This window comes from Impatiens glandulifera, chromosome 4 (genome assembly GCF_907164915.1).
Source record: "Impatiens glandulifera chromosome 4, dImpGla2.1, whole genome shotgun sequence".
NCBI classification, from domain to species: domain Eukaryota; kingdom Viridiplantae; phylum Streptophyta; class Magnoliopsida; order Ericales; family Balsaminaceae; genus Impatiens; species Impatiens glandulifera.
The window spans coordinates 52,551,412-52,613,210 of NC_061865.1; the positions used below are offsets into that span (position 1 = coordinate 52,551,412).

Sequence of the window (61,799 nt, forward strand, 5' to 3'; positions counted from 1 at the left end):
ATTTATATGATCAACCAATCATTAAATTATTTGGCAAATAATTGACTATGAATAGGCACGGTGATTATTCAGTTTTCAGTTTTTAATTTTTATCTTTCAAGTCCAAATAAATAGGTACATTGAGATTTGGTCTGTAATTTGAATAGATTATGTTATTTAAAATATATATAAAAAAAATGAAACACAAAGACAACACTTCAGATCCAAATCAAATCAACATCCATGTGGTTTGCTAACTTGGTCGTGGACTTCTGGCCCCTCCTACTGTCTCTCTCTCTTTGTTTGATCTAGATTAGGCTTATTTTAAAATAATTTATGGTTTTATAATACTTCTTTATTAATAACACCATTCAATTATTAATTAAGTTACAATAACTAAAAAAAAACTTAAACTTTTAATATATCTATCATAAAATATATATTAGAAAATGTTATTATAATAAAAAGATTAGAGGCTATAAACCTTTTAACAGAGAATTAAGACCTTGTTCAGATCTATCCAAGTTATTAAAATAACATGGGTTATTTGAAAAATAGTGAATGATTTTATTTTATTTTTTATAAAAAGACTTATATAGTATTAATATATAAAGAAAATAAAAAATTATTTAAAATAAATTACATTTTAGTATTTTAAATAATGAATTGAGTAATATAATAAAAGAAATACTAAAATAATATTTTTTGAATTTATGTTATTTAAATAACCTAAATCGAACTGAGTAAGTCTTAATTAATATAAATTGTAATTTATAATAAATAAAAAAAACAGAAAAGACAGTTCATCTACATAAATAATATTTAAAAATTACTGTCATACTTGCATTTTATTATAATTTATATTATTCAATATTTTGGATTAAATCTATAGTCAAACAAGACTCTCTTATCATCTCCTCGATCAATGTAAAGTAAAGTAGGAAGAAAACATGTTCTGATTGAAAAATAAAAAAATGGCCCCCTTTTTAATAAAACCATTCACAAGTTCAAAGAGTCATCAAAACATTTTATATCCATTCACCTAAAGGTTTGATTTTTGACATTTTCTTTTCAGCTCATTTTTATATCTTCCATTTGTCTTTTTTAACTTCAAAATCAATTCTCTCCATTATTATTATTATTAAGTTGTTTCTCCTAATTTCTATATACCAAAAACAGTAAAAAAAAAGTCATAGAAATTCATCTCTTTCTCCAAATAATAAACCAACATTTTTAGCCCCAATCGCTAGCAAAACAATCGCTATCTATTTTTTTTAAAGTTTACACGCACTCGGGGATGTTAGCCGTGATCCTTCTTGCTTTTCTTGAGCATCATAGAAACATGATCAATAGAATCAAGTCCCCTTTGGTGGTTACCTCCCATTAACCATACTAAAGCCTCGGCTGCAGCATCCTTTTCGGCTTGTTTTTTGTTATTACAAGGCTGACCCATTATCTGCATCCCGTTAAACTCTACAACAGCTCGAAACTGATTATTCTTTTGTTGAGTTGTTCTATAAGATGGAGCATTGTATCCTGCTCTTGTTATTAGGGTTTGGAGTTGACTCTTCGAATTGTCTCCCCCTGGTCCGTTCTCGCTTCTTGATGGCCAGGATGGAGGCGGGCAGGATGATAAGGTTGGCTTAGATTGTTGTTGTTCTTGTTGTTGTAGTAATTGACGGTTGAATACAAATCTACCGTCGGATCGGTCTTCTGAGATCATCAGCCTCATGGCGGTTATTAGATGATGGTATGTATGAATGTCCATCCTTGGATTCAACAACTGTCAGACAACAAGGAAATGGAATCGTGATCTTAAAAATACTAAACTGTGTGTATTTATAGCATAATACCAAAAATAACCCTTTTTTTTATTACTAACTTTGAGTTGAATTAGTTCATCAAGCTCTTTTCTCAACTGTTGATACATTTTTGCTACTGCAGGTTTCATGAAGAACTCCAGATATCCTCCCAACATAGTCAAATGTCCATCCTGTTATTTTTCAAGTGAGAAATTAAACACAGACACTCCTGTTAAGATCAAACTGACTCGTAATTAAGTATTGAAAAAGAAACCCTAAATTAACTTCAGAGCTAAATTGGATTATAACTTAAACCATATCTTGTTGTCAGATCTGCTTATAATGAATTAAATGATCAGTTCGATTATACTATCAAACCTACTATAGAAGAAAAAATTTACTGTATATATTCAAATTTAGGATGTGTTTGATAAAACTGAAAATTAAGTGTTGAATGAGTTAATTCACTGGAAAAATAAATGTTGAATAAATCAAATGAAACTATGTAAATTTTAAATTTCAAGTACTTAGTATGTAAGTTGATTGGATAAATGTGGAAATAATGTTGAAAAAGTGTTTAAAGATTTTACTTTATCCTTATAATGAGTAATTTGATTAGTTTCCAAGGATTAAAGCTGTTACTCATTGAGTTAAATGGATGTAACTGAATGGGATATAATTGGACGCTCTTACTAGATTATCGGGTTAAGCATTCATATCTTACTTAATTAAGACCTGATTTTCAACCTTAATTCATATCTTACTTAATGTGCACATAAAGAAGTGGAGTTACCACGTCTCCTTGGGAAATACTTCCGCCAAACAGGAGGAGGATGGAATCAGAAACAGCTGTTGAATCGCGGAGAAAAACAGAGTTCACTTTGATCTTCTCATTGAAAACAAGCCATGGAAATGGAAGCTTAGTTTCCCGGGAATTGACAGAATTCTACAGGAGTGGAGATTAAGTTAAATGAAGTAGTTCATAAAGCATTAAAATGATTAACAAAAACATAGAGATATTGGTTGTAGCATGAAAAAAAACACTTACAGAGTACAAAAGCACCTGACCATCCTCCATTGTTTTTAATGAGAAAGACTTCTCATTGTGCTGGGACAAAACAAAACATCAAGAAGTAAAATGACATTAATTACACACAAACCAACATGTGTAAACATTGTATAAAGGACCACATTTCTATAGACAAAAATTTACATTTGTTATTTTCCAAAAATCATAATGATCCAAATATAATTTGATTATGATGCAGAAAATAATCTTGGTACCAAATAAAATCACAAAATAATCTGGAACATGATTAAAAAGACAATCTTCATACTAATGAAGCAAAAAGTCACTATAAATTGAATCTCAATCACGATGCATAAAATAATCTTTACACCAAATTGACACACTAATCTTCATCATGATCGAAAAAATAAACTGAATCTGAATCATGATACAAAAAATAGTCTTATACCAATTAAAAACAAAAGTTGCACAATAATCTGGATCATGATCCAAAAAATAATATGTATACCTAGTGAAGCCAAAAATCACACTTTTATTTGAATCTGGATCATGACCCAAAAGCAACCTTATACCATATCCTTTCAACTTTAACTTAGGTCCAATAGGATCGTGATTGTGCAAGAGATTATGAGAAACCGTTTCCAAATAGGCTCAATAAGGACTAGACTTACCACAATGGAGGAAATGCCAGGGTAAAGGCCATAGCAAATAACAGCTCGGAGAAGATTCTGGTCATAACTCCATGCATTCCAGGTAGTTGGGTTGCTGTCAACGAGGCCAGTATCTTTTAGCAGAGAATAGAATTCCCTTCTAAGGGCATCAATAGCTTTCATGGACTGTACGGAAAGAAAATTCTTCCAGCAGTACTCATATCCAGCTAGGTCCTTTTCAGCGTTCTTCCAACCCTCATATGCACGGACAAGGGCAAGGTGGTCACTGAATTCATTAGAGAATTGTGCTTTTGCTGCGTCTGCCAGCTATAAAATAAAGTACATAGAGAAAGAACTCTAATTGCTTAATAATATACTTCAAAATTAATAATTAAAACCAATGCAAGGGACCAGAGTCTGCAGAGCTCTGCAAAAAATTATAATCATATTTGATTCAAAGATGATCACTTACATCCTTCTTGTCTAAGGGTGAGAGGAATGGATCCCTAACACTCAGACCTGCAACAATTGTTAAAATTGGATCAAGGCAATAAAATATAGCACCCAGAACAAGCATTTTCCCAAGTTTTGGCTCCATAGGAAGCATTATCAAGTAACGTCCTGCAATGTTTGAGAAAACATGAGATTTTCAGAATTTTTTTATATCAGAACAGACGCTGAAAACACGTACCTAAAACAGTGAGATTTTCATTCTCATCTAAAGCACCAATAGTCTTTAAATACTCCACAGCATTTTGAACCTAGTGAAGTAGAAGAAAATAATGTTACAAGCAAATTGAATGAAAAAATAATGTACTAGTCACATGCTGCTAAATAATGAAATAAAATTAATATGCCGACTCAGACAATATTACCGCTAATAACTCTGGTGATTGCAAGGCCCTGGAAAGGAAATCAGAAATACTCCCAAGCTTTAAGCTCTTGATTTGCAGACAAAGTGACTGCAATGGTGTTCTTAAAATTTCTGGCAGCTGATACTCAGCAAAACTATCATATACACATCTGGGATAAAGATGATAGCACTCTCCTGGTTGAACACGTCCAGCTCTTCCTCTTCTCTAACATTTTCCATTGAGTATATATAACAGATTGTCAGAATGTAATAAATGAAGAAAAAGATTGTTATTACATTTGTGAAGTATTAATTCTAACCATTATTTTTGTTTCTATTAATTCTAACCATAATTGTTGTTTCCATTAATTATAACCATACTTTTTGTTTCCACCCCCTCACTGTAAGGGATCTCCAACTTCTTCTACATGCTTTCCATTTCACACAAGATATTCCATGTAAGATTTAAATGTCCCTTAGCTGGACATAACAAAATGTCCAACTAAAACTAATCCAGCCATTAGAGCAAACTAATTATTATGAACAAATATCTACAGTGCCATAAAATATTAATCTATCATAGGTTGATGTCTTAATCCTAAGAGTCTGACTAGAAGCACCAATATTTTAGTGCAGAACTAAATTAAAGTGACACAAAATATAAAAGCACGGTTGCTCTCTTTATATGCCATGCAACAAAAATTGTCGTTCAGTTATGCTAATCTCAGATGCACACTCATAACTTATTAATCTTGGTGAAGGAGACAAGCTAAAAATTGAGAAATGAAAGAAAAAAAAAGTTGCGATAGGAAATAAAACTTCTTCAGCCTAGAAGGAGCTTTAAAAAGCAGTATTATTTATCAAAGGACTTATTTGGACTCTCCCTATGTTAGGGTAACAATGCTAATCATATAGTTAATTAGAAATAAGTCTATCAATTGCTGCAGTAGTCTTTCTGTTCTAGAAGTTTCTTGAGCCAACAGGCCCACACTTATTCTTACCAAATGAATAAGTAATAAGACCAATTAAGAAAAGAAAAACTTATAATATCCCCCACATAGAAAACTTGTTTGTGGTGGACTAAACAAATCAGGGAAGGACCAAATGCATCTTAGAAGCCATGTCATTTCCTTGTGGGTGATTACATAATGCATGCTTCAAATGGATATTCATAACAAAGCATTAACAAATGTTAGAAACCCGTCTGCATTTGTAGGAGAATTTACAGAAATTTGTGGTTTTCTCTCTGACAGCATGACCATGACTTGTTTATTTAAACTGTAAATTCTTTATCTAGTAGGCTGTACTTTTGGAAACCTAAGCTAAGAAAGTTACAACCTTCTATACAAAGTTCAAAATTAGTAAAAGAGCAAAAAGGAATGGGGAGGAGAGATAGAGATGCAAATAACAAGGGCATCTTGTTTATTCAAGAGGGAATGAAACTTACTTGTTGAGCAGAGACCTTAGAGATCCAGGAAGGAAGTAGGCAAGGAGTGTTGTTAAGTGCATCATATGATGTCTCCTTGGCTTTTCCACAGTCCATGACAAAAACCACATCATTGATTGTAATACTTGTCTCTGCAATATTAGTGGCAAGAACTATTTTCCTTACTCCATCTTTGGGCTCATCAAATATTAATCTCTGCATGCATTACAATAGCTTTCCATGAGGTGAATACAATGAGCAACACAATCATGCTTTTAGCTTAGAAACAAACTCAACTAATATCAATTGCTAAAAGATTGATATTCTACTCACAATAACCTCCCATGCTTTTTTTCTGATGGATTGTTTGGCTAAATACTAGATGCATGTTCAAAACTCAATGGTATTTGGCTACAGTAAACTCCTGGTTGTGATGATATACATTCATGTATATAATACATATATCCTTAACCTCCATTTACGAACTAAGTATCAAAACCCGCAAGTTTATATATCATGTAAAAATCAGGAACCCTCCGCCGCCCTTCTTACTACAGGCTTTTCTAGTTGTTCTCTATACCTGGATGCTATATTGGCATGAAAAGATCAAAAAAGAGTTCCCTCCTAGGAATCATAACAGGACTCGCATTAACGTAAAAGCCAAAAAGTTAATTAAAGATTAGAATATAAACAAGCAACCTGTTCTGCACTAGCCATGGAACCATGGCATGCAAGCAACAAAACTCTACTTGTATCCCCCAAGATAGGATTGGCTTGGAGCTTTTCCTTCAGAGAATTTATATCATCCCAGCCAGTCATAAAGACTAGAACAGCACCAGGGGTTTCCTTCTTGCATATATTGCACAATAGATGCTCAATGAGGTTAAAACCGATGCAATCAGGATTCCAGCACGACAATGACCCTTGGGTTTCAGGGCTGTAATCCTTAAAGTCAGCAGATTTGTATGCATCCTAAAGTATTGACAAAGTGAGATAATTAGTACAAGACATGCTAACAAGAAAAGGGAAAATTGCAGTGTTGGACAAATTGTAATAGTTAAAGTCACATAACTGTTAAGGACAGCATAAGAGTAGAAGTATATGCACACCTCTACGACAGAGGCAATTTGGCTCTTTCTCCTCCTTGGAGTTTGCTTGTTCATTTTCCATGTCTTGTCCTGACCATAATCATCTATTTGGTTGTATGTTGTCAATCTATATCCAGTCATTTCTAGAATATCTTCCATGAAATGAGTTTGAACAGGAAATGTAAAGCCCTGCGAATACCAAAAGCATCAAGGAAGGATACCCTCAGGTCTGTAGGATAATGTCGGGGTACATTTGAAGCCATAAGTGACCTGGCAACTCATGTTTTTAAGAATATCTATTAATCTGCATTAACTTAAATGTCAAGTACTTCATTATGAATAAGAGATGTTGTAGGGAGATGAGAGAGAGGATAAGGAGAAGCATGGAGATGACCACTGGCTTCCATTCATTACACATGCCTAACTATACAAGTGTCAATATAGGTAGTAGTATGCCTCTCCCACACACTTAAGACATTGGCTTAAGCTGCTTTTGTTTTCATGATTGAGTGTAGATGTTGACATATGTGAGTGTATTCCAATTGCTGCTTTTATTGAAAACCAGGTTAACGTAGATGATGTAGTAATAGTGAGAATAGAATCAAAACAAATGTAGAAGGAACTTCAGAAGAACCGCTTTCAAATGAAGCCATTGTTTACAATATTGGCATATACTCTATTTACCAATCAGCCACCAACCGTCCCTAATATTTAATATGTATAACACTTCTCACTCAAACCAAATGGAGCACTAAATATCTTTCCAGCCATTCTTTTCAAGCCATATATAACATGATTTTGGAAGAAATAGAATGAACAAAATATCAAAATTTCCATTGAACTTATAGCCAACGATCAAAAGTATTGGAACTTGCAAATAATCACCTAACCTTAGTCTAGTATAAATTGCATTTGTTATATCTGAAGTTAAAAGTTGTAGGACAGTAATAGATATAAACTCTTAAGGTAAAAGATAGATAAAAATTGAGAGAAAGAGATAGAAATATATGAGACTAGACATAAGAGGGTGAGACCATAGAAGTATTGGAGATGAAATACATCTTTCATAAATCAATCATATGTTAATGGGTTAAAATATCCATAAATATAATAGTTATTCCAACTAATAAACCTCTAATTGTATTCTATTAGACTTTTATTCAAATTAATATACTAATACTAATAAGATAAAAAAAAATTGAAACATTGAATTTTTGTTAAACGACATTAGGACTCAAAAGTCGTGTCTATGGGTTATTCTTAGTTATGTAGGGCTTGATTGGAATCCAAATTTTTTGGAATTCCAAGTAGAATCACCCTTAGAGAGAGGTTTGTCTAGGTCTCTCTAGGAGTAGTTCTAATTATAAACTGCTTCAAACATGTCTCTGTGGTAGATACATCATACACTTCCCTTATTTTAAGCTAGTGGTGGAAAAATTATTTTATCCAACTTATACAAAGTCTGGACTTAAGATGATCCTTAATGTTAATGGGCTTGCTTGATCTTCAACTACAAATTTAAGGGGATATTTGTCCTTTTATTATATAAATGTATACATATATCCATTTAATGGTGACAAGTTTATAGAACACCATCCACTCTATTATGTAACAATGAATTAACACATGTATTGAGTTAGAGAATTGCTAATGCCACCAATATGTCCCATATGCACTTATTTTTAAGTGGAAAGAAATTTTCTCAACTAATGAATTAGGATAGGGGAGATAGAGAGAATATAGGAAGGTATGGATGAAAAAGATTACCCATTATACTTAGTATTTGAGAAGATAAATAACATAAAATAGAAGATAACACCTCACCGGAATATGAAAAGCTGGAGCCCCACCAAAGTAAGATGAGAAAAGCTCTGCATCCAATGTGGCACTCATTAAAATCAACTTCAGTTCAGGACGACGAGGAAGAAGATCTTTGAGAACAATGAGAAGAAAATCTAGAAAACAAACAACAAGATTTCAGGGATCACATTTCACCAGAAAAAAAGCCTTTTCTTTAAGAATGTTTGACCTTCATTCATTCCACGTTCATGAATTTCATCCACAATAACATGGGTTATGCCTTTCAAATTCCGATCATTGAGTAATCTTCGCAGCAATATGCCAGTAGTGCAGAACAAGAGGTGTGTGTCCCTCCCTTTCATGCCTTCAAGTCGAACCTTATACCCAACCTTCACATGTAAAATCATAAGTCAGGCAAACATATAATATTTATAATGCAAACCAAACGTACATATGTTCAGAACTCACCGTCTCACCCAATTTCTCTCCCCTCTCTACAGCTATCCTTTCTGAAACAGACATAGCAGATATTCGTCGTGGCTGAGTACATATAATATTGCATTGAGCTCCTCTACCATTTTCAATTTCAGATTCTAAAATGAATTGAGGAATCTGTGTAGTTTTTCCACACCCAGTTTCACCAGAGATGATTACAACCTGCAGAGAAATAAAAGGCTAGGAACAATGAAATTTTCCTCAAAGGAACAAAGTCAGAATCATTTGCCCTCAAAGCTCTTGATATAAAAGTTCCCAGATAATTGGCAATTTCCTCAAGAGTCAAGATCAGAAAAGTGATTCAGGTGCTCTATGTGAAACTTATAGATATTTGACACGAATACACAACCCATACCAATCATACACTTACAGCTAGTCAACAATCAATGATTCTATTCAATAGATCAGGAAAATCATCCATTTTGAGCTTATTAATTAAAGACCCAAAGGAAATAAAAGCATGATGACGCTGAGCAATTTCTGTGGAAAGAACCTTCTATTTGAAGCTGGAAAAGTGCAACGAACTAACATGGATTTTTAAGAGAAGCGTGACATAAACTTAATTACTTTCAAGATGACAAGCAATTACATGCTAAGTGCAACACAGTTACCATTCACTACTATAATAAAATGTTTTGACCTACCTGGTTTCTTGAGGTCTCTGCTAATAATGCATCTTTCTCCTTGTAAGCAGGAAGAGCTCTACGTTGTTCCAGCATTTTTCTACCTTCTAAAGATTCCTATAACAAATGCAGTAAGAAAACCTACAATTCAGAATCAGACCAAAAACCACAAGCAATTGACGTTCAAGAGAACATATAGAAAACAATAATGAACTGTGATTGATGAAAACAAGTAACAAACAAGTTCAGAAAACCTAAAAATCAAAACCAAACAAAGGAAAACAAGTAACAGCATTCAAGAAGGGATATGGAGTACAACGTCTTGCCAGATGCAAACATAATAATGTTATGTTAATTGACGAATTTTTAGGTTATTGAGAAAACAAAGAAAGTAGAAAACTTTAAAGGAGAATAAAGTGGCACCCAAAAGAAGAAGTCAATTGACACCAAGTGATTGATGAAATCTCATACTGTTCCTGACAACTAACCCTGTAGGCTCTGAAAGAAATCCGTCATGTCTGGCACTACAATGCAGCTCAGGTTTCCCATATGATGCAAAACAGTGTGTCAAGTTGTTCTTCACAATCTCTCCACCGTCTCCCCTTATTTGCCTTTCAATATGTAAAAAAAATGGCTGAATGGGAGGCAAAGTTCGCTCCTAATTATAGTATTTAATTTCAATATGGTGGCTAAACAAATGCTTATTGGGACCACTAACAAAGAAGCTCACATGTTGGCAGATGCAAATCAGCAGGAAAACCTCAAGTCCTGGAAAGTTTCCTCAACAGTTAGTTAGCTATTAAAATCGAATGTATAGCACTCGTATAGGCCCTTCAGAATTATTAAAAATGAAGTGATTAAAGGTTGAGTACCTCCTACTTTGTACTTCACCCCTTACAAACTCTTTATTTTTCAATTATCTTTGTCTATGTTTTGTCCCTTTTCTGGTTAGACATGTTACAACACTCCAATTTATACTCTAATTTCCAGCTAATACTCAATCTTTATACAAGTTGGTGAGCAATACCCAAACCATAAACTGTCTTTAATCTCAAACATCAATCATAAAGGAAGGGTTTTAGTTAAAAGGTGAAAAATTGTATTACTAAAGCCTGTCTAGAGGACCCATGATTAATAACATACATCATCCCAAGTTTTTCGCAAAAAACATATAATCCAAGTAACCATTCTACTTCAAGCAATCACATTCATTAGCAAATGATATGTCCATGAAATCGTTTCAATAATTTAACAGGGACAATAATGGGTACAAATTTAAGCCTGATAAGGAATTCAGAATATTATTGGAAAGAAAGTCTACAAGGACTTATAAGACTAGACTAGGGTGAGAAGAGCAAATATGCTGCAATTCAGGGAGACATAATAGTTATGAGTCATCGAAAGATCTTTGACAAATAACAGGTAGTCAGACCCCTTTATTTTGGCAATATTCATTTCTGTAAACTCCCCATGGTGGTATCTTTTGTAGTAGTAATGTACAAAGAAAAAAAAATGAGTGGTATCTTTTGTAGTAGTAATGTACAAAGAAAAAAACTGAATAGCCTAAATGATTTGATCTTCAGTCACCAACTTCAGAAGCAACGCACAGAAAAATTAGCATAACAATTTCATCAAACAAAATCATTATTTAGTATATAAAATGAAAGACAGACCTGCCAAGTTTCTTGCTGACTACGCATTTGCAAGCTTCTTATCAAAAGAACCTTTTCCATGGCAGATTTACTCTGTGGAAGTGGCTCTGGTTGCTCAAAGAACCCCTCGTCAGTAGCAATACTGCTGCTGCTGTTTGATCTTGAAAAGGCACTATCTCGAAAGCCATCTACACTTCCAGACTTTTGAGAAATATATTCTTCAAGGGAGAACTCCACTCTTGTTTGTAAGCTGGGAGGTATGATTACCTAGTGATCCTCGAGAGCTTAAGTTAAACTATTAACAACCAGAAGAAAGAAAGTAGAATGATGATCTAAAATGTGAATTGTATGGATATATATATTTTATTAATAAGTTAAAGGAGCAATATGGAAAATTGGGCTATCAAATACCAACAGCAACAACAAACATAGAACTGATTTGACATTTCATGCTAAACAGACCAGGAGAGTAGCTAGACTGAAGCACAATACCTCTCTTTGAGGACGCTTTTCGTCCAGGTCAAACCTATAGTTTGGAAGTGGTACCTTACTAACAACAACAACTTTTGCATATATCTGGCTGCCAAAAAATAAGTTAAGAGATAACAAAAAATCAGCAAATGAACTACACAGAAAAAAAAAGAAGACTAGACATGTTTTCTTATTGAGGATGAAAATACCTGTACAAGCCCATCTTGCTAGCCAAAGATGATATTTGATCATATTCTCGTCTGTCTCTCTTATCCCTTGAGATCAATTCTTCTTTGTCCTTGTTGTGTACAAGTGAAGTTAACTTACATTTCCAGCCATATATATAATCAGATGCAGAGGAACCCTGAAAATATAACAGGAAAATACAACTATCTGCATGAATTTTGACCTTAAAAGTGTAATACAAAGTTCAAAATTTATGAATAGAATGTTCATTTTCATCTTATATTAACTGATTAATGAGTATTAAGATGCATGGACAAATTCATATTCTTCTCAGAACCAACTCAGTAGATAACAAAAGACTATATTTTAAGCCAAATGTTACATGTAAAAGATCCTACAAACCTATAAAGTATAAACATCTCCAAACATGATACCCACCAACAGCATTCAAAGAGGAAAGGGACAAATAATCAACATTCAAAGTAAGTAGAAATAAAATCACCATTCTGATAATCTAAACCAATGATGTAAACAAACTATATTGTCTCATGCTCTTTGATTCATCCGTCTTTAAGATGTCTACGAGTAAGATACTAAGGATCGATCTTGTATCAAGCAGCTGGATAATGATTATATGTATATATTCAGATTGATCTCAGTTTAGTAGAGAGAAAGGAGCTTCTATGGAATCAAAATATAGAAAACATCAGTTACACAAATAATTAAGAGGTCAAAGAGATAGAAACTTACGGGATTGAAAAAATACTGCAAATCACGGTCAGAACCTTCCTCAGATAAACCGTCAACTGAATCATACGGCGAGTTTCTCTTCTGCGGTTGTTGCTGTGTGTAGTTGCTTTGTTGCAAATAAGACTGGGAAGAACTATTAACCCTAGTACTAGTCGAGCTATTGCTTTTGTGATTGGTAGCTGTCATTGAGATATCAACGACAGGACCAGATGAAGAGATATTAGACGAGGTGATGACTGAACGGAGACGCTGGTGAGGGGGAACATATACACCAAATTTTGAGGACGGAATTGACGGCCGGTCCTTCATCGCCAATGCAATGCCGGAACGGCGGGAATTGACGGAGGTTTCTGTTAGGGTTTTGCGATGCAATTTGTAGAAGATGAAATGGAGAGGAGTTGTAGAAGAGTACATGCAGAATTATAAACGATAATGTTGAAGATCATGCGAAGTCAGGGTTGAGAAGTCGCCGGCGAAGTCTATCGCCGCCACCGCCGGAAGGAATTTAGGATAACTAGTACTTTAGCAATTCCCCTTAGAAATAAACTATTTAGGGAAAAACCTCAACTTTAAACTTTACACTAATATTTCATTCTTTTCTTAAAATATAGATTTGAATTTAAAGTAGGAATTAACCTACTTCAATTTAAATTTATTATCAATGTTATTAAAAATGATACATATAAACAAGTCATTTTTCTCCATAGAAATAAACTCTTAATCAAAAGTGAAAAATCATTTTTGTTCTTGAATTCCTTTAAATGTCTTGTTTTCTTTATACTATTTAAATTTGAGTTGGTGATGTGTTTTATTCGATGCGACATCTTGTTTAGTCGGATTAGATTTTTCATCACAAATTTTTATAATCTGAATAATATTTTCAATTGTAAATGGATTACTTATGGTTTATCATTTTTAATTGTCTTGGTAATCATTATTCGAGTATTTGGTGTATGAATGACTTAACTGAGTTCACAGTGGAGTGGATGAATGACATTAATGTCTAATATTTCATTATGCTACCATCTCTAAATAGAATCTCACCCTGCAATATTCAATTGAAGGGGTTTTTATTTTTTGTTTGATGTTCTATAATTTTGTTTTCATTATGTTTTATGTTACTCACAAAACAGACTTTGTTAAAATCTCAATTAGCAGTTGTAACTAAATATTTGGTTTATCAATGAAAAGTTTTGTGAAAATTTGCTTATCTTATTTTCTGATTTCGCTCTTAGTCTTGAAGAGTTAAGTATACCTTATCCTTTTTCCTTAGGCAGACTCGAGAGACCTCTTACTAACTATTTTTTTTTAAGTAAGAAGAGGTATAAAATCACACTACTGTACACAGAGAGAGGCAACCATGGAATAATCCAAAGTTAATCCCAAAACAAAGATATGCAAGGCCAAAATCTTACTTTGGCTTATTGGAAAAAAAAAAGCAACATCTATCTTTCTTTTTATAATTCTTGTCATTATTCTTACTATTCTTTTTCGTCTGTATATTTTTTAATTTTTCTTCTCATAATTATTTTGTTGCACTTTGAAAACCGATTTCCCTTTAGTATTTGAGATCAAGATCTAATAACCCTAGTTACATATTTAAGTCCTAACAAATCAATAATGTTAATTTTTCTTAAAATATATATATTTTGATTTGAAATAGTGATGACCTCATTTCAATTTAAGCCTCTTATTAATGTTATTAAAGAGTTTTGAGTAAGAATAAATCTAATTTTTTTTTATCTCTTAGATATAACTTGTGAATGAAACCAAATCTCAATGATAATACAATGAAAAATAACCATTCTCAAATGATGAACAAATTAGACTGACAAATCAAAATCATTTTTCCAACCCATTACTCAGACGTAAGAACTCGTGTAAAATATTTAAAATTCAATTATCGCTAAATAATTCATACTAAAAACTTATGACTTATTTAATTAAACAGATAAAATGTGCAATCAAACGAAATGAAGGTTATTAACTTATTAAGGGAAAAGTAAGAAACAATTGTTCAACATATATGAACTAATTCAAAAAACAAAAGTTAAATTTCTAAATAAGATTAATTAAATATGAGTATTTTGAAAGAAAAAAAAGGGAGTACTACAAAAACATCTAATAGGTGTAGCCCTTGACAAACATTCCCTTCTTAGCCTCCTCATTCTCACCTTGAGCCGAGTACTTGCCTAGTTGAGCCAGTGAGTTAGCCTTGGCCCGAACAAGCAATGACTTCTGAGCAGCTTCGACATTCTCAGGAATTCCTTTCCATGTCTTGAGCACACTATTCTGAAGAGCACGTGCATAAGAGAACGATACGTGCCATGGATTTGGGCTCTGGTTCATTTCGTTCAGGTTAAGCGTTGCTTCCATTTCAGATTGCCCACCCGACAAGAACTACATAAATCAAAACAAAATTAATGTTTGAAGAGGAATCTGAAGCAATAACTATGCAAGAAATAAGATGTTGATTGTTTCTTATAAAATGATACGGGTATTATAGTTGATGAAGTGATATAATGGTTGAAAAGATAGTTAATGTTGTAAAAGATTTTTTTGAAATAACCTTGGCTAATGTTTGATCTTTGGAGTATTTGGTTTTTTTCAAAAAACAAACCTCTATCAAATACAAACATTTTAGTAACTTCACCCAAATAATCCAAAAACTCACTTTTTCATCAAACAAGATTTTGATTTTAAAATCTTCAAACAACCCCACATCATGTGTTTCATAAACGTTTGTTACGGCTAGTTTCAATAAAATGAGTTCATTTTCTCGAAAAATAAAATAATAATTAAGTAGTTGATATTTTGTACCATGATTCCCGGGACAGCTGGAGGCACTCTCCTTCTGAGAAGGGATAGTGTGTGCTTGGCAATAGTCTCTGGGGATGCTTTTTCCTTGTGGTCAGCTCCAGGAGTGACCATACTCGGTTTGAGTAGAATACCCTCAAACATGACATTGTTTTGGGCCAAATAGTAGAACACTTCTGCCCATACATTCTCTGCCACTTCTAGAGTCCTCTCGATTGAATGATCCCCATCGAGAAGGATTTCAGGTTCCACGATAGGAACAAGACCATTATCCTAGCATTTATAAATAACTCGAGATCAAATCAAGTGAAAAGGTTCATGTTTCCTTCTCTTTATACATATATAAATATCTGGATAAAGCAAGCACCTGAGAAATGGCAGCATAACGCGCAAGTCCCCATGCAGCCTCCTTAACTGCCAAAGCCGAAGGTCCACAAGGAATGCTCACAACTGTTCTCCTGTTGTGTAACAGTAGTTGTTTAAGAGTAGTATGGTACTTAGTAGGATAAACTAATGGATTAGTGGGTTATAAATAGTATAGTATGTATTATTTGGAGTTATGAATGACAAAGGGTCGACATTTGGAAACACTTTTGTTTATGTATCTCAAAATGTTCTAACCTTTTTGGAAAAGTGATCTTTTGTCACAATTATCGTCACTTTGAATTGTCAAATGAAAAGTGAGTGATTTTGTTTGCATTTGACATGAAACATATGATTGAAGTAGATGAAACTTTTGTAAGATAAAAAGTACACGAAAAATTTATCTTTACAGAATTTGTAGATCATGCTACATAAAAGATAGATGAAATTTTTTACCAAATAAATTTTTCTTTTTATTTTGCCACTTTGACAAAACTAGATACCAAAAAGGCCATTATCTTTCATCTACAAAGCCTAGATCATTACATTAGCTACATTATCGGTTCACGTATCAATTGCAGTCGAATGAAAATGCTTACCACTTTGCAAAACGAGCACCTTGTTTATAGTATTCAGCCGATCTAGAAGCCAAACCATCAATCCCTTGGCACCAAGACTCATTGTTAGATCCAGGTAGAGGCATCAAACCCTGAAATAAGATAATTACAAGTTAAAATCGAACAGTGATGCCAAACTACTTAATTCAATGAAGCACACCTTATCAACTTTGATACCAGGAACAATATTCTGCTCTTTCAAACAATCCACAAACTTCTTTCCATCTGTTGTTGATTGGTAAAGTGTCTCTTCAAAAAGAATAGCCCCAGATATGTATTCGCCCAATCCAGGAGTAGTAAGCAGAAGTTGCCTATAAGCTTGTCTATTCTCTTCTGTATTGTCTAAGCCAATAGACGCCAATCTCTTTCCACATGTCGCGCTTGATTCATCAATAGCAAGAATACCACGACCAGTAGATGCAACAGTTCTCTACAAGACAATGGAAAAACAAAAATCAAAAATCAAAATCAAGCATTTGAAAGATTTTAAGTGAAAATATAGAAATTTCTTCTGTTGTGATTTCCAATTGAAACCCTGATTATAATTTGCATTAGGGTTTTAAATTCAATGTTCAATCACACTATTATATTCAGTTGGTGAATTCGATTAAAAACTGCATGGATAAGCAAATTGATCAGGAATTGACTAGATGCAGCACGATCAGCAGAATATGAATCAAAGAAAGAGAAACTCACGGCGGTTTTGAAAAGTTCGTCTTGGTAACATCCTCCAGCTCGAACGACGGAAATGCGGCGGCGATTGGAAAGTCGGCAAGTTGATACAGGTTGCTGATTGAACGAATGTTGACCGATCCACTGTGAAGAAGATGCGTTTAGCTTGATCGAACTTGAGAACGCCATAGTTGATTCAGTTTTTCTTCTTCTTTCTTCTTCTTCTCTTCTCTTCGTAGTATTATTATGGCTATATCCAACTTTGTTAGGTCCGTCCGAGACGCCGTCACTGCGCCAGTTTGTTAGGAATGACCCAAATTCATTTTCAAATAAAAATTCAACAAATATAGGGTTAGTTTGATTATATTATTTTGAATAATATATAAAAATAAGGTGAAAATATATATAGATTTAAATTTGTAATTTCAATATGTGTTTGTGTTAAAATTAAAAAGAAGAGATATAGTTTAAATTTATGTTTTGTTATTATTATTATATTTATATAAATAATTAACTGATTAATTAAATATAAAATTATTTGATGATTTATAAAATTATATTAAAAAAATAAAAGAACAAAAATAATAGGTGAAAAGGTGGTGAAATAATGAATAAAAAAATTAAAATGTGATAAAAAAAAATTATAAGCTTAAAAGTAATAAAAAAGAGAGAGTCAGATCTGTTGTAATAGTCCATGTTTCATTTGGTGAACCAGCCTTCAAAAACAAATAAACTATACATTATAAATATAAAATAATTTTCATATTTAATTTGATTATAAATTCTTTGATTAACTATTGGTTAAAATTATTATATCAAGTGTTTGATAATTTAATTTATTATTATTTTATTTTATTTTTTAATAAAGGATAATTAGAATGACTTGTGATAATTTGATTTACCACATAATTTAATATATAAGGACTTATTTAATATAAATTATTTGATAACGCAGGGTTATAATTACTTGTTTTTATATATTTAAGTGAAAATATATTAAAAATAAAAAAATTAATATATCAAACTTATTTTAAAAGTAAAAAATGATAAATAAATTATTCTAAAAAAACAACTAAAAACCTTTAACTTTTAAATTTAATAAAATTATTTTTTATATATAAAGTTGTTAGATTTTTTATTTTATTTTTATCATAATTCATTAAATTTTTAATATTATTAGATTAATTTCAAATATCATTTAAAAATTAAAATGTAAGCTAATTATAAAATATAAAAAGAAAAAGAGAATTTAAAATTATATATAATTTAATATACAAATTAAAAAATATATTAAATTATATCATTTAATATATTAAGTTTATTATATTATTTTGGAGGTAAATGACTTCATAATCCAACTAATTGTATATATTTTTTTAATCTGATCAATTAAATATATTTTTTTTATAAAAGAAATGATGGGAGATTAAATTTGGAAAAGAGAATTAAAAAGAGAATAATAATTATTTTTTTATTTTCTCTGTTTCCTCACTCTTTATATACTTTTACCAACCAATAATAAATATATAATAATAAATAAATTAAATAATCGAAAATAAAAATAATAAAAAAAAGAAAAGTATAAAGAGATAAAGTAATAAAAAAATTTTATTATTTTTTTAATCAATTAAAGTCACCTCATTTCTCGTACCATCATTTCTCATCTAATAAATAATTTTTATAATAATAAAGCATGAAAGATATTATAAAATAAATTAAGATATATAAAATTTTTACATCTTAATTAGTTGAATGATTAAAAGTTATATTATTTTCAAATAGTAAAATTAATTAAAAAAAATTTACCTAGTATAAATTAATATTATTTATAAGGTAAGTAATTTCGCATAATAAGACAAATTATATATTATTTTTCGACAAATTATATATTCTTTTTTCATAATTCGAACAAAATATATATTTTTCATAATCCGATAAATTAATTTTTTTTTTCATAATCCATTTTTTCCGACAAATTATATATATATATATATATAATCCCACAAACAAATTATTTAATTTTTTAATTTTTTTCACAATACAACCAATTATATATTTTATATTTATAGCACGACAAATTAAATATTTTTTAATAATTCGAGTAATTATATATTTTTCATAATTAAATATTTTTTAATAATTCGAGTAATTATATATTTTTCATAGTTAGACAAATTATATTTTTTTTATTTTTTTTCATAATTCGACAAATAATATTTTATATTCATAATCCTATTAATTATTCTTTCTTTTTCATAATTTCATAAATTATATTTATTTTTCATTAAAAAAATATAAAAAATGTAAGTGATTTTTCATAATCCGACAAATTATATATATTTTTTATAATCAACAAAATTATATATATTTTTCATAATACAACCAATTATATCTTTTCATAATACGACAACTTATATATATTTTTCATAATCCGACAAATTATATATTTTTCATTATCTAACAAATTATATATATATATATATATATATATTTATAATTCAAACAAATTATATATATATATATATATATAATTCGAACAAATTATATATATATATATTTATAATTCGAACAAATTATATATTTTTCCATAATCTAACAAATTATATATATATTTTTGAAAAAAAACTCACTTAGACGTATGTACTAATAAAAAGTCATTTAAACATATGTATTATCAAAAATTGGCTCATTTAGCCTTTTTAGTAACCATGGTTAATCTTTATTTTTAAATTTATATATTTATTGATTAAATATCAATATATTTTCTCTCTCCTTCTTTTTCATTAATTAAACTAGGTAATTTATTTTATTCTTAAATTTTTTATTATTTTAATATTAATTTCTCTTTTATATTTCATTTTTTTTATTAGTTTTTATTTCTCATATATTTTAAATTCTCATTTTCTTAAAAAAATTTAACAACTTATTTATGAATTTTATGTTTTATTGTAATATTTTTTTGAAGAGTTTTTTCTTATTTAATTTAATATAATAAAATTGAAAAAGAGTTTTTTCTTATTTAGTTAGTTTAATATAAATAAAAATGAAATTAATAATTTTTTATTTAATTTTTATTCACGTATATTAGCAGTAAATGAATTGTTTTGTCTAATATTTGATTATTACTCTTTTATTGTTTGATGAATAAGTTTTTATTATTATTCAATTCTTAATTATTAATTAATTTATTTTTGTGTTGAAGGATTTTTATTGTTATAAGAATTTTCATTGTTATATTCAATTATTGGGATCATACAATTTTAAAATAATTAATAATTAATGTGGATATAAACAAAATATATAAAAAAGAAGAAGAAATATATAATTAAAATAATTAATGATGAATGCTCATATATATATATATAATAAAATTAAAATAATTAATCATAAATACTCATATAAAAATAATAAAAATTATAAAAAAGATAAAAATAGAGAATTCATTTATTCGTAATAAATGAAATAATAAATGAAAAGGAAAGAGAAATAAAATATATTAATATTTAATTAATAAATATATAAATTTAAAAATAAAAGTTAACCATTGTTATTAAAAAAGGCTAAATGAACCAATTTTTAATAGCACATACGTTTAAATGACTTTTTATTAGTACATACGTTTAAGTGAGCTATACAAGTAGATACGTGTAAGTGAGCTTTTTTCCTATATTTTTTTCATAATTCAATCAATTATAAAATTTTTTATAAGACAAATTATATATTTTCTTTCGACCAATTACATTTTTTTTCATAATCCAACAAATATATATTTTATTTTCATAATCCTATAAATTATACTTTTTTATTTTCATAATTTGATAAATTGTATTTATTTTTCATTAAAAAAGAAGTGTAAGTTATTTTTCATAATTCCACAAATTATATATATTTTTTATAATCCGACAAATTATATATATTTTTCCGACAAATTATATCTTTTCATAATACGTCAAATTATATATATTTTTCATAATACGACAAATTATATCTTTTCATAATACTACAAATTATATATATTTTTCATCAGACAAATTATATATTTTTTATTATCCAACAAATTATATATATATATATATATATATATATATATATATATATATATATATATATTTTGATAATTCGAACAAATTATATATTTTTCCATAATCTAACAAATTATTATTTTTTTTCATAATTCAACCAATTATATTTTTTTTTCATAAGACAATAATCCTATTTTTTTTTTTTTATATAATTTGATAAATTATATTTTTTCATAATACTACAAATTATATATTTTCATAATACTACAACAAATTATATATATTTTTCATAATCCGACAAATTATATATATTTTTCATATTATATATATTTTTTTCCTAATACGACAAATTATATCTTTTCATGATACTACAACAAATTATATATATTTTTCATAAATTGACAAATTATATATTTTTCATTATCTGACCAATTATATATATAATATATATATATATATATTTTATAATTCGAATAAATTATATATATTTTTTTTCATAATTCAACCAATTATAGTTTTTTTTTCATAAGACAAATTATATATTTTCTTTTATCGACCAATTACATTTTTTTTATAATCCGACAAATATATATTTTATTTTTATAATCCTATAAATTATACTTTTTTTTCATAATTTGATAAATTATATTTATTTTTAATTAAAAAAAAGTGTAAGTGATTTTTCACGACAATATATATATATTTTTTATAATCTGACAAATTATATATATTTTTCATAATATGACAAATTATATCTTTTCATAATACGTCAAATTATATATATTTTTCATAACAAATTATATCTTTTCATAATACTACAAATTATATATTTTTCATAATACGACAAATTATATATTTTTCATCATCCGACAAATTATATATATATATATATATATATTTGATAATTCGAACAAATAATATATTTTTTCATAATACAATAAATTATATATATATTTTTTTCATAATTCAACCAATTATATTTTTTTCATAAGACAAATTATATATTTTTTTATATAAACCAATTACATTATTTTTCATAATCCGACAAATATGTATTTTATTTTCATAATCGTATAATTTTTTTTTTTAATTTGATAAATTATATTTATTTTTCATTAAAAAAAAGTGCAAGTGATTTTTCATAATTCCACAAATTATATATATTTTTTATAATCTGACAAATTATATTTATTTTTCAGACAAATTATTTCTTTTCATAATACGTCAAATTATATATATTTTTCACGACAAGTTATATCTTTTCATAATACTACAAATTATATATATTTTTCATAATCCGACATATTATATAATTTTTATTATCTGACAAATTATATATATATATATATATATTTTGATAATTCAAACAAATTATATATTTTTCCATAATCCAACAAATTATATGTTTTTTTTTCATAATTCAACCAATTATATTTTTTTTCATAAGACAATAATCCTATAATTTTTTTATTATTTATAATTTGATAAATTATATTTATTTTTCATTAAAAAAAGTGTAAATGATTTTTCATAATCCAACAAATTATATATATTTTTTATAATCCAACAAATTATATATATTTTTTATAATCCGACAAATTATAAATATATTTTCATAATAAGACAAATTATATCTTTTCATAATAAAACAAATTATATCTTTTCATAATACTACAAATTATATTACGATAAATTATATCTTTTCATAATACTATATATATATATATATATATATATATATTTTCATAATACGAAAAAATATATCTTTTACTTTTCATAATACTACAAATTATATTACGACAAATTATATCTCTTCATAATACTATAATTATATATATTTTTCATAATCCGACAAATTATATATTATTCATTATCTAACAAATTATATATATATTTTCATAATTTTTTCATAATCAGACAAATATATATTTTATTTTCATAATCCTATAAATTATACTTTTTTTTTCATAATTTGATAAACTATATTTATTTTTAATTAAAAAAAAAGTGTAAGTGATTTTTCATAATTCGACAAATTATATATGATAAATGATTGAGAGGGGAATTTGAGGGAGGGAATGATGTGGCTCAATTTAATTAGCCAAACAAATAACAGAATTTCTCTCTCTTCTCTTCCTTCTCACCTTTTATATTTTTTCCAACTTTTTTTCGAACCAGTGATATATAGCACATCATTCCCTCCTCCATTTTCTCCCTCAAATTCTTCCCCCTATCACTCCTCATTAACCTCATTATATATATTTTTTATAATCTGACAAATTATATCTTTTCATAATACGTTAAATTATATATATTTTTCATAACAAATTATATCTTTTCATATTATTACAAATTATATATATTTTTCATAATCTGAGAAATTATATATTTTTTATTATTGAACAAATTATATATATATATATATATATATATTTATATAATTCGAACAAATTATATATTTGTTCATAATCCAACAAATTATATATATATTTTTTCATAATTCAACCAATTATATTTTTTTTCATAAGACAAATTATATATTTTCTTTCATATGGAACAATTACATTTTTTTTTCATAATCCGGCAAATATATATTTTATTTTTATAATCCTATATTTTTTTTCATAATTTGATAAATTATATTTATTTTTCATTAAAAAAAGTGTGAGTGATTTTTCATAATCTGACAAATTATATATATTTTTGATAATACAACAAATTATATCTTTTCACACGACAAATTATATATATTTTTCATAATACTACAAATTATATCTTTTCATAATATTACAAATTATATATATTTTTCATAATCGACAAATTATATATATTTTTCATAATACGACAAATTATATCTTTATATAATACGACAAATTATATATTTTTATAATACTACAAATTATATATATTTTTCATAATCCGACAAATTATATATTTTTAATTATCCGACAAATTATATATATATATTTTGATAATTCGAACAAATTATATATTTTTCCATAATCCAACAAATTATATATATATTTTTTCATAATTCAACCAATTATATTTTTTTTCATAAAACAATAATTCTATAAATTTTTTTTTATAATTTGATAAATTATATTTATTTTTCAATAAAAAAAAGTGTATGCGATTTTTTATAATCCGATAAATTATATATATTTTTTTATAATCCGACAAATTATATATATTTTTCATAATACGACAAATTATATCTTTTATATTATGACAAATTTTATCTTTTCATAATAATACAAATTATATATATTTTTCATAATCCAACAAATTTTATATGTATTTTTCATAATAGGAAAAATTATATCTTTTCATAATACTACAATTATATATATTTTTCATAATCCTACAAATTATATAATTGTTCATTATCTTATCTGACAAATATATATATATATATATATATATATATATATATATATATATATATTTTATAATTGGAACATATTATATATTTTTCCATAATTCAATAAATTATATATATATTTTTTTATAATTCAACCAATTATAGTTTTTTTTCATAAAACAAATTATATATTTTCTTTCATATCGACCAATTACATTTTTGTATAATCCGACAAATATATATTTTATTTTCATAATCCTATAAATTATACTTTTTTTTCATAATTTGATAAACTATATTTATTTTTCATTAAAAAAAAAGTGTAAGTGATTTTTCATAATTCGACAAATTATATATGAGAAATGATTGAGAGGGAGAATTTGAGGGAGGGAATAATGTGGCGCAATTTGATTAGCCAAAAAAATAACAGAATTTCTCTCTTCTCTTCCTTCTCACCTTTTATCATTTTTCCAACTTTTTTCCAACCAGTGATGTAGCACATCATTCCCTCCTCCATTTTCTCCCTCAATTTTTTCCCCTATCACTCCTCATTAACCTCATTATATATATTTTTTATAATCCGACAAATTATATCTTTTCATAATACATTAAATTATATATATTTTACATAACAAATTATATCTTTTCATATTATTACAAATTATATATATTTTTCAGAAATTATATATTTTTTATTATTGGACAAATTATATATATATATATATATTTTTATATAATTCGAACAAATTATATATTTGTTCATAATCCAACAAATTATATATATATTTTTTCATAATTCAACCAATTATATTTTTTTCATAAGACAAATTATATATTTTCTTTCATATGGAACAATTACATTTTTTTTTTTCATAATCCGACAAATATATATTTTATTTTTATAATCCTATATTTTTTTTCATAATTTGATAAATTATATTTATTTTTCATTAAAAAATGTGTGAGTGATTTTTCATAATATGACAAATTATATATATTTTTGATAATACAACAAATTATATCTTTTCACACGACAAATTATATATATTTTTCATAATACTACAAATTATATCTTTTCATAATATTACAAATTATATATATTTTTCATAATCCGACAAATTCTATATATTTTTCATAATACGACAAATTATATTTTTGGTACGGACAAATTATATCTTCTTATAATACGACAAATTATATCTTTTTATAATACTACAAATTATATATATTTTTCATAATCCGACAAATTATATATTTTTAATTATCCGACAAATTATATATATATTTTGATAATTCGAACAAATTATATATTTTTCCATAATCCAAGAAATTATATATATTTTTTTTCATAATTCAACCAATTATATTTTTTTTCATAAGACAATAATCCTATCATTTTTTTTTTATAATTTGATAAATTATATTTATTTTTCAATAAAAAAAAGTGTAGGTGATTTTTTATAATCCGACAAATTATATATATTTTTTTATAATCCGACAAATTATATATATTTTTCATAATACGGTAAATTATAACTTTTATATTATGACAAATTTTATCTTTTCATAATAATACAAATTATATATATATTTTATAATTCGAACATATTATATATTTTTCCATAATTCAACAAATTATATATATATTTTTTTATAATTCAACCAATTATAGTTTTTTTTCATAAGATAAATTATATATTTTTTTTCATATCGACCAATTACATTTTTGTATAATCCGACAAATATATATTTTATTTTCATAATCCTATAAATTATACTTTTTTTTCATAATTTGATAAACTATATTTATTTTTCATTAAAAAAAAAAGTGTAAGTGATTTTTCATAATTCGACAAATTATATATGAGAAATGATTGGGAGGGGAATTTGAGGGAGGGAATGATGTGGCGATTAACCAAAAAAATAACAGAATTTCTCTCTCTTCTCTTAGAGCATCAGCAGCGCACAAGACCTCTGCCCTCTTATTTTGTGAAATCAATATTCCACATCAGCAAAAAGGGGGCACACATTATAGTTGTCCAAAACACTCCAATGCTTCCGCCCGCCCTCTTATCTAAATAATAAATTTTATTTATAATATTTTAAATAAATAACTAATTTATAATATAGGAATATTATAACTAATATTCCTATATTATAGCTATATTATAGGAAAATTTGAGATTTTAAAATCACGTGTTAATATAATTAATAAAAAATATATTAATTTATTTAAAAAATATATTTATTAATTAAATAATATTCCTGTATTATATATATTATAGGAGAATTTAAAATTTCACCCTTAAAACATATTAATATAATTAATAGAAAATATAAAATATTTTTATAATTTAAAATATATTATAATATTAAAAACGAATAAATTTGAGAATATATAACATATATATATATAGGAAAATTTAAGAATATATAATTAATATTTCTATAGTATAATAAAATAGTATAATATTTTTATAATTAAATATATAATTAATATTATTATAATTTAATATATAATTAATATTCCTATCTTATTGTAAAACTTTAGAATATATATTTATTTAATGTTATTATATTGTTACTTAAAAATAGTATGAAAAAAATATTATAATTAAATATATAACTAATATTCCTATATTATATAATATATTATATTATATAATGATGAAAAAGTCAGAGGAGGGCATGACCGGCATAGAGGGCACTGCCCTCTTTTTGCTTCTATCTCCAATGCAGAAAATGAAAAAAACCAATGACCTGCCCTTTTCCACGCTGTCCCATGCGGGCACAGGTCATGCGCTGGAGATGCTCTTATATATGAGAAATGATTGGGAGGGGGAATTTGTGGGAGGGAATGATGTGGCGCAATTTGATTAGCCAAAAAAATAAAAGAATTTATCTCTCTTCTCTTCTTTCTCACCTTTTATCATTTTTCCAACTTTTTTTTCCAACCAGTGATGTAGCACATCATTCCCTCCTCCATTTTCTCCCTCAAATTCTTTCCCTATCACTCCTCATTAACCTCATTATATATATTTTTTATAATCCAACAAATTATATCTTTTCATAATACGTTAAATTATATATATTTTTCATAACAAATTATATCTTTTCATATTATTACAATATATATATATTTTTCGTAATCTGATAAATTATATATTTTTTATTATTGGACAAATTATATATATATATATATATTTATATAATTCGAACAAATTATATATTTGTTCATAATCCAACATATTATATATATATTTTTTCATAATTCAACCAATTATATTTTTTTTCATAAGACAAATTATATATTTTCTTTCATATGGAACAATTACATTTTTTTTCATAATCCGACAAATATATATTTTATTTTTATAATCCTATATTTTTTTTTCATAATTTGATAAATTATATTTATTTTTCATTAAAAAAAGTGTGAGTGATTTTTCATAATCTGACAAATTATATATATTTTTCATAATACAACAAATTATATCTTTTCACACGACAAATTATATATATTTTTCATAATACTACAAATTATATCTTTTCATAATATTACAAATTATATATATTTTTCATAATCCGACAAATTATATATATTTTTCATAATAGGACAAATTATATTTTTGGTACGGACAAATTATATCTTTTTATAATACGACAAATTATATCTTTTTATAATACTATAAATTATATATATTTTTCATAATTCGACAAATTATATATTTTTAATTATCCGACAAATTATATATATATATATTTTGATAATTCGAACAAATTATATATTTTTCCATAATCCAACAAATTATATATATTTTTTTTCATAATTCAACCAATTATATTTTTTTCATAAGACAATAATACTATAATTTTTTTTTATAATTTGATAAATTATATTTATTTTTCAATAAAATAAAAGTGTATGTGATTTTTTATAATCCGACAAATTATATATATTTTTTTATAATCCGACAAATTATATATATTTTTCATAATACGACAAATTATATCTTTTATATTATGAAATTTTTTATCTTTTCATAATAATACAAATTATATATATTTTTCATAATCCAACAAATTTTATATATATTTTTCATAATAGGAAAAATTATATCTTTTCATAATACTACAATTATATATATTTTTCATAATCCGACAAATTATATATTTGTTCATTATCTTATCTGACAATTATATATATATATATATATATATATATATATATATATATATATATATATATATATTTATAATTCGAACATATTATATATTTTTCCATAATTCAACAAATTATATATATTTTTTTATAATTCAACCAATTATAATTTTTTTTCATAAGACAAATTATATATTTTCTTTCATATCGATCAATTACATTTTTGTATAATCCGACAAATATATATTTTATTTTCATAATCCTATAAATTATATTTTTTTTTCATAATTTGATAAATTATATTTATTTTTCATTAAAAAAAAGTATAAGTGATTTTTCATAATTCGACAAATTATATATATTTTTTATAATCCGACAAATTATATCTATTTTTCATAATACGACAAATTATATCTTTTCATAATAAGTCAAATTATATATATTTTTCAGAACAAATTATATCTTTTCATAATACGTCAAATTATATATATTTTTCATAACAAATTATATTTTTTCATAATACTACAAATTATATATATTTTTCATAATCCGACAAATTATATATTTTTCATTATCCGACAAATTATATATATATATATATATATATATATATATATATATATATATAAATTATATATTTTTCATTATCCGACAAATTATATATATATATATATATATATATTTTGATATTTCGAACAAATTATATATTTTTTCATAATTCAACAAATTATATATTTTTTTCATAATTCAACCAATTATATTTTTTTTCATAAGACAAATTATATATTTTCTTTCATATCGACCAATTACATTTTTTTTTCATAATCCCACAAATATATATTTTATTTTCATAATCCTATATTTTTTTTTTAATAATTTGATAAATCATATTTATTTTTCATTAAAAAAAAGTGTGTGTGATTTTTTATAATCCGACAAATTATATATATTTTTCATAATACGATAAATTATATCTTTTCATAATACGACAAATTATATATATTTTTAATAATCCGACAAATTATATATATTTTTACAAATTATATCTTTTCATATGACAAATTATATTTGTCAAATATCTTTTCATAATACTACAAATTGTATATATTTTTCATAATCTGACAAATTATATATTTTTCATTATACTATAAATTATATATATTTTTCATAATCCGACAAATTATATATATATATATATATTTTGATAATTTGAACAAATTATATATTTTTTCATAATCCAACAAATTATATATATATATATTCATAATTCAACAAATTATATTTTTTTCATAATAGACAAATTATATATATTTTCATTAAAAAAATGTAAGTAATTTTGTATAATCCTACAAATTATATATTATATTTTTATTTCTCAGTCAACAAAAATGTGTAAGTTGTAACATAAATAATAAAAAGTTAAATATTGTTATGTATGGCAATAGATTAATGTAATATATAAATAAGTATAAATTTTAAATATTTATTACTAAAAATTTAATATAATATTAAACTAGGCCTTGGATTTGTGTACAAATATCTTAAAATTTTTATATATAATAAAAATATTATTTTAATATTTTAGTTGAGATGATTCATAAAATCAATAAAAAGATTATAATTTTTGAAAAAATATTAAACAACTCTAACCTAAGAGGTTTTTAAATTTTTTGTATGATTTTACACTAATTAAGTAAAATTAATAAAATATTATTTATATTTAATAAAAAAAAATCATTTAAATAAGATTTTTTTATTTGATTAAACAATTTTGGTTATTTAAAAAGAGTATAATTAAATGTTGATGATTTTTTTAATAATAAATTAAATTATTAAAATATTGTTTTATATTTAATATTATAATAAAGAATTCAAATTTCCTAAATCAAACAAGGTTAACCCTAATTTGAATGGAGCCAAATATTTCACACCTCATCTCATTCCAGCTAGAAGCATTAGAAATATGAAACCCTAATTTGTAACATAGAACCTGAATTTTGATTTCTTTGAAACCCTAATTCTCTCCGCAACCTCAGCCAATTCCTCTTTTTTCCTTCAGCTTACATCTCTCTCGTCATTCGTTTCAGAGACATGTATCGCCAAGGATCTCTAGATAGAAAGGAGACTCAAGCTGAAGCCGGAGCCGCAGCCGGAGCTGGAGCTGACAATGGCAATGGTAACCCCATTTCGTCGGCGGGCTTGCCTCCGTTATCGTCCTATCGTCTTAGGCTGAACCCAAACACAGATCACAAACCTGATAACTATGAGGATCTTGAATTGGAGTTCAGTCCTCTGATTTTCAGCTCGCTTGAGAGGTACTTGCATCCTAATCTGTTGAATGTGCCGCGTGAAGTCAAGGTACAATACATCACGGAGATTTTGCATCGATATTCTCCAGAAGGGGAGAGAAGTCGAGTGAGTTTTGTATAATTCAAGAGTTATTGATTTTCTTTCTCTAATAGTAGTCAATTTTCACGTGCATGTGTTTTTTCTCCTTATGTTATACCCAAAGATTCATTTTTAGTGGTCGTTTGACAAGAACAACACTAGATTCTAGCGTAGGAACTGTTCTGGTTAGGTTTCCATTGTCTGACCATCAACAGGGACAAGGAAGCATCTTGTTATATGAAATCTGGTTGAGATCTCATTTGGGATCTTCAAGAAAATTACTTTTGACTGAAAAAAGGATGACTTGTGAGCATGTTAACCTGGTTTGTTGATATAGCTGTGTTTGAATTTGAGGATTGTGGCAAGCATGGCTGCCTTGCATGATTAAATCTTTCTGTTTCATTTGGAAAGCCTTTGTTTTTCTTTATATGGTCAACTATTTGAAAGTAATTTTTCTGTGATTTCTATAACAGGTCCAGAAGCACCGAGAATACCGTCAGAAGATTATGTCCAATTATCAGGTACATGGTGTTCCTTCTTTCTGAACAGATTATTTTTTAATGCTTGTTTTCATTTTCTAGTGATTTGTGACCAACAGATTGTCTGCCTGCTATTTTCATGTTCTGTATTTCTCAGTTACTATTTCCTATTTGCAGCCTCTACATAGGGAATTATACACTATGAATGCAACAAATTTCTTTGTGCCAACCTTTCTCAAGGCAATTAATGTCAATACTGAGGAGGGTTTTAAAAATATAATGACTGAGCACACACCTGGAGTGTTTTCATTTGAAATGTTCCAGCCACGATTCTGTGACAAGTTTCTATCTGAGGTATTTGCATAATAGTTAATCATGATCAACAGTCAACACATTAGCGAGCTCCAGCTCTCTTCCTTGTAGTTTAGTTGTTATGTTTTCTTATCAGGTTCTGATTGCCTAGGTGGAAAACTTTGAGAATTGGGTTCACGAGACAAAATTCAGAATCATGCGACCAAATACGATGAATAAATATGGTGCGGTTCTTGATGACTTTGGCATGGAAACCATGCTTGACAAGTTGACGGAGGACTTTATACGGCCTATATCTAAAGGTTGTAAGCTGTTGTTCAAATAGTTACAACTTGATGAATTAAATCATCTATTCTATTTTCTTTTGAATTCATTCTGACTGATCTAGAGTGTTTTTGCAGTATTGTTCAATGAAGTGGGTGGATCCTCACTTGACTCTCATCATGGATTTGTTGTTGAATATGGATCGGACAGGGATGTTGATCTTGGTAAGCAGCTCTTTTAGTGAATAATGCAAAACCTTTGAACATTCTTTCAAATATCTCCATTCTTCTCCCCACTTTACTTTAAACCTCAAGTGGAAAGAGTCATCCTACTAGACCAAAGGTTTCAGGTTCGATTCCCACTAAGAATTCCCTGATTTAATTGGGGACCATGATGGTGGGGGTTGTGCTAGCCAACTCTAGGGAATATTTCATGATCGAAAAAAAACTTGCCTTCTTGCAAGGAACCCATTTGTATATGATTTCCTTCCTAGTTACACATTTATAATGAACATCTTTCTAGGTTTCCATGTGGACGACTCTGAGGTTACTCTAAATGTGTGTCTGGGAAAACAATTTTCTGGTGGGGAATTGTTTTTCCGAGGTGTAAGATGTGATAAGCACGTGAACTCAGAAACTCAGCCTGAGGTAAGGTGTCAAATACAACTACTTAGTATTTCTTCATGTTAACATGTTATCTTTAGATCGAAATTACTGTATTTCTTCACACAAATAAATTTGTAGTTTGCCTGGGCGAAGTTAGTAAGTTATTTGGGCTTATGTAGAATTGCAATTGCGAAAACCTAAGATTCTGTATAAAATTGAAGTTGGACCTCTATATTCATGATGGGATCATTTGTCTGCTGAATATCTCATACATAACATGATAGAAATTAGCTGTTTTTCTTGTTAGACTTGTCTGATCAAGTTTATCGTGGTTCATTTTGCAGGAAATTTATGATTTTTCTCATGTTCCTGGGCGTGCACTTCTTCATCGTGGCCGCCACCGTCATGGTGCTAGAGCTACAACTAGTGGACACAGAATCAACTTGTTGCTGTGGTGCAGAAGGTAAATTCAGTTATTTGGAATCTGTGTTTTGAGCATTTTTGTTGTTCCAACAATTTGTTTCAAAGTTGTCTAACATATTTCCATACACAGTTCTGCTTTCAGAGAGCTAAAAAAATATCAAACTGAATACCCCACCTGGTGTGCTGAGTGCCTTCGGAAGAAGAAAGAGAGGCAGCGACAGAAAGTGGCTGCCAAATTGGTAATAATATAAACATATAGAGAAAAAAGAAAAAAAGGATCTTACTTTGCTGACATAAATTTTATTTCCAGGAATTAATAAGGAAGGAAGGAGAACAACAGCAACAGAGTAGAGAGAATGCTGCTTGAAATGAATGATTGCCTTATTTGATTAAAACTCTTATTTTACTGACAATCCTTTGAAGAAGAAAGTATATTTGGTGAGGGAGGAGGGTAAAATCATTTGTAATAGGAAATGTCTTGTTCACAACTGAGAATTAATTATATGTACCTGTTTTTTTCTATATATGAACTTGCTGTACTCAAGTTATAGACTCTAAACTGACCATTGGATTTGGTATCTAATCTATCTATAAGCATTTTTGCAGTTCTATTATAACAATTGTAGTTGCTTTTTAATAAGGAACTTAATGGTTTATTGTTTACAGAGAATGGAATTATACAGAAGAACATGGTTCCTGTGTTTTTCTAATGTTTCTTGGTCGGTATGTCAAGTTTGAAGGCGGTCTTCATTCTCCGATGATCCAAAAAGGCCAGTAGAACCTGGTGTTGAGTTTGTTGGCGCTGATGTGCCAGTAGAACCCGGTGTTGAGTTTGTTGGCGCTGATGTGATTGCAGTTTCACGTAAACCTATTGGTACTTCGTTTCTTATATGCGATTTGTTTCATTATTTTATATGCAGTTTTACGTAAACCTAATCATCCACTTGGTATTTTGTTTCTTATATGTGATTTGTTTCATTATTTGGTACGCTTGCAATTTGTTACAATGATTTTCCAACATTGAAAATCGATAAATTTATGTGCGACAGTTTATAGAATAACTTTTTTTTTTCCTTTCTATATTTCAACAAACATTTTAATCAAAATGATTCATTATACAAATAAATAAATTTATATATATATCCTTGCATACTTATTGATTTGAGCATTTTTATTTTTATTATTTGTCAAACTGAGCATCTTCATTCCAATTAGTTCAGTTCAAAGATTTTGATAGATTGAAAAATGACATTTTTATTCATATAAATCATTGAAAGGTCGACGATGGTATTAATCAATTCAGAAGGCATTACTTAGTATCATTTTGACCCGAGATATTACTTAGCGAGGGATAAATACAAATTTAGAAAATTTTTGTTTGACACTTCCCATTCATATAAAGAAAATTTTCGTTTGACACTTCCCATTCATATAAATCATTGAAAGGTTAACTCTTCTGGTAGAAAACAAACGTCCTTCTCGTGAACCTACATGGCTTGGAGCTTAATCTCGATCTCCCGTTTTTTTATTATATGAAATCCACACTTTGACACCTGAGATTTTGTAACAATGTTGATATGCTCCGGAGCCTTTTACTGACGGATGCCTAGAACGCCCCTTGTAGAAATATTTTTAGCCGAGGTTGGTCCGGCCTTCGCAGGATTGAGATGGGATTCTCAAAAGGACCCGCGATCCGCCTTTTACACCAAGACATTGCTATTAGTTAATCCAAAAGGTATTACTTAATATCATTTTCTATCAGATATTATTATGATGAGGCATGAACAAAAGTTTAGAAATTTTCCTTCACTTTGCAAAAATTGTTAAATATGTGAGAAGGGAGAACAAAGAAACAAACAAAATAAAATGGAAGAAGTTTACATTGTCAATAAGAACAATATACAAATGGAAGAAGTTTGCATGCCTATAAGATCCAAAAATTCATACAAACACAAACACGGAAAAAATATGACTGGAGAGAATTGAATTCAGAGTGTGATTTATACAAAAATCATCCCAACAAAAATAGTGCTATGTAGTACATGATCTGAGTGGAAGATTCTTCCATTCATGAATTTTTCTCTTTTGCTAAAAAAAAAACTATCTATGGCTTGTTGATTGATGTGGGTTATTTGAATAATAGACAATCGATTATCCATCAAAACACGCAATTTTATAACATTCTTTAAAAATATCCATTTTTCTCATTAATCTGATTAGTTCAAATCAAACAACCTTTGAGTTGAGTAAACAAAAAAGCAAAACCAATACAATATTATATGCAGACAACTTTCATTAGGAAATAATCAAGAGCAACATATATAGTCTATGATGAGATTTCTCTCCACATTAAAGGTTGTTTAAAGCAAATGCAAAATCTATCTATGATGATAAAAATTGTTATGTTCTCTTTGCAAAGCAGCACAAATATTTCAAAAAGTGTTTCTAAAGCACAAAGTAAGAATCAGAAGACAATTAATTAATATTACAAAAACAATTCTTGAAGGAAAGGAATCATTAAACTTCCAAATTGGAAATAACTACACATATAAGCACGAGCCAAAACAAGTTTCTTCATTTTCCCAGAGGGTACCCAAATAAACTCACAAACCAACATAAAACCAGAATCCTACATTTCCTTTTATCATTCTTTCAATTTCATATTTCTACAAAGAAGGGTATCTAGAAAATATCAGATTCCATCATAAAACAAGTTACAAATTCCTCTGAAATGTTATCAATCAATGAAATATTGTTAACTATCTCTACTAGCTGCAAGTTATATAAATGTCTCTATGTATCATCATCATCTACTCATTTGATCTCCTTTTCCTCCCCAGTACAGATGCTCTCTGGAACCTAGGCCCACCCATCCGCCATTTCTTGAACGCTATCAGCGACGATTGAGCAGCCTCATACACTTATAAAAACAACACAAAAAATCCACAAATGAAAAACAAACAAAGGGTTTCAAGATTTTGTGCTGAAATAATCAATAGCACAAAAAGCCACTCACATTTCATTTCTTCCTTTGTTAGGAGTGTCAACATTTTGGGAGCTAGTGCCAAAGCTGTTGTCTGTGCCTTCACAAGAACATCCTTATACCTAATTGCAAAAGCACCCAATAGCAAGTTTCTAATGGTTTTATCACCAACTCTGTCCAACAAAAGATCACAAACTAATTCATCAACAATCCTATCAAATTCTAATGATCTTGAATTGCTTTCAACTTCCCATATGACAGAAAAAACACAGGTTGCAGTTATAATACAAGCAACTCACATGGGTTCAATCTTGAGTCCTAATTCATAGAAATATGGACTTCTAGTTCTTAAATCAACATGAGCAGCATCAGCTATTATTTCATCCTTAGTTCTGACAAACAATTAATCAACTTTGGATTAGTACATTATCAGCAAGAACATTCTTTTAACACAATATGCGACAAAATTCGAAGACTGAGATTTACTTTTTATTGAAACACATTGGAATATCGACGGATACAGCTTGTCTTAGTTGAAGCTCACGAGCTAACCAAAACGGCAATTCCACCTTAGTACCCTGTTCAACCTGGAATATAAAGATTCAAAATTTAATAAGATTGCCCACAAGGGTTCGAAATTAAAATGATGAACAAACAAACAAACACACAATCTCTTAAGATTCTTCCTCAGTTATAACCTTATCTGCTTCTTCACCTGATTCCAACATTTCGACACCATTTGCAGATACTTGGAAAATTGCTGGAACAAGCTGCAATTAATCTTCATTATACAAGACGATTTTCAGCTGAGAGAAAGACGGAATTCGAAATTGCTATACTTTATATTACCTCCTCTTCTGCCATAATGTCGTCAATATTGTAAAAATTAGCCATTTCAACAGAAGAAAAAATGGAATTCAAGTGGGAATATGAATCTACGAGAGAAGAATTGAGAGAAATGGTCGAAATTCTAGCCGGGAAAGCATCAATTTAATCTGAATCAATTCGATTACTGATTACGACTTTTAGGGCTTGACATTGACTAAAGAAAGAAGGAAGCTATGAAAGACAAATTTATGTTTGGATAAAGATTCACACTGATCCTTAACATTATGAACTTGATCAAATAGGTTCTTTAACTTCGAAACAATCAATTAAGATTTTTAAAAAATAAAAAATATCACAATATATATAAAGAAATGATATAGAGTGAATTTGAAGAATGAAATTGAGATTGTTTTAAAAAATAAAAATTCACAATTCAAATTTTTTTCTTTCTTCAGACAATAAAGTTATTCTTTCTCACATTCTATCTCTTTATCACTTCTCATATCTATATTAAGCCATATGTTAGTTTTTAATAATTAAATTTAGAGCTGACAATTGAAGTTTGAGTTGATCGATCAAGTTAACATGTTGAGCGATACATGAAATTGACTTGTTTAGTAATTCAGATCAAAATTTCTAACATACACTTGACCCAATTTATCATACTTAACTCGAACTCAATCTGATATAATTAATATCATATCACTATTTTATATTAAAATGATATCAACACAAAATAAAAATAAAACGAATCATAAATTATCTTTCAAAATACATTAAAAAAAAAATGAATGAGAGGGTAAGAAATGACAAACACAAATTTTACTTATAAACAGGTGGAGACTGACAAAGTATTCAGATCTTACTTAGGGTCTTACTTAGGGGTAAGAGTAAGAACATTTATTAGTCCGTATCGTGGGTCTACTTGTTACAAAAGACAAACATCCCTATTCCAAAACGGACAGCTTTCCTTGAACAGATAGGACACAGCGCCATCAACAGACATACTCGCGAAGAAAGCACCTACCCTGCTTGATGCTGGCTTTTTCTACGCAGACGCAGAATCAATTGAGACCGTGGAAGCAGGTTGATAATTCAAATGAGGAATGACATGCAATTAACCACTACGAGTCTATTTTTGCTTATTTAAAGTCAACTCAATTTTAACATGTTTATTATTTAGGTTAAAAATGTTGACCTAAACCCAAAAATACACGATCCTAATCTATTTTTTTCGTGTTTGGATCGTGTTTTCGTGTCAAGTTAGAAAATGATGACCTTTTAAATATTGTGTTAAAATTAATTTAGAAAAAAAATATAATATAATTTTTTTTATATATTTCTTTTCTTTTCTTATTAATTGGGAGTTTCAATTTATTATGATTAAAAGATTAAAATGATAACCAAATCAAATGTTAAAATAGAAGTAGTGAATAAGTTGAATTGTAGATTTAAACTATATGATTAGTTTAGATTCTATTGAGATGGATATTTAAAATTTTTGACAATTTGATTTGAATGTTTAAATTTTGATTCATATTTATATTTCTTTAATTAACATAAATTTTAAAATATGGAGAATTATTTTTAAGGATTTAAATGAATTCTTTACAAATTTTGAGCTTCATTGAAATCATTTAAAAAAATACCCTTTTTAAATATTATATATAAGTTTAAGGGGTAGTTCAATAATTGTTCTTAATTTTTTCCCTCCAAAACCATTTTCCCGCCTTTAAGCAAATAAATAGTTTCCCGCTCTTCCTAATGGACTATATTTGAAAAGTAAACAAATCTCTTAGGTCATGTTTTATTATAAAAAAATGGAATATTTAATGAAAATATACAAGAGATATTAATATTTAATAAAAACGTAATTAATTTAAAAAATAAATAAATAATATTTTGATCGATAAATTAATTGATTTGATTTATGAAAAGTTTGTGAAATGATAATGAGTTATTAATTATTAAATAATATCTTAATTTATTATGAAAATGATTTTTTAATCATAATTTAGATTCTTTTCCCATGATAAATCAAATTATTTTTCAAATTATTATTAATATGGTCAAATGAGAGTTATATATTTGTATTATAATAATGTCAATAATATATATATATTTTATATGAAAAGTGATAGAAAGATAGAATTTAGAGAAGTTTAAACTTTTGTTATCCAATTTGAATATCGGACATTCAAAAGTTCTGAAGGAGTTCATTAGATGAAGTATTATTACTCCATGTCTCTTCAGGAATTTTCCCTCTAATGCAACATTATAGCTCATGTTCATATGTGTGCACTCCATTCAACTAATTGTGGCCAAAATACTTTCAACTTGTTTAGTTAAAACTTTTTTTTAACTGAATCTATGATTTCTCGAAGCCACTCAATTTTGCTGAGAATAGACTGCGATTAACTATTTTTTAATCTCATTTTTTTCATAAAAGTTGTTAAACTCACGAGAAATGAACTTTCCTTCTCTGTCAGTTCTTATACAAGTCAGAAACTCACCGAGTCACCGCATCTTTTTTCAAAAAATAACTTAAAAACTTTTGAAAACATCAAATGTTTCAGATATCTCACTTAAATAATAAGTCCATATATTTCTGCTGAAATCATCCATGAAAGTAATCCCACAAATATTAGAATGAATGAGTTATAGTCTTTTTTTTATGCTCTCCACATATTTTTCTTTGGAATCTTCTTCCTTTGTTGTTTCCAACCAGACAATGAGTGCACACTTTAGTTAGTATCTTGATCATGGGTAGTTACTTTATCATTTTCATTTTCCAGGTCCATTAATAAATAGGTTTAGAGATTTTATCTTACCCAAACCTTAACAGTTACATAACTTCCTTAACTATCTACTACTCAAACGGTTACTATCCACTATCTCACTACACATAACTGCACAAACAACATTACTAAGCCTATCATAAACACAACACACATAACTGTCCATATAACTATACTGAGATGGATGAAATTACTAGTTATAATTTTAGTTACTGTACTATCTCTTTTAAAAAAATTTAGAAAACAACTTGTGGAAGGATTTTCGAACAGATAATTGTCTGTAGGGCTGCAGTTACCATGACCCAAACTCCTACCTCTAATATCACATATGTTCTTTTTTTTTAATCTTGCATTTTTTCATTCGGGTTTGTGCTCTTTGCAGGTGAAACTTCAATAATTAGAGAGTTGGTTCTCGTTTAGAGAGAGTTAGGTACACTTCTTCAACTCTTCAATCTTCAACGATATATGGGGTGTGAATTGATGGAGGATACCCATAAACAACCTCAAAGGGTGAAGTTTGGATGACTGAATTGAAGTTTGAGTTATATCACCACTCAGCCAATGACAACCAACGAACCCATTCCTTGGGGATCTGTCCAGCTATACAACGCAGGTAAATGCCTAAACATTTTTTTACAATTTTTATTTGGCCGTCTGTTTAAGGATGATATGCTGTGGATAGAGATTTATGCACCCGTTGTATATTTAGAAATTATCGCCAAAAGGTGCTGAGGAAAACCTTATCTCGATCACTGACTATAGACAAAGGCATCCCATAAAGTTTGGAGACGTTTCTAACAAAAACTTCAACAACTATTTTGGTTGAAAATGGGTGTCACAGGCTAATGATGAAATGTGTCATCTTGGACAGTTTATCCACCACCACAAAATGACAGATTTTTCCTGTGTTTTTGCGAGATTTTTTCAATAAAATACCTAGAAATGGATTCCCAATATCAATTTGGGTTTGTTAATGACTGTAACCTGCCTTTATATGTCATATTGTCTAACTTATTCTTTTGACATGTCTTATAGGTTCAATCAAACTCTCACACATCCTTAGTCATTCCTGACCAAAAGTATAGTAGCTACAATTTCTTTTGTGTGACCAGTGAGCCTGAATTCCCACTTCTGCTCCAGAATGTATTGTAGCTATAAGTGTTGTCCTTAGTTCAACGTTTCGTTCAACTACTAATGTCCCTCTTCTTCTCAACGTGCCATCGATATGAGTGAAATCTGGGTGAGAGTTAGGTTATGAACAACCCTGATTAAATTTAGATCCGTTACATAAGTTTCTTGTATTTGTTCTGCATAGCTGTATGATATACCGAAATTCATGTGCATTGAACCCTTGTATCTCGCATGGACAACGCAGCATCTGCCACCAGATTCCCTTTTCCCTTTTTATACTACAATGTAAAATCATCTACACTCTTTATCTACTAGGTGCTTAAAAGCTTTATGATCTGTTTTCACCACAAATAGTTTATATATGAGGTAGGTTCTCCACTTCTCCACAACAAATGTCAATGACATCAGTTTTTTTTCATATGTCGATGATGACAGCTTCCCAGATTCAATAGCTATGCTGATAAATGCTATTGGGCGATCTTCCTGCATCAACACCGCACGAATACCTTCTCTGCTTGCGTCCGTCTCTACAACAAATGAAATCCTAAAATTGGACAGTGCCAGAACTAGAGGGAATGTCATCAACTGAAATGCGTCATCTGCATCTTTGTTCAACAAAAGTGTCTCTTTTTCAATAAGGAAGTGAGGGGTCGAGCAATGCAACTATATTGATTGATGAATCTACGGTAATACCTACTAGTTAAGCCTAAGAACCCCTTCAGTTGCTTTGCTAATCGTCCCAAAAATGAATCTACGCTCATTGCTTCTAATTTCTCCGGATTTGCAGCTATCCCCTTTTCGTCCAAAATGTGCCATAATTATGCAATTTGACTACAGTCAAAACTGCAATTTCCTTTATTTAAAACTAATTAATGTTGTTGTAAAGTGAGTAATACTGACCTCAAATGAAATATGTGTCCTCCTTCCAATTTGAACAGTAAACCAGAATATCATCAAAGAAACAAACACGGATTTACTTAGAAATGCTTCAACACGTTATTCATCAAACTTTAGAAGGTGAAATGTGCATTTGTCAAGTCAAATGACATTACCAGAAACTCATATAGGCCCTCATGGGTTCAGAACACAGTCTTATGACAGTCTCCCAGGTACATCTGTATTTGATGAAACTATATTTCAAATCTAATTTGGAAAAAACCCTTGGATCCATGCAGCTCTTTCATCAGTTCTTTTATCACCGGAATCGAAAACTTGTCATTAATGGTGGCTGAGTTTAACCTCCTATAATCAATACACATCCTCCAAGATAAGTCTTTTTTTCTAATCAGCACCACAAAAGCCGTGAATGAACTATGACTCTTTATAATTATTCCCCTATCTAGCATATCGTTGATTAAGTGCTCAATTTCTGAATTTTGCAGGACCGGGTAATGATAGGGGTGTAAGCACACAGCTTCAGTGCATTTCTTTAGTGGGATCCGATGATCGTGCTCTCTTATTGGTGGTAAGCCCTCTAGTTGTTAGAATAGGGTGCTAAAATCATTGAGCAGACCCAGAGATCTTCAGAAACCTCTTCCAGGGCCCTTGTGATAAATGCAAAGAATTGAACTTCTGATAAAGAGGTTTGGGGATTTTATCCTACCAAAATCCTTACCCCCAACAGTTACCTAACTTCAATAACTATCCACTATCTCACTACACATAAATACTATACTAAGATTACTGAACTGTTATTATCATAAACACAACTCATACAACACACAACACAACACACATAACTGTCCAATAGACTATACTAAGATTACTGAACTGAAATTACTAACGGTAATTTAGCTTTGCAGTTTTTTAATTGTTCTTTGCCCTCAAAAGATTCTCCATTTGTTTGCGCTTATGAGAGTAGTGTTGACCATCAAAACAAGGTACATTGATGAAACTGTTCACTCTCTCATCTCTCGTATTTAGGGTTTTCCTAACAATAACTACTCTCGTATTTTTGAACTATTGTAGGGCTCATACCAATTGATAACAAAACAGAGAAAAACTATAAAAAAGAATTGATGTCAGATAAAACACAAACCTGCATTCATATAAGAAACTCACCTATATAGGTCTTTAGACTCTAAAAAAAATAACTAACTGTAAAAAAACCCACTAACATAAACTGCAAGCTACTACATATAAAATAAATCATATGAGATAACTTATCCTAAAGACTTGCTTAATAACTATTTTAATAAAACAACATAAAAATAACATTCTTTTTCCTTACCAGTATGTCATTATTCCTTTGTTTTTGTGTTTGGTGTTTGAAATTTACAATTAATCTTAGAAAACTTTTCAGAAAGCAGCCATCAAGAAGATGGAGATGTAGGCCAACCAAACAATTTTAGCTGAACTTAAAATGTTTTAACCAATGTTCGTCACTCAACCTTGTACAAATAATAAAAAGTATTTACACATGTTTATGAAAAAACATTTGAGTTGGATGCAGGTGTGGACCGTGTGGTTGATTGGAGATATTTTGCTATAGGTTCTTTATTTTGAAGGTTTTTAATTTCTTTTTGTTAACATAGAGGATGAAGACAACATAAATTGATGCGGTCCCATTGCCTATATTAACAAAGCCAAGGGAGATTTTAGAGACCGGGACGACATGCAAAAGACTGGTCGGTTTGAGCATTGCCGACCACGACATAATAACGTATATATATGTGGTCCGCATAGACTCTTTTTTTTATTCCATAGAAGATTTTATTTTTTACTTGATAATCTTATCTACCATATTGTAGTGAAAATGATCATTTTATATGTTAGGTTTTAACTATTGTAAAAAATAATAAATTGGGTTTTGATTAGTTAAAAAAGTAATGAATTTTTTTATTTGTTGGGAAAGGAATGAACTTTTTATCAAGTAAAAGTAGTAAGTAATTTATTGATCCATGATTTGTGTGAAGGACATAAAACATTATAATAAAAAGCTTATAAAATTTAATTAAGTATGACAGTATTATCATAAATTATCAAATTATTTTCACGCACATATATATGATAAATATATATTTTTCTCAATGTAAAATCTCTTGTTATATTTTCTCAATGAATGTTTGTTTTTTCATTATAATATTAATTTTTAATATATTAAATTATATATTCTATATAAAATATATATGTTTTTACGAGAATGAGTATTCTTTGAAACTAAACCGACAAGATAGTACTAATATTTTTTTAAAAAAAGAGAATGATAAGTTCAGTTTTCGTCCCGATTCATCACATTATCATCCCTAGTTCTAATGACACTTCTTAATCATTTAATTCAATATGAAATTTTAAAATCAACATTAATATCCAAAATTAGTTCATTTCATATATTTTAACAATAACTTATAACAATGTCACTTTAGTTTGTAAATCCTAATGGGTTTGTTTAGAGATATCTAGAGAATTCTGATTTATTAATAAAAAATAATTCTTTGTAAACTATTATATTCCTCGAAGTCATGGAAATAGTAATGATCATCAATTTCTTATCCAAATTGATGGCATTACCCATAAATTCACCATGATGTTCATGAAATTTAAATTAAAAAAACATTAATTTAATAAGGATTAATAACACATATGATTAATACATTCAACTTAACTTTTTATTTTAATTGCAAAAATCTCTATTTTTCTGCAGTCTCACTCTCAGATGATGGGCCTCTGACACAATTTTTTTTCAGAAAACATTTTTTTATTATTTTTTTTATGAGATATTTGTAATTTCTTTGTGCCTAAGAAAACAATTAATTTCCTTGCCGCTTCAACCGATTCACGGGATATTCTTTTATGCGCACTCTTATCCTTTTCATTTGTAACACAAAAGAAAAATAAAATTAATTAATGATAGGATAAATATAACCAATATATTCAAAATAGCTATAGGCTTAAAATGTTATTTATCCTTCTTCACAAATGAGGCCTAATTTGATTCAAATTGACAAGAGCTTTTGGGTAAATAATAAATAAAATGTATTGATAAATATATATAATGATATTAAAAAATAGAAAAGATTTTAATATATTAATTGAATTGAATGATATAATTAAGGGGAATTTTATCCCAACCTCATTTTAATGAAATTATGTAATCAAATCATATTTTTTTTGTTATACTCAAATAAACTTATTTTAATAATAATTTATTGAATATCTTTATCAACATAATAAAAGGAAGATTGAGAAAGAAAAAAAATATAATAAAATAAAATACAACTTCAAAATCAGTAAAAATGACACATAAAAACAATAATAATAATTAATTTCAAAGTTGGTTTAAAAAATAAGGGTAACCAAAATTTTGTTATTGAATGGACGATTTTGGAATATCGAAATTTTTTGATTTTTATTTTGACATTTCTCCCTTTGCCCAGTTGTTACTTCTTCGCTCACTTAGTTAAAATGAAACATTAAAAGAAAACTTAAAAAAAATAAATAATAAATAAGATTGTATGAAAAACACTCTCTTTCTCTCTGTTGATAAAGATATGTTAGAACTTAGAATATTAAATATATGGTTAGGCTCATTTACATAGGTTAGTTTTCTAATTAAACTCATTCTTTTATCTAATATTTGTACACACATTCAATTATAATAATGTAGCATTTTTTTACTTCTCTCTTATTATTTTGTTGGGGGTACATATTGAATTCGAAATTGATGATTGATCCAACATAAAACGAGTAGAATTAACAATAGTACTTATAAGAGGAAAAATTTGAAGCGAAGAAGCTGAATTTTGTCTAACTTAGCGATGAACGACTATGAATAGTGGGTGTCGGTCGAGTAAGAGACAAAATTTGAATGTCCTGCATGTTAGAATTAGAGATTTGAGCCCATGCTAGATGGAAAGGTAAATTGACCCATCGAAAACTGATGCAGCGTGCGTGGCTAGGATGAACCTTTATCAAGATTCGTTGATTCTTACGAATACCGAAAGTTGATAGATATTGAGGAAACCTCGTTTTCTGATTAATAATCTTCCCCTAACAAAGTGTTTTAAGATTCTTTTAAATACTCAAACCCTAGCTTGCAAAAGAAGTAAACAACTTTTAATAAATTGCAAAAAACACCCGAAACTAATAAAAATGCGATTTTGAGCCCCTAAACGTTTCCGCCCGAAAAACACTAGGCAATCGTCGAACTCTGACACTTGCGAGATATTTTCGGATGCTGCAACTTTCGCATAAACGCCTCTTCGACTCGCACCGCATCATTCCCCCCAGGGTAGAAAAGATTCGTCCTCGAATCTGGAACCGCATCATCCTCATCAGAAGAAGACTCACCCACAAAAGGAACAAGATGCTTCACATTGAACACATCAGAGGTACGCACATGGCTGGGAAGGCGTAAACGATAAGCATTGGGGTTGATCTTCTCCACAATCTCAACAGGACCAATCCTCTTAGCAGCAAGCTTGCTATATTCATGAGCTGGAAAACGATCCTTAGTCAGAATAGCCCACACAAAGTCACCAACTTCAAAATCAACAACACGCCTTCTCGAATCAGCCTTCTCCTTGTACTTGGCAGTAGCAGCAACCAAGCGGTCATGAGTGGTCTGATGAACCTGAGCCAACTGACCAACAAAATCCGCAGCAGTGGAATGAGGACGCACCTTGCTGGGCAGCGCTAACAAATCAAGAGGAGCACGCGGAGACAGCCCGTAAATCACATGGAAAGGACTGAAACCAGTGGAGCGATTAACAACATGATTGTGAGCAAACTCGGCCTGAGGCAGCTTCAGATCCCAAGCCTTAGGATGATCCCCAATTAAACTGCGCAGAAGGTTCCCCAAAGACCTATTAACAACTTCAGTTTGGCCATCAGTTTGCGGGTGATAGGCACTGCTAAAATTCAGCTGAGTATTAACCAAACGCCAAAGACTCCTCCAAAAGTGACTCACAAAGCGAGTGTCCCGATCAGAAACTATGGAGGCAGGAAGTCCATGAAGGCGATACACATCCCTGAAATAAAGCTGTGCAACAGCCACAGCATCAGAGGTTTTCTTGCAGGGAATGAAATGAACCATCTTCGAGAATCGGTCAACCACCACAAAAATCGAATCAGAACCACGCTGGGTACGTGGCAGCCCAAGGACAAAATCCATACTGACATCAGACCATGGTTGAGTGGGAATAGGCAGAGGCAAGTATAACCCGGCATTAGTCGAAGCGCCCTTAGCCAACTGACAAACACGACAACGAGCAACAAAACGCCCCACCTCTTTGCGCATCGAAGGCCAGAAATAAGAAGCTGCAAGAAGCTGGAAGGTACGATCACGCCCAACATGGCCTTCTTTCTTGAGATCCAGTTTGCTAAACACAGAAGCACCACCCAACTGATCCAACAAGTCATCCAACCGGGGAATAGGAAACCGATAACGCACTGTAATCTTGTTGATAGCACGACTATCAATGCACATACGCCAAGACCCATCCTTTTTTGGGGTAAGAAGGGCCGAGACAACACAGGGACTAAGGCTCTCTCGAATGTGTCCCTTAGCCAGCAAGTCCTCCACCTGTCTACGCAACTCTTCATGTTCTTTGGGACTCATGCGGTAATGAGGACGGTTGGGTAGGGCAGCACCTGGAACCAAGTCAATGTGATGTTGGGTATCACGCAAAGGAGGCAAGGCACAAGGCAGATTCTCAGGAAAAACATCTACAAACTCCTGTAACAGCGGCTGCACTGGAATAGGCACCTCAGAACTAGCACCACAGGTAATCAGCGAACAAAATAGAGCAAACACCATGCCAGATTCGACCATGGCGGTCTGAAAAGGACCCCGAGACAACAAGGTGGCAGGGGGAGACGCATGATGAGTGGGGGCAGCCCCCTTCTTGGGCTGATTTGGCATCAACACAATCTTGGTACCATGAAATAAGAACGTGTAGGTATTAGCACGCCCATCATGTATAACAGACTGATCAAACTGCCAAGGGCGACCAAGTAAAAGGTGACAAGCATCCATAGGAACCACATCACAATATACAGCATCACGATAATGGGAACCAATGGAAAAATTAACAAGTACGCGCTTGGAAACTGTAACATCCGTACCTTGACTCAGCCAGGACAGGCGATAAGGCTTGGGGTGAGGTTCAGTGGACAGACCCAGCTTCGAAACTGTAACCTCAGAAATCACATTCTCATAACTCCCAGCATCAATGATGAAGGTGCAAACTTTGCCTGCGATGGTACAAGTGGAATGGAACAGATTATTGCGTAACCACTCGTTGTCAGGAGCACGAGGGGTTAAACATGATCGACGAATCACCAAAAGGGGGCCAACATCACCAGAAACATACTCCTCCGCTGCCTCATCATCATAAACATCATACACTGGGGCTGAATCTGAAGGAAAAGCAGAGTCAGGATCATCCACCTCAGTAAAAAGACCACGATTGGTGGACTTTGGGTTGCGACACTCTGCTTGGCGATGGCCAACTTCACCACAATTGAAACAACGCAAGCCACCGGGACGTCCCTACGGGGGGGCTGTAGTGCTGCGAGGGGGGGCTGGGGTGGGATGGGCCGGCTGGGAAGAAGAACCAATGCCACTAGTGGGGACAACCTGTTTTCCAAAGCTACCCGAACCGCGCCTGGCTAGCTGTTTCTCAGCCTGTGAAGCACACTGATGTGCCTCAGAAACAGTCAAGGGATCAAACATATTCAAAATATCCTGCAACTGGAGGCGAAGGCCACCAATATAGCGAGAAACCAATTGGAGAGGGGACTCAGACAGGTCAACACGAGCCACAAAGGTGTAAAACTCAGTGGAATAGTCATCCACGGAACGAGAACCCTAACGAAGATTCTGGAACCGCTGGTACAGGTTACGTTCGTAATTATATGGTAGAAACGCAGCCCTAATATGCTTCCTGAATTTGTCCCAATTCGTGAGCTTTGCCTTACCATGACGAACACGTGTTTGTTTCAACTGCTGCCACCATGCTTGTGCACGACCATGTAAGCGGATCGTAACAAGGGGTACACAACGATCTGCAGGAACTTCCTTGAAATCCAGAATCTCTTCAACCTGAGAAAGCCAATCAATAAACTCTTCCGGTGGTAGACTACCATCGAACTTAGGGATGTCCACCCCGAAAGCCTGCTCCCAGCGATGATTGGGGCGTTCAGGGGATCGATTCCGAAGACCACCGAGAGGGTTTTCATCTGTCATCGTAACATCATCTTCAGGGTGGTGCATGTGCATAGATGCATCCATCCGTTGCGTCAACCATTCAACCTGCCGCCTCAAATCGTCGTTATCACGGCGAAACTCAGCGTTTTCACGTCGCAACTCAGCAAGGTCACCATCATCAGCACCAGGGGTAGGGTTGCGCGGCTGTCTTCGGGGCGGCATACCTCAGGGTCGACTGGAAACTGATACCAACTGATGCAGCGTGCGTGGCTAGGATGAACCTTTATCAAGATTTGTTGATTCTTACGAATACCGAAAGTTGATAGATATTGAGGAAACCCCGTTTTCTGATTAATAATCTTCCCCTAACAAAGTGTTTTAAGATTCTTTTAAATACTCAAACCCTAGCTTGCAAAAGAAGTAAACAACTTTTAATAAATTGCAAAAAACACCCGAAACTAATAAAAATGCGATTTTGAGCCCCTAAACGTTTCCGCCCGAAAAACACTAGGCAATCGTCGAAATCTGACACTTGCGAGATATTTTCGGATGCTGCAACTTTCGCATAAACGCCTCTTCGACTCGCACCGCATCAAAAACTAAGATGCAATTCTCTTGAAAAGACCAATTAGAAGAATAAACAATGTTACTAAATATTGAAATGAATGAAATGCCTAAGAACATGTTGACCCCACTCACCTTGCCAAGGTGAAATCATAGTTGATTTAGACATTTAGTAATGACATTTTCCTTATTAACTTTCATTCATTAATAACTAAGTGAAAATGTCATTTTAAATGTACAGTGAAAATGTAATAAAGAAAGATTTGACCGCTTAATTTTTTAAATTTGTACATCAAAATACTAAGCTAAATCACTGTCAACGGTAGGGATGACAATAGGTGGTTCAGGGCGGGAAATATATTTATCCCCTCTGTCCCGTTTTTATTTTGGAAATTTTTAATATCATTTCCGCCCGTTCGATTTCGGGGAATCCCCGCGAAGCACCGTTTATAAAAAATAAAAAATTATATAATAAAATTATATAAACGAGTTTTTAATATAATATATATTGTAATATAGTAAAATTTTATATTATTATAAAAGAAATTTATAACTTTTATAAAATATAATAAATAAATAAATATATTGGTAATTTTATAGATTTAATTATGTTTATAGTGTTCGGGGCAGAATCAGAGCAGAATCAGAGTGAGATCAGGGCGGGAACACAAATATCATCATCGTCCCATTTTTGTTCGGTTTCGAGAAAAAATCGTAACAGTTCGGTTACCACGGAACGCGTGGTTTCAAATTGTCATCCTCCATGAACGGTCAAGTTCAGATTTATTGATTGATTAAAAGATTGATTTTATTTGTTTGTAAAAAAAGTATGGCTTGTTCGGTTGGAATTATTGAAATAATCTAGAGAGACAACAATGATGATTGATGATAATTTTGAGAAAATTGAGATGTTTTTTTTTAGACTTAAAAGATATTGATATATATAAATAAAATAAAAAATAATAATTTAAAATATATAATATTTTAGTATTTTGGTTAATGAATTGATTGATTTGATAGATGAAAAGGGAACGAAGTAATGTTTAATTTTGTTGAATTATTTGATAATTTAAATAATTTAAAACCTAACCAGACCTATGATTATGATTAGATAATACAAATAAACTTAAAACTTTTTTTTTGTTTGATTATAGGAAGTTAATTTAACCTCTCAAAGTCATGTATTTTACTCCTATTTGAAGTGGTCTATGTATTATAAGTATGAATTAAAAGAATTTTGACTAGGTTCTATCCCATACTAACGCTTTTTCATGAAACTTTAGCTTTAGTTGGTCGAGATCAAGAAATCACCGGTTTCGCTTGATGGGTATGCTGAACTTTTGGTCTCTTATAAACTATTATTATCATTTGAAATATATGTTGCTTTAATACTTTTTTTTTTCAAATCTTATACCATTATTATTTATAATTTTTAAACATCTATTATTTTAGTTTATCTATGTGTTAATTTTAAACTAACTATGATCATAGCTATTCAAAAGTTTTAAAACTAATCTATCATTCTATTTGGTCGATTCAATGAATTATGATTAGTTTAGTTTATTTTGTACTCTTATTTTATTTGTTTAAATATTTTGTACTCTTATTTTATTTGTTCAAATAAAAGAATGAGAATAAAAATATGATTAATAAATATAGAGAACGAGAATTTACATGAATAGGTATGTAAAATTTAATTAAAATTAAGTAATTAAATTTAATTAAAATTAAGTAATTATTATCATTATCACTTATATTGTTTGGATTGATTAGAAAATTATTATTATTATTATTTTGTAATGATACAAATATTAATATCTCAATCTCATTCTTTTTATTATAATTTATTTAATTAAAAATATAAAATAATATTATTATTTACATACTAATTTTTTAAAATATACAAATATACAAGCATGTTAATAAAATAGTAAATATATAATATTAGTTACATTTTTTTTTAAAAGAAAACCCTAAAACCATAAAAGTTAGATAGTTCAAACATTTTATGCTTATAAGATTTCTTAACAGATTACTAATATATTAACACATATTATAATATGATATAATTTTTTTTATAATAATTTTTATTAAATATTTCATATTTAACTTTTATAACATTTTTTAAATAATTGTTTTATATAAAACTATTTTTTATTTTTAAGTTTTTTTATATTTTTCATTTTAATTAATTTATTATATTTATTATTAATATATAATATTTAAAATTAATTATATAAAAATGACTATATTATTTTCTTTAAATATATTTTTTAATAAATAAACTAAAATTATTATAATTATTTTAATTATAAAAGAATGAGTAATATAATTATAAAAAAAATAAATATAATAAGAGAGACAAAAGTGACATTTATTTATTATTCTCAATTTAGAAAAGAATAAATAATTACTTAATATTAAATAATCAAATCAATACCATAAAAACAAGCCCTCTATAAACCAAACAATTCAATTTATTCTCTTTACAATATAAGGAAAACCAACCCACTAAGCATTCCTTCAATATCATTTAAATTAATTTATAACTAAAACTATATTATAATATATTCTCATTTACCCTAAGGACTAAGGAAGAGAGTGATAATTAAAAACCGTGACACAACACAAAGCCGATTGCCTGTCCTCCATTTCTACTTGCCACGTCACCTCTCCTTCTTCATCCTCTCTCTCTATATATTCTTTCAATCTCTCCATTCTTTTCTCACTCACTCTCTCTACTCCTTTTCCTTTTCCGACCAGAGATGGGATTAATAGGCCACGTCAGCGACTGTTCAACAGAATCAATCCCAATCCTTGTCATCGTAATCATCGCCAAATTCATCAGCTATCTCCGGTCGAAAGCTAACGCCGTTTTCCACTCACTGGGTTTTTTCAAGCCGTCCGATCAAGATGACGTGGATAGGGTACTACTAATGGGTGATATTGGATCGGGTTTGGGTAATTTGACTATATTAGCCGAACAGTTGAGTGTGAACCGGGTTATTTCTGAGACGTATGGGTTCAAAGAAGGAGAACCGGAGGGTTTAGATTCATGTATTGTATGTTTGTCTTGTTTAAGAGAAGGAGATCAAGTTCGCAGGTTAGAATGTCGACACGTGTTTCATAAGAAGTGTTTTGATGGATGGTTGGATCATCTTAACTTTAATTGTCCACTTTGTCGAACCATGATTGTATCGAAAGAACGTGTTGCTGAAGCTCATCGGAAAGCCAATAGAGATGCTGCTGCTTTTTTGTATTTTCGTTGAATGAAGATTTTGATTCAAAAACTTGTTTTAGAGAGAGGGATGAGAATTATCTTTTGTTTTTATGTACTTTTTTGTTGTTGTTGTTGTGTTTTTTGATTTCCAATCAAATCGTGTAATGTTTTTCTTATGAATTAAGAGTTGGTCTTTAATGGGTATTTTTTAGATCTTTTTTTCATATAAGATTGCTTGGGTAATGAACCAGTGATAAGAATAAAATTTCCAATTGAAAAGATTCAATGAAGTTGTTTTTACATTTCCCATAAAATCGTGTAAAGTTTTCCTTATGAATTAAGAGTTCTTCTTTAATGGGTATTTTTTAGATCTTATTTTCATATAAGATTTTGCTTTGGGTAGATAATTTATTTATTTTTATATGAAATTAATTATGAACCACTTACAAAAATAAAAATTTCAATTGAAAAGATTCACCAATCTAAACTAGTGTTAAATTAAGAGTTGTTCATTTTCAATTTATTGTCCGAGATTGAGTTTTCCTTGTGAATTAAGACTTGTTCTTTAATGGGTATTTTTTAGATGTTATTTTTAAATAAGATGGTAAAATAAAATAAAATTATCAATTGAACTGAACGTATGTAAGTTGGACAAAATAATAACTGGAATTAAAATTATTATTAACCGAATGAATAAGTAACACAATGTAAATGTGAGTTTTAAAATGTGAAAAACTCGTTATAGACTTTCATATATGAAAGATTAGTTTTAATAATTCATTATAAAAAAATAACTCAAGAAGGTTGTTTTGAAAGGGAAAGAAAGAATGATAAATTTTTAATTGTTTTTGGACAATTGAAAGCGGATTATTTTTATAAAAGTATAATAATATAATAAAAAAAATTATAACTATTTCAAAACAGTTTAATATTTGGTTTATGAATAAATTGCTATTTCTCAATTAACCCATAAACATAACCCAGCAAATCCTTAGGAAAAAAAGAAAAAAAAAAAAAAACAAAGCTTATGTTTTGGGTTATTTAGGACTTTTTAGAAAAAAATTGTTTGATGAACAATTAATGAATTAATATAATGTTATTTTGTATTTTAAATTAATTTTTTTAACATCTATGCTTATAGTTAAATGAAAAAAACATAAAAAGTAAAGAAAAAAGGAAGCATTATTTTGAAAATAATTTATTGAAAAATAATATTTACGGCAGAAGAATCAGACATTTTTTTGGACTATTGTTATGTTTCTGGTCATTGAATGAATATGTACCAGTGCGCGTCTTAATTTTAAATTTTAACAAAATAAAAAAAAAGAGATTCTAAAATTATTTATTGTCGAATCAATTTACGCGGTGTTCAGAATTTATATTTGAGTTTATCATAAAATAAATAGTTTTTCTTTTTAAAAAAAATATCTTATTTATTAAAAGTGACATGTATAACCTCATGGGATTCTTACTTTAAGTGAGTTTTATATTGATATTTACTAAGAAGCTAGAAAACCTTTTTTTTTTCTATCCTCTTGAGTTTTTAACTCATGGATAATTAATGTCATTTCTTATACTATATACAAAATATCTTTTGTTTAGATGTTGTACCATTATATATATATATATATATATATATATATATATATATATATATATATATATATATATATATAGAACAATTGAAAAGTTAGTGGATTATTAAAAAAATAAGCATATCTCACCACCATTAATAAAACTTGTTTAGAATTGTCTCTAAAACCAAACAAGATCTTTGTTTTTAACAACCATTCCAATTAGGTTGGATGCTTAACTTTTGAACAACCACATCAAGTAAATGCATTTGAATTCTTTTAATAGGAGAGTTTTCTCTACAAAAGTTTCATTTCAATAATTCTAGAATAAGAATTATATATCATGCCAAAATAGTTCATATATTTTTCCTTTAAGCAACCTAATTCCTATGTCGGGAAGTCACAATCGAGGTCTCCATCTTTTCATTACTCTTTTATACTTGAAGACAAATAGTTTAATGCGAGAAAACATTATCATTAATTTTATATATAAGGATAAGGAATTGGAGTATTTTTTAGACAAGGTATGCATGGACCCAAGGTATTCTATATAAAGTTTCTTTTTCCGAATCCAAGGCGCTAAGCGACTATAGATGTCAAAGTAAATTAACCTCCATCGTTAACAAGTGTTGTCTTTACATGAATAAGGGAAAAGGTCCTTCTTGATTGACTCTTTGTGCCACAATATATAGGGGTATGATTGAAAGGTTATGGGTGTGTTGCGAGTTTTGTCTGCCAATAGTTTTTGAGTGGATAATATGTATCAAATTTGATGTTCAAATTCGTTGGAGGTTTAAATTGAGGCGATATAATCATTGTTCATATTATCTTTTAGTAGATTATCTAGTTGGAAATAATCGACACATTTTCATTGATCGTATTTGACATATGCATATCATTTACTACATTATTATTATAACGCTTTATGATATTTGTTATAGATAACTCGTAGAATCGGTTGTGAAGCTGCCTAAAATCATATTGAGTTCTATTTTTATTACATTAGCGGAAGTCAAGATGGGTGTTTCTTGTATCTCGGCCATGAGATTGACTATTTGAGGTTATCAAGACTCGCTGATTAAAATGTTTCCTATCCGCAACTTTGATTATCATTGTTATCACATCATGTGGATTCTTGATTGTTATATGTTTTGTGCTCTATTCTCATTTTCCCCTTCTTTATTGCAGGTTATATATCTTTTTCGGAAACACAAATCGACGCACATTGATAGGGTGAGTCTCTAGTATTTTGGGTGGATTGAGGGAATTATGAGAGGTGAAAGGAAACATTGACTCAAATGTGTGCACCTCTATTGATTAATTCATGGTTTAAGAGCGGTGTAAAATCATTTTGACCATATAGAAGTTCAAAGGAGACTAATGTTGTAAATTCATATTCATAAATTTTATGATAATGTGTTTGTGTTGAATTCTAGTAAATAGATAATTGTATTGGATTATATTTTAGGATACATAAATATTATTGATCACATAGGGCCGAAGTTCATAGCCAAAGCCCAAAGAAGAAGGTTGAAACCCAAGAGTTTTGGCTAGGGTTTTGTCCCAATATATATATATTTTTTAAATTCACAATCTTATGGAAACATGAGTTTTTATACTAAAAAAGGACATATAATTTCATTATGGTTAATAGTGTGACAACTAGATAACAAAAGTTAATTTGTTGAGACTTATATAATACATTTTATTTTGAGAGCTTAGAAAAAAATGAATGTAACAAGCATTAATATTCAACAAAAGAGATTATTTTCCTTTCTATATATGCTATTATATGTTCATGAGAAATAGAATTCATTGCTAATTAATATTCATTCAGAATTGATTAGAAAAATAAAAGCAAACATTATAAGTTCTATGCCCTAAGTGTGCTCATAGGTATCTCTTCAAGTGGTGGAGGACCGTCACTGTCCGACAAATGGCTACCAGAAACTCCGACTGCCGCCGCCACTCCTCCTCCACCGCCCGTCTCATTTATAGCTCTAAAATACGCATAAGGGCCCCAACCTATTCCACATTTTTCATTTTACCACACAAAAAATTATAATTATCTCTTTTATCTAACCAAATAAAATAAGCAACTTTTTTTTGTCCTTAAACCACTTACCATTGTTGGCATATGGAGGCGGGAAGAACTGCAAGTAACACAATGTTGCCACTATAAGACCTAAAAGGCCTCCGACGAACACGTCTTTCCAATGATGACGATACTCATCGATCATAGAAATTCCGACGAGAGAAGCAAGAATTAGTGGGATAATGGGAATGCATAGTTTTGAAACGTGGCCTCTTCCATCAAAAACCTTCAATTTTCCGGCAATGTATAGAGTTAAGAATCCAAGACCCGCAAATGACCCTAAAATTAAAGATGAGGGGAAATATTAAAATTGAAACAAATTTAGGGGGTGAAATGTATAACTTACATGAAGTATGTCCACTAGGAAAAGTTCTATAGCCTTCTTTGATCACGCTAGGGTTACCATGGCATATTACATTTCCCAAACTGTCATAATTCTTGAAACACAAAATAAAAATAAAAATAGAATCATTAAAAAAAATCAATTTATTACACATCATTCAAGTGATTAAATAGCTAGCATTATCAATCAATATTTTTAATAATTTTTTTTTCTAACAATAAAAAAACAAGCGCCTAATGAGATCATGTTACAATGAATTAACCAAAATAAAAATTTATTATACATCAATAAATTGATAAAATAACCTCAAATAACTTTTTTTAAAACTAGATCAAGCAATATTTAAAAACCATAATGTGGGTTTTTTCGAAAAAGAAAAAACTACTTACATCGACACCGTTTGGAAAGCAACGCCAAAAGAAGTCGGGTCGTGGGAGACCAGTGGAGAGTTTTATTACTTCGGTTATGACTCCGGTTATCAGCACTGCGAACAATAAGCCTTCCAAGAAAAACAAAATCAAGAACAACAAGATCAAACCCTAAAACCAAAATTAATGATTACTAGGTTAATTAAATTACACATGTATACCTAATATGCTGTGATAGAGATCATAGATGTCTTTCTTACGAGGAAAGTAGACAAGGAATACCACAATGGGAAGCAAAATTGTGTATATCTAAAAAAACATTTAAAACAAAGTTATGAAATGATGAAATAATCAAGAAAATGAATGAACAAAAGAATACTTACGGGAACAGACCAGATGGGTATGGTATTATGGGAGATATGAGGATATTTAAGATTGTGATTGGTGATCATATCTTGACTAATAAAACTATGATAGGGTTGAATAAAGAGGAACAAAACGATCTCCATTAAAAGAAGAAGTATGAGAGTTAGCAAATCATAAAGGTGATATCTTGAAACTTGTACACCATGACTTTTGAATGTATGAACTCCAAGTTCAACTTCATTCATCCCACCACCCTGATTAACAAGAAATAAAGATGATTATGATCAAGAAATTGTAAGTTTGAAGGAAAATCAAAGAGAAAGAGACTGACCTTGAATAATTCTTTGAAATTTGGGAAGGCAAGAAAGGAAAAGAAGTTCAATTTAGCCATGGATGAATCTTTATCTTGGAAACAGAACGAGAGAGAAAGAAATGAGTTCTAGCTAGGGTTTATATACTTAAATAAAGAGAGGGAGAGTGAAGATATTTGCTTGACGGTTAAAGAATCGTTGGATTACGGTTAACAGTTTATATGATGATAATAATAATAATATTTGTTTTTTATTTGAAAGAATGAAACTTTAATATTAATTAATTAGATTCGTTCTAAATTATGACAACAATTTGTCTTAATTTAAATTCCACAAAATAAAAATTTGACACTAAATAAAAGAAAATCACATTTTTTTTAAACCTTATATTAAAAATGATAAAAATCGATTGTGCACAACGACAAAAATATAGCATAAAAAAAATTACTCAATAGGTTATCGAACTCGTAATTCCTCAAGTAGAACGATTAATTAACTCTCCGACGGACTCTACCGGCTTTCTAGGATGAATCTTAGAAAACATCATAATAATAACATTATGAATGATAAGCATCGGACGTTTACGATCAGTGAAAGTTCGACGATATCTCTCCAACTAAATAGTCCACCAAAAATAATTTGGATGGTAACCCAATTATGTATATAGGCATGTCATATTAGCCGCATCAATCCAAATTTCTCAACACTACTCAAAGACTCGGGCATCACCTAATGAGTTTGAACGATATTCCACAAAAGACTCAGATACTAGCACTCATCGACAATGCAGAACTAAGTGAGTTTTAGATTCCATATTCTCGTGACACATACGACTAACCATAATACAACATTTTTCATGAAAAAAAACTTATTTATTATTCCAAATTTAATAAAATTACTATAATATATAAAGTTGTATTACTTTTTTTTACTTTTTAAATTAAAATAAATTCATTCTTATTTTCTTTAATTATAACTCTATCAAATTTTAAATATAATATAAAAAAAATAAAAATATGATAATAGTTTAACTAGTTATACACTCATCTATATATATATATATTAGTTAACACCATATTAGTATGTATTTTAATTATTTTTATTTAATATATTAAATTATATAATTCTATATATTGAGGTCATTAACTATAATATTATGGATATATTTACATATATTAATTTTAAATATTAACAAATTAATTAATTCAATTTTTTATCTACAAATATCTAAATATTTAGAATTCATTGTTTGAGATATTAATTTTTAATTATCATATAACCTTAATAATTAATTATGAGTAAATGTTTCAAATCTTGAGAAAATTATATATATATATATTTTAAATATTTGCGTGAGATATTAACTTTTAATTTTATCATATAACCTTAATGATTATGGGTAAATGTTTCAAATCTTGAGAAAATTATATATATATAATTTTAATATTTGCGTGGCCCGCATCACCTTAGACAGGCCCGAGTCCATGTAGTGCTTTGTTTGATGTGTGTTTGCGTGGATTTTACTTAATTTTTGTTAATATTTTTTATTATTATATTAACTAAAACATCATAATATTTTTTATAAAATTTAAATACAAAATAGTTTTTTTTTAATAGAGGATGACCCGCAACCATACAAAAAAAAAATAAAGTTGTAATAATTTAACAAATTAAAAAATTAAATAACCTACTTTTTCATCTAACAATTTCTTTTTAAAAAAATTCAAAAAATTATTAAATAACCTATATCAAACTAGCAGCTTGTCCCATGTATATACTTTTTAAAATTTTATCCAAAAACACAAATATCTAATATAGTTTCTTTTTATCAATCAAATCATTATTTTAAATATATAAAATACCAAAATGTTTCGATTCATTTAAATATTTTATAATTTTATTATTAATTTATTGTACTATTATTTAAAGATAATTAAGTAAATAACCTTTTTAAAAAACTAATTCTTTTAATTTTACACAAATTAAACTCATTTTTTTATAAAAGAAATTTGGTTTTATCCCAAAAATAACCGTTACATCAAACGGGGAGAGGGGATCATATAGGAAGGTCAAAATCTGGGGTTTTCTTTACCCGACTCAGATCCATGAGAGTCGGTGTTGTTGAACCCGATCCACAACAAAGATGACTAACCAATGAATATATATATATATATATATATATATATATTTATTTATTTAATTAATTGTTTTTTCTCAACTACTAGGCCATGACAGGACAATAAGTCAATAACTGGTGTTAATGATGGGCTCTGTAATTTTTGGCCCATCACAAGCAATTTGAAGCAAAGATGAGTTATGTATATAGCTTTTTCCAGTTAAAAACTCAATATATATGGAGTAAATTATAATCTTACTTATGCTCAAAGAAGGAAACAAGTAGATCTAATTAAGAGAATTATAAACAATGTGAATCAACATTTTCTTTTCCATAGAAAATTAATCATTGATTAAAATATATTATGTTTTAGACCATATAGTTTATTATTGGAAGGAAGTTAATATCTCATTACTATGACTTGAATCTATGAATGAAATTTTGATGTTGATAAGATTTTGTTGTTTTGGTGTCTTTGATGATGTCTCCTTTTGCAGAATTAAAACTGAGTCATCATTATTGTCTTTTTTTTTGTTTGATATGACATGCATTTTTATTTTATTTTAAGTTAAAAAGGTATATATATATACTATATACTTTATTCCTTATTTGACATCAAATAAAAAGTAAATAATCATAAATGTATCAAGTATAAAAAACACACTTAGTATAATTTGTTCTTCATAAGTTAAAAATATGTTGAATTATGATGTCCATTTTGAGATTATTTCCTTTTTAACATTGACATTTCGTTTTCTTAATTTTCTTTCACGTTAAATAACACAACTTCACTAGTCTTTTATCGAACATTGATCATTTGAAAATCTAAATTAAATCTAAACAAAACTCGTAAAAAGTGAGTTTTACTTTATTATGCATAAACTTCTTCAATAATGGGTATATTTTTTTTTTGTAGAAATGGTCACAAGAATGATAAGTTTCCTAACAAGGAACAAAACCAACAACAATAAACAAAACATACATAAACATGCTCGAAGTCGAAGAAGTCAATAATATCCCACAAACGATCGAGTACGGAGTCTCACTACAAACCTCAATTAGGGTCATAAATATAGAACTAAAAAATGACCTAATAATTTAGTTCCTTTCCCACAATAATAGAAGGTACATGCATGAATCTCCGGTATGAGAATGCGATAATAAAAGAAGAGAAAGCAACGGTTTTGTTTGTGTCTTCCTCATGAATTCTCCACCACGAATAAGAAACAAAGTGTTTATCCCGACATGTCCATATCATATCTACTCATGCAACTTCCTATAGTACTTGCAATCACATGTGGGTATGAACACACTGTTATGGGATGGTTCCTGCATATATGGCTGTGTCATATATCACTTAATTTCAAATATCTATATCTTGAGATTAATTTGCCAATGGACCAGCAGTACTCCAGTACTGACGATGTTGACTTGTTTTCTTCACAACATGAGACCAAAACCTGAGAATTTGCCCATGCTTCTTTGTTATGACTTTTCACTACACATTTACTATATCAATCTAAAGGTGAATCTGAACTGACAATGAACTTATTGCATTGATTTACTCTCAATCAAATATTTACTTTATACTCCAAAGTACTTTCTATGCCCACTCCGCATCATTCTATTGCCCTTATAAGTACCATATATATATATGGAG

The 61,799-nt window shown here is 28.9% G+C and overlaps 6 protein-coding genes across 8 annotated transcripts; 2 read left to right on the forward strand and 4 right to left on the reverse strand.

Annotated features, from left to right (window-relative positions):
- Positions 1-982: 982 nt before the first annotated feature.
- Positions 983-13,344, reverse strand: LOC124933593 (DExH-box ATP-dependent RNA helicase DExH5, mitochondrial). The gene is made up of 19 exons (XM_047474017.1): positions 12,806-13,344; positions 12,079-12,233; positions 11,891-11,978; positions 11,420-11,665; positions 9,768-9,863; positions 9,097-9,285; positions 8,858-9,017; positions 8,653-8,783; positions 6,850-7,017; positions 6,440-6,712; positions 5,762-5,956; positions 4,337-4,540; positions 4,153-4,222; positions 3,934-4,082; positions 3,483-3,788; positions 2,830-2,889; positions 2,575-2,727; positions 1,862-1,972; positions 983-1,762 (listed from the first exon to the last, which is right to left on the reverse strand). The coding sequence occupies exons 1-19, from the start codon at positions 13,217-13,219 to the stop codon at positions 1,280-1,282; spliced, it is 3,651 nt and encodes a 1,216-aa protein (XP_047329973.1). The 5' UTR covers positions 13,220-13,344; the 3' UTR covers positions 983-1,279.
- Positions 13,345-14,803: 1,459 nt separating this feature from the next.
- LOC124936040 (fructose-bisphosphate aldolase 3, chloroplastic-like) lies at positions 14,804-17,478 on the reverse strand. The gene is made up of 6 exons (XM_047476489.1): positions 17,299-17,478; positions 16,763-17,032; positions 16,585-16,694; positions 15,990-16,080; positions 15,626-15,895; positions 14,804-15,205 (listed from the first exon to the last, which is right to left on the reverse strand). The coding sequence occupies exons 1-6, from the start codon at positions 17,461-17,463 to the stop codon at positions 14,927-14,929; spliced, it is 1,185 nt and encodes a 394-aa protein (XP_047332445.1). The 5' UTR covers positions 17,464-17,478; the 3' UTR covers positions 14,804-14,926.
- Positions 17,479-30,778: 13,300 nt separating this feature from the next.
- LOC124934369 (2-oxoglutarate and iron-dependent oxygenase domain-containing protein CP2-like) lies at positions 30,779-34,173 on the forward strand. Of its 2 annotated transcripts, XR_007099064.1 has the most exons (10): positions 30,779-31,237; positions 31,684-31,731; positions 31,867-32,043; positions 32,153-32,303; positions 32,403-32,489; positions 32,788-32,912; positions 33,215-33,333; positions 33,424-33,532; positions 33,604-33,731; positions 33,960-34,173. XR_007099064.1 is itself a non-coding variant. In XM_047474892.1 (9 exons), exons 1-9 carry the CDS (start codon positions 30,914-30,916, stop codon positions 33,658-33,660), a joined length of 1,197 nt encoding a protein of 398 aa, XP_047330848.1. In that variant the 5' UTR covers positions 30,779-30,913; the 3' UTR covers positions 33,661-33,873. The 2 variants fall into 2 exon arrangements, 1 of the variants encoding a protein (XP_047330848.1); XM_047474892.1 differs by lacking the exon at positions 33,960-34,173 and having other exon boundaries at positions 33,604-33,873.
- A 1,578-nt stretch (positions 34,174-35,751) lies between these two features.
- Positions 35,752-37,293, reverse strand: LOC124936423 (DNA replication complex GINS protein PSF3-like). Of its 2 annotated transcripts, none has more exons than XM_047476921.1 (6): positions 37,126-37,293; positions 36,975-37,046; positions 36,763-36,863; positions 36,576-36,668; positions 36,310-36,449; positions 35,752-36,213 (listed from the first exon to the last, which is right to left on the reverse strand). In XM_047476921.1, the coding sequence occupies exons 1-6, from the start codon at positions 37,168-37,170 to the stop codon at positions 36,104-36,106; spliced, it is 561 nt and encodes a 186-aa protein (XP_047332877.1). In that variant the 5' UTR covers positions 37,171-37,293; the 3' UTR covers positions 35,752-36,103. The 2 variants fall into 2 exon arrangements, with proteins under 2 accessions (XP_047332877.1, XP_047332878.1); XM_047476922.1 differs by having other exon boundaries at positions 36,992-37,046; positions 37,126-37,265.
- A 15,207-nt stretch (positions 37,294-52,500) lies between these two features.
- LOC124933494 (E3 ubiquitin-protein ligase RHA2A-like) lies at positions 52,501-53,178 on the forward strand. Its single transcript, XM_047473902.1, has one exon. The coding sequence runs from the start codon at positions 52,512-52,514 to the stop codon at positions 53,013-53,015; it is 504 nt and encodes a 167-aa protein (XP_047329858.1). The 5' UTR covers positions 52,501-52,511; the 3' UTR covers positions 53,016-53,178.
- A 3,235-nt stretch (positions 53,179-56,413) lies between these two features.
- On the reverse strand, positions 56,414-57,957 carry LOC124935361 (putative lipid phosphate phosphatase 3, chloroplastic). The gene is made up of 6 exons (XM_047475797.1): positions 57,730-57,957; positions 57,568-57,655; positions 57,368-57,477; positions 56,982-57,072; positions 56,666-56,914; positions 56,414-56,565 (listed from the first exon to the last, which is right to left on the reverse strand). The coding sequence occupies exons 1-6, from the start codon at positions 57,955-57,957 to the stop codon at positions 56,414-56,416; spliced, it is 918 nt and encodes a 305-aa protein (XP_047331753.1).
- Between the last annotated feature and the right edge of the window lie 3,842 nt (positions 57,958-61,799).

Bases quoted from the DNA above. Each gene is read 5' to 3' on its own strand.
- LOC124933593 (XM_047474017.1), bottom strand. From the start codon at position 13,219: ATGTACTCTTCTACAACTCCTCTCCATTTCATCTTCTACAAATTGCAT. The intron at 4,541-5,761 runs GTAAGTTTCATT...GGAAAATGTTAG, and splicing joins CTAAGGTCTCTGCTCAACAA to AGAAGAGGAAGAGCTGGACG. The intron at 2,890-3,482 runs GTAAGTCTAGTC...GTTTTGTCCCAG, and splicing joins CTGGCATTTCCTCCATTGTG to CACAATGAGAAGTCTTTCTC.
- LOC124936040 (XM_047476489.1), bottom strand. From the start codon at position 17,463: ATGGCGTTCTCAAGTTCGATCAAGCTAAACGCATCTTCTTCACAGTGG. The intron at 16,695-16,762 runs GTGTGCTTCATT...ATCTTATTTCAG, and splicing joins CTGGTATCAAAGTTGATAAG to GGTTTGATGCCTCTACCTGG. The intron at 15,896-15,989 runs GTGCTTGCTTTA...TATAAATGCTAG, and splicing joins GTTATGCTGCCATTTCTCAG to GATAATGGTCTTGTTCCTAT.
- LOC124934369 (XM_047474892.1), top strand. From the start codon at position 30,914: ATGTATCGCCAAGGATCTCTAGATAGAAAGGAGACTCAAGCTGAAGCC. The intron at 32,044-32,152 runs GTATTTGCATAA...CTGATTGCCTAG, and splicing joins GTGACAAGTTTCTATCTGAG to GTGGAAAACTTTGAGAATTG. The intron at 32,490-32,787 runs GTAAGCAGCTCT...ACATCTTTCTAG, and splicing joins GGACAGGGATGTTGATCTTG to GTTTCCATGTGGACGACTCT.
- LOC124936423 (XM_047476921.1), bottom strand. From the start codon at position 37,170: ATGGCTAATTTTTACAATATTGACGACATTATGGCAGAAGAGGAG. The intron at 37,047-37,125 runs GTAATATAAAGT...GATTAATTGCAG, and splicing joins ACATTATGGCAGAAGAGGAG to CTTGTTCCAGCAATTTTCCA. The intron at 36,864-36,974 runs GTTATAACTGAG...TTTATATTCCAG, and splicing joins CAGGTGAAGAAGCAGATAAG to GTTGAACAGGGTACTAAGGT.
- LOC124933494 (XM_047473902.1), top strand. From the start codon at position 52,512: ATGGGATTAATAGGCCACGTCAGCGACTGTTCAACAGAATCAATCCCA.
- LOC124935361 (XM_047475797.1), bottom strand. From the start codon at position 57,957: ATGAATGAAGTTGAACTTGGAGTTCATACATTCAAAAGTCATGGTGTA. The intron at 57,073-57,367 runs GTAAGTAGTTTT...TTGTGTTTCAAG, and splicing joins GCTTTCCAAACGGTGTCGAT to AATTATGACAGTTTGGGAAA. The intron at 56,915-56,981 runs GTAAGTTATACA...CTTTAATTTTAG, and splicing joins TCCTAGTGGACATACTTCAT to GGTCATTTGCGGGTCTTGGA.